At 41.8% G+C, this 66,308-nt stretch overlaps 2 pseudogenes; one reads left to right on the top strand and one right to left on the bottom strand.

The window, feature by feature from the left end:
• The first annotated feature begins 37,705 nt into the window (after positions 1-37,705).
• LOC118631333 lies at positions 37,706-37,821 on the top strand (annotated as a pseudogene).
• Positions 37,822-41,236: 3,415 nt separating this feature from the next.
• Positions 41,237-41,958, bottom strand: LOC118630557 (annotated as a pseudogene).
• Positions 41,959-66,308: the final 24,350 nt, after the last annotated feature.

Here is a 66,308-nt window from a genome sequence, read left to right as displayed (position 1 = left end):
CAGGCTTAGCTATTGGGGGGGTGGCGGGGGACGCGTGATCACAGACCTAGTGTGTGAGGCGACTGGAAGACGGGTCACCTGACCAGCACACTCCCTGTGTGAGGAGAGAGATACCGTCTGACATCTCGAGGTCAGGTGAGGGGCCCCACTGGCGGATCACATTTCTGAAGCATCTTAGTTCTTACCTATTGTGACTCTACCATCCTCGAAACGCTGTTGCAAAGGGAGCCACCGCAACTGCTGCCTACTTTATTCCAGGCATCGAAAAACTGATGGGATGTGGCTTTTCTAACCTCATTTACAGGCAAGGAAACTGAGGCACAGGGCCCTTAAGAGAGAAACTTACTTTGCCTAAAATCACACTGCTAATAAATGGCAGATGTAGGAAGGAATCCGTGTGGGTCTGACTTTGAGGCCCTATTTATTCCTTTCCCTATTACCCCATCCTGCCAATCTCCCAGCCAGGAAAGTAGAAGACAGGAGGAAATGAGCTTTGTCTGAACTGTGGAAGTGACGCGTGGGTGAAACTGGGTGGGTGGTCGGTGGGTAACCAAATGATCCTAGACATGTGTGGGGTGAGGTGGGGTCGCTTACAGGTACTGAGAGAAGTGAGAGCCCCAGCCACAGCTAATGCCTGGCCCAAGAGTCCCAATTTAACTGCAGCAGACAAGAGATTGGTGCCTGTGGAGAATAGCAAACCTGTGTTTAGAGAAGTCACAGTGAAGGGAAAATGAAAGTCTGCCATATTCTACTAGGAATTCCTCCTTTTCTCATAAACAGTGAAGTGCTGTCTGCAATGTGTATATTACACAAGTAATAAATAGTCATGGTTGGAAAATAAGAATACACAAAAAGGAAAAGCAAAAGCATCCATGATCCAGCCTCTCACCAAAACTTCCTGAAAACTATGTACCCTTGTGAGCTACACATTCTTACCCCTCCTTCTCTGCACTCCAATCAGACTTGGGTCCCATAATGACCCATGGTCACCATAATGACCGATGTATTGCCAAATCCTGTGTTCGCATCACTTGTCTGCCCTTGTCTTACTCCACCTCTCAGGGATGAAAGGCACAGTTGACTGCATCTCCCATCTGGACACACCTTCCTCGGTTCCAGCCTGGACAGCTCCACCTTCCTGCTTACCCTCTAACCTCTCTCCAAGCAACTCAGCCCTTGTTTTTTCTCCTGGTAAAGAGGACTGTCCTCCACCCCCCTTCTCTGATCTAGTTACGCTCTCTCCCTGGTAATCCCTCTCAGCCCCATGACTGTTATATCATCTACATGCTGATGATTCACACATGTAAACCTACGGTAAGGACCTCTCCCAGAGCACCAGACATATTTCTCCATCTACCATTTGTCATCTCCACTGATTTGACTATACTCTCACACTTAACAGGTCCAAAGATGAACTCAACTTTTCTTCCCAAAACTATTATGTTCCCAGTTGTCTCAGCAAATGGCATCACCGTCCACTTTAAGCCATCCTCGATTCCTTCCTGCCACACACTCATATCTAGTCATTTTATCAGCAAGCAGTCAATTTGACCCATAAAATAGATCCTTTAATTGACCACTTTTCTCCATGTCCTTGGACACCTCCTAGTCAAGCCATCAACAACTCAGCCAGAGACAATACCTCCCCATCCTACCTTGCCCCTTACATCCATTCATGCTTAACTCTACTCTGACCCCTGTAGTCTTTTTTCTTCACTCAGGAGCCAAAGTGACCTGTTTAATATGTAAACCATTCTGCCTCTCCCTGGCTCAACACCACTTAATGGCTTTCAATCTTAAAAGAAAATTCAAACCCCTGACAAGGATCACTAAGTCTTTATATAGAGATTGCTCCTGCCTCCATCTCCACCCTATTCCATGTTACTTCTTTCCCAGTACTCTGCTTGGTACTCATATGAGCATGTGTTCCTCAAAAACATCAAATTCTCACCCAAGGACTTTTACTCTTCCTTTTTCTTCTGTCTGGAATATTATTTTCCAGCTTTGTGTCTAGCTCACTCTGCCTCCTCACTGAGGTGCAGCTTAAGCATCACCTCCTCAGAGGACTTTCCCATGACCAGTTTATCTCAAGTGGTTCCCCAAGTCACTATCACGTGGCCCTGATTGATTTCCTATTGGTTTTCTGTATATTCTTTCTCTTATCACTAGACTGTAAGTTATAAGAAGACAGGATCTGTTTTTATGTTGTCTCCTCATATCTGCAGTACCTGTCACATAGTAGGCTTGCAATAAATATTTGTTGGATAAATGAATACAAGAAATCTTAGAGAGAACCATGGTTCACAGTTTGTTTAACAATACACAGAGAGCCCTGGCCGGTTTGGCTCAGTGGTTGGAGCATTAGCCCGTGGACCAGAGAGGCCCGGGTTTGGTTCCCCCTAAGGGCATGTGCCTCGGTTGCAGTTTGTCCCCAGCCCTGGTTGGTCGTGCAGGTGGCAGCCACTCGATGTGTCCCTTTCATGTCGATGTTTCTCTCTCTCTCTCTCTGTTCCTCTCTCTCCCTCCCACTCTATCTGAACAAAAAATGGAAAAATGTCCTCGGGTGAGGATAAAAAAAATATGTTAATGGTACCTTTTCTTCTATTGTAATAGTGAACAAAAAGGCAAGATGTGTAGGAGTATAAATGTACAAGGAACTCAGAGATTAGAGCAAGTAAGAACGCTTAACTGTGCTTCACTGAAATTCATTTCCTCTTAGGTAAACCTGTAAGTTGTAAATACAATCCAACTAAAAATAATGGATTTAAAAAGGCTGATTCTGAAAAAACAAAAAGGCTGATTCTAACTTTCATATGAAAAAGTAAAGACTATTCCTCAAAATTCTACAAGCATGGAAAGAACTTTATTCATTTTCTAAGAAAGACTAAAAACATAAATGTCATAAAAGACCCATAAACGAGTCTCTATTAAGTAAAGTAAAAGACAACCTAGACAAAAACATATATAGGATACAAAAGGCTTATTTTCCTACTACATAAAGAGCTTCTTCAAACTAATAAGAAAAAGAAATCAAGAATCCTTCAGTAAAGGATACAGAGGTCACAGGAAAAAAAGAAATGTCTGTTTGATGTATGAAAAGATGAATAGTTCAGAATAGTGAAAATGAAAATTTTAAATATGTTGATCTACCATTTTTCACTCATCAGCTTGACAAAAATCAAATAATAGTAATATACCTTACCAGGGGGAAAAAGATATTCTTTCTCCCAGCATGTTGTTGATGGGAGAACACAGCCTCCAGGAGGTCAATAACAAGTGTACCTGCCTGTTGACACTGACATCCCACTTTTCTTACTGGTATACCTACATGTGCTCTGTAAGGTTATTCACTGGGACATTGTTTGTCATAGCAAGGCTGGGACCAACCTAAATCTTATTACTTGGGGACTGGTTAAGTAGGGTAAAGCACACTCATACAATGGAATAACTTGGCTGCATATTTTTTTTAAAACTTAAGTATTAATATGGAATGATCTGCAAGAAACAATTAAGTCAAAAATGCAAGATATTGCCCTGGCCGGTTTGGCTCAGCGGTTAGAGCGTCGGCCTGCGGTCCGGAGAGACCCGGGTTCGGTTCCCGCTAAGGGCACGTACTTCGGTTGCAGTTAGTCCCCGGCCCTGGTTGGTCGTGCGGGTGGCAGCCACTCGATGTGTCCCTTTCACGTCGATGTTTCTCTCTCTCTCTCTCCCTTCCACTCTATCTGTACAAAAATTGGAAAAATGTCCTCGGATGAGGATAAAAAAATAAAAATAAATAAATAAATAAATATGAAGACCAAAACCACTTTAAAAAAAAAAAAAAAAATGCAAGATATTGAACAGTGTGCATACAAAGTCATCATTAGTGTATAAAAAGAAACTGAAACTAAAACAAACATACCTGTGTATAGTTTTAAACTTTCCTCTAGGTAGAGGAACTGGGTGACTGGGAGTCAGGCATGGGAAAGAGACTTTGGCATGTAGTTTTTTTTTTTTTTCTTTAACCAGGTGCAAGTATTATCTAGTTATACACACACTCAAAAAATAAATAAATAAATAAAAAGGAATAAAATTAAGAGAAGACCTACTGGTGTAAAGATAACACAATAGAATGGAAAGGACATAGGGCTAGACACCTGAATCCACCAAAAATTAAAATTCTAGAGTTAAAAAACAATGATGGATGCCTGGGTCATACCCTTGTCTAATTGCATCATCATGTCTGGAGGTGGAACCTAGGAGTCAGTATTTTTTAAAGTTCCCTAGTGATTCCAGTGTGCGTCCAATGGTAAAAATCACAGCTGTAGCATGACTCTGGGTGTTTTGGCTTCAGTCTTGGGGCTTAACCTGTGTCAGTCTTTTTTTTTTTAAATATGTTTTTATTGATTTTTTTAGAGAGGGAGGAAAGGAGAGAGAGAGACATAGAAACATCCATGTGAGAGAGATACATCAATTGGCTGCCTCCCGCACGAGCCCCCACTGGGGATGGAGCCTGAAAACTGAACGTGTCCTGACCAGGAATCGAACCGTGACCTCTCAGTCCATGGACCGATGCTCAATCCAGTGAGCCACACCAGCCAGGCAACCTGTGTTGGTCCTAACATCTAAATCTGACTCTTCCTCCTATTAAGCACCAGCTTAATCCACTTGCACTTTTCTGATCTTTGTATCTGTTCCTGGCTCAGCAGCATCTGGGCCTTATCTTTAAAGTGGCCTCCTCCCACCCCTCCTGACAGTGAGCTCAGTTTTCCTTTTATGAACTTGCCAAAAACCCAACTAAACTTCCTAACCTCCTGTCACTTCAATACTTCAGTGATGGGAAATGTATTACAGTACTTATAATAAAGAGAGCACTTGTCCCAGCAGGAATGAGTGGGGCCCTGCCTCTCTGTATTCCTCTCTCCTGATGACTTCAATTCAGATGGTTTCAGGTGCAAGGAACAGAACACTCTGCTCCAACAATAAAGATATGTTGTTTCAAATAAAAAGCAGCCTGGCGGTGCGCCAGGCTCCAGGCTAGGTGCGTCAGGGCTCTGGCCCTACTTTCCTAAGAATCTCCTGGCCCTGCCTCGCTCCTGAGTTGGCTTCATTTTCATGCTGATAGTGAGATGACTGCAATGTGTCTAGATTTCATCCACAAACTTCAAGATCTAGGCAGCAGTTCTCAACCTGTGGGTCGCGACCCCTTTGGGGGTCGAACGATCCTTTCACAGGGGTCGCCTAAGACATAACAGTAGCAAAATTACAGTTATGAAGTAGCAACAAAAATAATTTTATGGTTGGGGGTCACCACAATGTGAAGAACTGTATTAAAGGGTCGCAGCATTAGGAAGGTTGAGAACCACTGATGGAGAAAGGAAAAGGAAATGTCTCCTCCTAGGTGTCTTCCTTTCAAGGAAAAAATAGTTCCTAAAACTCCCCCGCAGCCTTCTTTTCCCTTGATCTCATTAGCCAACTTGTCACATACCCATTCTAACACACTTACCTAGAAAGAAAACCAGGCCTGGCTGGTGTGCCTCAGCGGTTGAGCTTCGACCCATGCACCAATTCACCAGTTCAATTCCTGGTCAGGGAACATGCCCAGGTTGTGGGCCAAATCCCCAGTGGGGGACATGCAGGAGGCGGCCAATCGATGTTCTCTCTCATCGATGTTTCTATCTCCCTTCCTCTCTCTATAAAAATCAATAAAGAAAAAGATTAAATAAATAAAGTAGATATTGGTTCCCTTAAATTTTTTTTTTTTTAATTTAGAAAGAAAACGGGGATTATCATGATTGGCTTACACTGTGATTCTCAACTGGGGGTGATTTGCCTCCCGGGAGACATTTGACAATATCTAGAGACTTTTTTTTATTGTTTCAACTGGAGTCAGGGGCGCTACTGACAGAGATGCAACATGACATCCTATAATACATAAGACCACACAAAGAATTGTTCAGTTCAAAATGTCAAGAGTGCCAAGATAGAGACACCCTGGCTTAAATTAATCAGGGCCCACCCCTAGATTTGATTACAGGGTCACTTTTTCTTAGTCATGTGGTGGATCCTAACATCAGGATTTTTTGGTGGAGAAGAAGGGATGTGGTAGGCAGCCAACAATGTCCCCTACATCACTGCTTCATAGATGCTGGGGTCTAGCAACTGCCTCCTGCGGAGTAATCCAGATGGGAAGTTACAAACTGATGGTCTAATCACAATCGATGACATGGATTTATAGTTCCAGAACCCAGTGAGGCTAACATTCTTGATTTAATATTTATATTTCTGTGAAACTAGAAGGCTAGCACTCAAAATGACCATGGGACACTTGTTCATTAGTCAGTCCAAGAACATAACACATTTGCTTCTCTAAATTTTAACAGAGAGAAGTGTGATGTTCCTATTGGTAGGATTTTAGCCATTGGGGGAGATGGGAGGTTGGCTGCACTTGCAACAATGGTGGGTATCTCAAGGAGACATGGGAGTTCAGGGAGTCAAGATTAAAGTATCAGCTAAAACATCCAGAAGAACAGTATATCCCTATTCATTGGGTTTTGCTGAGATAGTTATTTATCTACTATCTCTTTGGCCTAAAAACCAAACCATTCATTACAAAGACCAACTTTTTATGGCTAAAAGCAGGTTGACATGCCATCCTAGGAATGTGTGTCTGTGTAAATTTCTAGTTACTAGGCCTCTGAAAATATCTTAGAAACATACCCAAAGAACAGGCACAAATTTTGGTATCGTCAGGATTCAGCCCCTACCTCCTGTGGATGGCAGCCAGTTTCCATGCCAACATGACCCTGTCCCAGAGTCCTGTTCTAAAACTTAAAGTAGGATTAATTCACCCCATGGCTCACATCTTTGTAAGTTATGGTGACTACCTGTAGTAATCATTAGTTCTACCACCAAATATTTCTAGTTCTCCCTCTCAGTTCATGGTATGATTGCATAACCCAATCCCTTTACATTTAGATGTGGGTGTGTGACTTGCTTTGGTGGATGAGAACTACAGCAAAGTGCACACAAAATGTTGAGCTTTGGCTACATGGAAGCCATTTTATTCTGACTGATACAATTCCCAAAATGTTGGCTTTCCTCCAGTCTTTTGATTCTGCCTGTATCTCCCCCCTGTATTGCTCCAAATTTACTCTCCTCCCCCTATCTAGTTTCCAGCTTCTGTTTTCACATCCCAATATCTACAGTGTGCCTTCTGGAGCCCCAATTTGAGCCCAAGAAATTCCCCTTCATCCTCGGCTTCTCCACAGAACATGTCCTTCATTCCTGGGCCTTTCCTGTACCCTGGCTCTGCTCTAAAGGTCTCTCCTCCAGTAAACCTCCACCCTGAGGGTTGAGAGGGGAGGTTGGTATTCCCACGTCAATGCTGCTTCTGTCCCTGAGTAAGAGTCCTTTAAGAGTCACAACCTCCAGTTGGATCACCCCAGGTCTTTTTTCATTTTACTGACATCTTATTACTCCTTCTTTTTCACTGCCCCCTTGGGCACCAGGGTCATAGTTGCCTCTCTTCTCCAAGTCCTGCCGAATCCTGGGTGACTTCAGTGACCTTATGGACAACTACTAAACACCCTTGACTCACAGCTTCTTGATCTTTCCAAATCCAGTGACCTTCACCCTCTTTGTATTCTGGCCACTTTCTTTGAGGCTACATCCTAAACCTTGTCACCACTCAGAACTGCTTCCCTTCTGTAATCAAAGCTGTGGTGACCACTGTGGACAGCGAGATGGCCGAGGAGGTTGAACTACACTAGGTCCTAAGCAACCTTCCTCCCCGCAGAGTACTTATGTCCTAGAGCAAAGGTTCTCAAATTTTAATGATTTATTATAATCACCTGGGGATCTTGTTAAAAGACAGGCTCTGGTTAAGCAGGTCTGGAGTGAGACCTGAGACTCTGCATTTCTAATGAGTTCCCATGTGATTGCCATGCCTCTAATTCATGGACCTTACTTTGAATCACAAGGAGCTAAGTGTCTATGAGACCCAGCTGCCCTGTGCTTTCTATTCTTTCTATGAGAAGAGCCCACCGCTACCTCTTTGAGTCCTAATCAATCCCCATGGAACCTGCCCAGCAACTGGAGACCTGTTTCAAGGAATCCAGTGAACTTTGGATTCTGCCTGGCCTCTTAAATTTTGACTTTTAATTTTTAAACGGTCTCATATAGCCCGGCCAGTGTGGCTCAGTGGATTGAGCTTTATCCCATGGACTGAGAGGTCCTGGTTCAATTCCCAGTCAGGGCACATGCCTGAGTTTCGGGATCGATCCCCAGTGGGGGGCATGCAGGAGGCAGCTGATCAATGTTTCTCTCTCACATCAATATTTCTATCTCTCTCTCTCTTCCTCTCTCTCTAAAAAATCAATAAAAATATATAAAAATATAAAAGTTCTCATATAAATGGTTTGCTATTCTTCAATGCATAAACCACCCTCATCCACCCATGAAAGGTCCCTCTGCTTTTACTTTATTTCTTTTCATTTTTATTTTTAGACCATTCAACCCTGATACCTATAACTTTTTCCTTCCCAGTCCATGTCATAAGCCAGTACTCTAATACATTTTATATAAGTTCTTAAATATGCAGGTATTCACCCTTGTAAAATGAGTTTTGTATGTTTATGTTTTTAAATGACATAAATGATGTGCAATTTAAAAAGAAAAATAAAACATGAGACCTTCCTATGAGGTCTTGTATGGCTTCTCCTGACAAGGTGGCAGGATTTGTGTCTCCTTACTTATATAGGAGAACAATGCTCTCCTTATTATTTGAACCAGCCCCAGGGAACCTCTCTTTCTGGCAAGCAAAATAACCCGAGGAACTTGCTACCTCATGGTGTGGTTGCTAGACTTAACTGAGAACAGGATGTGGTGTCTGGGCTTCCCTGGCCCATTGCTCCTTCAGTGTCAGAACCTCTTTAGTTGTGATTGGCAAAGGGCTGAGTGAAGACTGATTTGGGATAGGATTAATGATTCAGTCTCCATATGGTCCAGTTCATTTCGCCAGATATCAAGAGCATCCCTAACACTAACCTAAAATCTTGTTGTAACCCCTTTGACATAATGATAGAAATTAAAGAGTTTAAAACATGCAACCAGATTTTATTAGTTAGACAGACCAGTGGGGCAGAGTAAAAAAAGCCCAGACACAGACCCAGAGACACATAGGGGTTTAGGCTATGCTAAAAGAAATTTTTCAAATAGGCAAGGAAATGATGGATTAACTAATAAACGGTGTTTGAACATCAGAGTGGCCATCTGGGAAGAAAAATTAATTTGGATTCTTATCTCACTGCTTATAACAAATAAACTCCAAATAAGGCAAAAAACATTATATGTAAAAAAAAAAAAAAAAAAAGTTAAATTATTTGAAAAAGTCATGGGAGAATTTTGGTAATTACCCCCAATTAAAGCTTTTCTAGGCATCACACAATAAAACCCAGATGAGTCCAAAGAAAAATGAATTTAGCTACATTAAAACTTTTTAATTCCTCAAGATAAACCCACCATGAACAAACTTTCTTAAAATATAAATAACTTTTACAAATCACTAAGGAAAAATACCATTATCCCATTTGGGAGGGTGGGGTGGACAAGACTATAAAGAATTTATGGAAAAGAAAATATAAATGCTCTAAACATATGAAATATACTCAGGATCCCTTATAATAAGAAAAATTACAATTACAGTGGCAATGCATAGTTCAGCTCACAGATGGACAACATTAAAAGATTTTAGAAATTGTACTAACAAAGATGTATGGAAACAGGCAGTCTTGTAAATTTCTCCAATGGGCAATTGACAGTCTTTATCAAATTAGAAATGAGCATACCCTTTGACTTTTAAGAATGTATTCACAAATATATATTTTTTAAATTTTTTTCTTTATTGATTTTTAGAGAGGAAGGGAGAGGGAGAGAAAGATAGAAACATCAATGAGAGAGAACATAGATTGGCCACCTCCTGCATGCCCCCCACTGGGGATCAGGTCCTGACCTGGAATCAAACCAGCCACCTCTTGGTGCATGGGTCGACACTCAACCACTGAGCCACATCGGCTGGGCCATTATTTCACACATATTTAAATATATTTGTGCCCGGCCGGTGTGGCTCAGTGGTTGAACTTCGACCCATGAACCAAGAGTGGCTGGTTCGATTCCCGGTCAGGGCACATGCCCAGGTTGTGGGCCTGATCCCCAGTGGGGGGCATGCAGGAGGCGGCCAATCGATGTTCTCTCTCATCGATGTTTCTATTTCTCTCTCCCTCTCCCTTCTTCTCTTTCTCTCAAGTCAATAAGAAAAAATTTTTTAAATATGTGTGAAATTACATATATCGTTTTATTCATGTGAATTGTGATTTGTCCAAATAATGCAATACTGTGCAGCTATAAAAAGTTGTAACGCTTTTGGATTATTGATACAGAACACATTCAGAGAAAAGAGCAAGACTCAGAATGATGTAAGAGGGGGGAGGTGAAGGAGACTGAAAACGTGTGCATGCTTGCAAGTGCCTAGGCGATCTCAGGAAGGTTACACAAGAAACTTACAGAGGGGAAGTGGGGCAGCGTGGGCACTGGAGGGAGACCTAACGTTTCGTGTTTACCTTTTTATACCCATTGAATACTTTAGCATGTGCATCAGCATAAAATGAAATAAAAATCTAAATAACAATAAACATGATCAAATGCTACCAGTTTTTCCAGCAGAAACTGCTGTACACTGAGTTGTGCATCTCATTTCTGTTGACTGTATATACAAACAAATAAGAAAGGGAAATTTAAAAAGGAACTAGAAAGAAACCATAGAGAGAAGGTCTGGTTTAGTTCTGGAGTTTGGTTTTTCTAGGTGCTTAGTGATGAAGAAATGCCTGCTTTCTCAGACAGGAGCATGAGAAATGGTTCTCCCTTCCTCTTGAGAGAGAGCTACATGTAGCCGCAGAGAGTGGGCGGCAGGTCTCAAAAAAGACATACTGATCCGTGACAATCAGCGCAGGTTGGGGGTGGGGGAACAGGCAGGCAGTTGGGTTTCTCCAGCCAAGACAACAAGACCAGGGGGAAAGACATGAGCACCGGGGTTCTTGATTGCGCAGCCATACCCCAAGTCAAGGGCCGGGATGCCCGAGACCAAAAAGAAATGGCAGTCTTCCGGCATGGAGAAAGGAACACCTAAAAAATAAATAAATGGCAGAGGCACAACACATCAACTCAAAGGGCAAAGAATATCAGGGTATAAAGTAGAAAAATAAGAGAAGAGAGAAAGGTGGGGTTTCATTGTGGTTGAGGTAGAGACTGACATTCTCTATTTTGTGTGGCTGGTGATCATATAGAAAGATAAAGCCTTCAACTAGTATTGTACAGGTTGAGTTCACATTCAGGGTAATGATAGTGTGTTAATATTTATCCCCACTTAAAGAATGCTCAGCACACAGTTCTGAGAGCTTTGACAGATGGGACTCTCAGAGAAACACCCAGCATGTCAAGCTTTGAGTTTTCTCAATGTTGATGCTGTGCTGCTGTTTAATTCTTCCTTACCCAGCCTTGTATGACCCTGTTCCCCTTGCCCTTTAGACATTCATTCATTCATTCATTCATTCACTCACTCATTCAATGAAAATTCATTGACTATCTGATACATCAAGCACTGTATCAAGCCCAGAGAGACAGTGGTTAATGTGACAGATAGATCCTACCTCCATGGAGCTTATGGTTTAGGGAAGAGACAGACAATTAAAAAGTATAAACCCCAATAATTATATAATACAAATTATGTCACACACGTCTGGCCAGTGTGGCTCAGTGGTTGAGTGTCGACCCACACATCAAGAGGTCTCCAGTTCAATTCCCAGTCAGGACAATGCCCAAGTTATGGGCCCAATCCCCACAGGGGGGCATGCAAGATTTGGCCAATCAATGTTCTCTCTCATCGATGTTTCGAGCTCTCTCTCCTTCACACTTGCTCTCTCTCTAAAATCAATAAAGGGAAAAAATATATATATATCAAATTATGTTACATGCTACGAGAGGGGAAAAGGTGCCCTGAGAGTGAATAGCGGAAGCCCCGTAGGCTGTGTGGTCAGGAGCGAGGGGTGCTCCAGCACAGTCACTGCACACAGAAAATACGCCAACTCCACATGCCAGCCAGGCAGAGTGGGCCACGAAGACTTCCAGAAGAGGGAAAGACATGTTCAAAGGCACCAGAATAGGAAACATGTTGGCAAAGAAAAGCCACTGCTGGAAATACAAAATAGAGGCAACATAGAGGAAGAGGGATGGGTGTGAGATGAGACTCAGATTCATGGAGAACGTGGAAGGCCTTGAGAGGAAGCTGGGGTTTTTATTCTTTTTCCTTTTTTTTTTTTTCTATATTGATTTGCGAGAGAGAGAAAGGAAAGGAGAGAGAGATAGAAGCATCAGTGAGAGAGAACATCAATTGACTGCCTCCTGCATGCCCTCCACTGGTGATTGGGCCCACAACCTGGGCATGTGTCCTGGCAGGGAATCGAACCAGCGACCTCTTGGTGCATGAGTCAATGCTCAACCACTGAGCCACACCCGGGCTGGGATTTTTACTCTAAATTCGATGGGAAGATTCAAGGGTACTAAGCAGATGAGTGGCACAGTTCAATGTACACATATATTTAAGACACTCTGGCTGCTGTCTGGAGCATGGATTAGAAGAGAGCAGAATAAGAAGTGGTAACCAGTTAGGAGGCCACTGAGGCCACCAGGCAAAAGATGGTGACTTGACAAATGACAGTGGCTGCAGAAGGAGAGAAAAGCAGATGGCATCAGGACATGCTTGGAGATTGTACAGACAATAATTGCTGGTAGATTGGGTGTGCGAGGTGAAGAAGGAGTCCAGGCTTCTGGCTTAAGCCAATGGGTAGTACCTTATTGGGACAGGGGAATATGGGGCGATCAGATTTAGTGGTTAGATCCAGAGTTACATTTTCAACATGTTAAACTGAAATGCTTGTGGTAATTTAAGTGGAGATGACAAGTAGACAGCTGGTTCTCTCTGAGTTTTTGTTCATATCAGAGATCTGCCTGGAGATAAAATATGGGAGCTGTCAACACAAGGTTGCATTTAAAGCTCTGGGAAAGGATGAGACCCCCAAGTTGAAGGTAGGGGGATTACCAACAAAGAAGCTTTATTTTCAAATGGGCTTGAAATTTTTCAGTCTTCCACACGTGTGGACCACATCACATAAAGTTTTTCCAGAGCAACTGGGAACAAGTCCTCACCCTTCACCTTTTTTTTTTAACCTCACCCGAGGACATTTTTGCATTTATCTTCAGATAGGGAGGGAGGAGGGAAGAGAGAGAGAAACATCGATGTGAGAGAGACACATCAAGTGGTTGCCACCCACACAACTCCAATGGGGGCCAGGGACAAACTACAACAGACGTATGAGCCCTTAGCAGGAACCGAACCTGGGACTCTCCGGTCCGCGGGCTGACACTCTATCCTCTGAGCCAAACCGGCCAGGGCCTGACCTTCATCTTTAACAGAGCAGACAGTGAAGCTAACCCCTTCTTACCAGTGGATGTTTGACCAACGTGGCGCTCTGGGCTGGAGCAGAATGCCTCGTTTCCCGGCTTTCAGCTCTGTCGCATGTGCAAACCCTCAATTTTTTATCTGCCTCTGAATCTGGATCTAGTCACACATTGATTCAAAGACGCTTTAATTATTTCAGGCCATAATAATCTTACACTCGGAGATTTCAGAATGGATTCAAAACAAGAAGTGCGAAGGCATGCAGGATCTGTTTATTCTTAACTCGGCAGTCTGTCTGGGTTCCAACATATTCTGGGCTCAAGGAGAACTGAAACCCCAGCAGCTTTGCTTAGTAAGGGTATACCAACGTCTCTCTGTGGATCTGACATGTGTACTCTTCAACAGAGGACATTTGGTTGAGCTTGTTTGTCCCACCCAAATGTATACACATTTCCACCAACATTCCTATTTTTTTTTTTTTTTTTGTGGTACATGCCCCTAGCGGGAACCAAACCTAGGACTCTGGTCCTCGGGCCGATGCTCAACCACTGAGCCAAACTGACCAGGGCTCTACTAACACTCTTTACCTTAGGCTTACTGATGAGTAAGGGAGAACTGAAAGGAAAAGGAACTACATACAGGTTGCCCAATATTTTCCTTCCCGTCATGTCATCATTTTCAGAGTAAGTGGTTGGCTGATAACCATTACAAAGGATATGATAGGGTTCCTTGACTGTTTTTGTTTTTTAAAACACCTTCTTTCTGCACTTAATATATGTTCCAGTTGATCAGAAAAGTGTGGCCTCTGGACCTATAAACGCCCTCACTTATTCAGTCATAGGCATAACACACGTTAAGTTTCACTGAACTCCCATGCATCATGAATCCACCAGAATTCTGTGCTTATGGGGCATCATAACTGCAGTACAAATGGGGCAGCGAGGAAGAGTGGACACCCATGTTGCCTGTGTCTCCTCTGTTCACAGATAAGCTCCATTTGTCCCGTTGGATTTCACTTATTAAACACAAGTTCAGAGACAGAATTATTAAGAATTTTAAGATGACAACAGCAGAGCATTAAATCAAGTGTGGGACCCTGTGCAACTACCCAAGTCACATGCCCATGAACCATAGATATCAGTGATGAGACAAAGTGGTATCATCAGATGGCATGGTCCTCAAAAGAGCTGGTTTCTGAAAATCAAAGGAAACAGTGGAGGAGTGATGTGTTAGAAGAGTTGGGAGAATACTGATAACTTCTGCTACCTGGTAAATATCCCAGGAGTGCTGGAAAATATAGTGTATTCTCTGTTTGTAGAACACAACATTTAATACAGATCTATTAAATCAATCATGGGATCAGGGAACTTTGAATTCAGGTTTACGATGGATCAACCTCATGGTTGAAATTGTCTAGGATGACACAGAACTTGGGTTGGGCAAAAACACTATAACCTGGGTCCTTAGGACATCCGGGATTAGAAAGAAGACCCACAGAGCTCATTGGTAAGACAAGCTGGTATTGCCTCAAAGAAGAAAGGGTTTCAGAAGAGGTTGGAGAAAAATTTTGGAGGGAGAACAGCAAGATGCTAGAATAATTCTGACAACCTTCCCCACTTCATAGATGGAAACCTAGTACTCTCTAGAGAGAACCAAATTTTGTTTGTTTTTACAGAGATTCAGGCTATAAGAAGGTTTCGTTTACTACAATGAGGGTTCCAGAGACATGTTGAAATGGGACCTGAATTCTGAGTGTAACAGATATTTGAAGTTTATTAGCAGAATTTTACTGTTTATTTACATGAAGTTTGGTGGGACTAGCTGGGCTCAGGTCCAGAAGGAAATCTTTTTTTTTAAGGTTTCAAGTGTACTTTATTTCTTCAATCATGCCATATTTTATTTTATTTTTTTAAGTAGAGCTCATTCTTTTTTTTTTCTTTATTGATTTTAGAGAGGAGGAAGGGAGAGGGAGAGAGAGAGAGAGAGAAATATCGATGAGAGAGAACATGATTGGCCACCACCTGCATGCTCCACACCAGGGATTTGGCCCACAACCTGGACACATGCCCTAACCGGGAATTGAACTGGCGACCTCTTGGTGCATGGGCTGATGTTCAACCACTGAGCCACACCTACTGGCCTCCAATCCTGCCAATTTTTAATGGGTACACAGTGTTTTCACTTGGCATCAATTATGAGTTAGTTTTGAAACAGTGTTTTTTTTCTTTATTGATTTTAGAGAGAGAGGAAGGGAGAGTGAGAGAGAACATTGATTGGCCTCCTCCTGCATGCCCCTCACTGGGGATCGAGCCCATAACCTGGGCATGTGCCCTGTCTGGGAATTGAACCAGTGACCTCTTGGTGCATGGGATGGCACTCACTTCACTGAGCCCCAGGGGCCGGGCAACAGTTCTTTATTAAACCAGCCGGGATGGTTACTGATCACTCCTCTGGGGTGACTCTGCCATCAGGCAACAGGTTCCATCCTATTCCAATTTGTGTTGCAATATAGAGAGTGGCTCCAATAGCTAAATCAGCTCTACCATGTTTGTCATGGAAATCAGGTGTCTGTTTCTGGTGGATCTGCCCTGACTTATTGGCTGAATGCTGCAAACTGGGAGACAACTTGGTGTATTTTGGCCAATGGAAACATCATGAAGCTGAAGTCGGAACTGCAGCAACCATGGCAGCTGGTTGTTCCCAAAGGAAGTCTTGCCATTAGAATTGCCTTGGGATCAGCACAATCCGAGACTTGGAGATGCTCTGTTGAGCCTGTCATGATTGTCACCAGTATTCTTACAGGTGCCTCCTAACCAGTCTCCCTGCAGTCAGTTCCACAACGTACCAATCTACCAACTACTCTGCTACCAGTTATTATCTTTCTAAAATACAAGCGCCAGTACCTTCATATGGTTCCCAAGGCCCCTCCCAATGCAGCCTTCCATCCTTCATTCCAGCCTTAGTCACTACCACTGCCCAGTCAGCCCCTCTCTAGGACAACAGAGGGTTGGCTTTTCCAAATAAACCAGCCCCCTTATGTCAACTTGCCTGTGTCTAATATTCTCTGCCTACAGTGTTCTTCCCTCTCTTCTCTGACAGGTAAGAATCCACTGATGTACTAGTAAATTGGCTCTTCTAAAAAATAAATAAGCCCTGATTTGTAGCATGTGCCAATTTCTATAGTGTAAACACTCCCACCATGACTGATTTCAAGCTACCAGCATAAGATCACTGAACAGGAAGTTGAGATGAGATGGGCATAGTCTCCTCTTGAGAGCCAAGACAACACACTATATCTGAGCAGATCACCAGCAGATCTTCCTGGCTTAAAATTTTCTTTCAGCAAACTGTATATATCTGAAAATCACCATTAGGTAAAATAAACACCCAAGCTAAATCTGTGCATAAAAAGCACTGGAAGGATATACCCTAAAGTATTAACCAATGTTTGCTCTAGGTAGCGGAAGCATGGGTGATTTACTCTTCTTCCTTTTATTGTCCTATAATGAGCTGAATAGTGCCCTCCCAAAATTCATGTCCACCTGGAACCTCAGAATGTGACCTTATTTGGAAAAAAGTTCTCCGCAGGTGAAACAAAGAAGCTAGGAGAAACTAGGAGAGAAGCATCAAATCCTTTTTCCCTCAGAGACTCCAGAAGGAACCTTGCCTGCCAACACCTTGATTTTGGACTTCTGGCCTCCTAAACTATGAGAGAACAAATTTCTGTTGCTTTAGGCCAGTTTGTGGTTATTTGTTACAACAGCTCTAGGACTAATACAGTCGCCTAATTCAAATGTTTCTAAATAAATGAAAGTGTTCCAGCAATACATCAAAAGAATTATTCACCATGAACAAGTGGGATTCATCCCAGGAATGCAAGGCTGGTATAATATTCGCAAATCAATAAATGTGATACACCACATAAACAAAATGAAGAATAAAAACCACATGATCATATCAATAGATGCTGGAAAAGCATTCGACAAAATGCAGCATCCATTTCTGATAAAAGCACTCAGCAATGTGGGAATAGAGGGATCATATCTTTACATAATAAAGGTCATATATGAAAGACCTACAGCCAACATCATGCTCAATGGGCAGACACTAAAAACATTTCCCTTAGGAACAGGAACAAGACAGGGATGCCCACTTTTGCCACTCTTATTTAACATAAGTCTTAGCCACAGCAATCAGACATGAAGAAAAAATAAAAAGGATCCAAATTGAAAAGGAGGAAGTGAAATTGTCATTTTTTGCAGATGATATGATATTATACATAGAAAACCCTAAAGACTCCATCAAAAATCTACTAGACTTAATAAATGAATTTGGCAAAGCAGCAGGATACAAAATTAATGTCAAGAAATCGACGGCATTCTTATACATCAATGATGAACTCACAGAAACTGAAAAAACAATCCCATTTACCATCGCGGAAATAAAATTAAGATACCTAAGAATAAACTTAACCAAAGAAGTAAAGGACCTATTTGCAGAAAACTACAGGACATTGAAAAAAGGAATAGAGGAAGATATAAAAAAGTGGAAGCACATACCTTGTTCATGGATTAGAAGAATTAACATCATTAAAATGTCTATATTACCCAAAGCAATCTATAGATTCAATGCAATCCCCATCGAAATACCAATGACATATTTCACAGAACTGAACAAATACTTCAAATGTTCATATGGAACCAAAAAAGACCCCAAATAGCCACAGCAATCTTAAAAAGGGCAAAGTAGGTGCAATCACAATACCAGATATCAGGTTATACTACAAAGCGACTGCAATCAAAACAGCCTGGTCCTGGCACAAGAACAGACATATAGATCAATGGAACAGAATAGAGAACCCAGAAATGGACCCAAGGCAATATGCTCAATTAATATTTGATAAAGGAGGCAAGAGCATACAGTGGAGTAAAGACAGCCTCTTTAATAAATGGTGTTGAAAAAATTGGACAGCTACATGAAAAAAAAATGAACTTACACCATACACAAGAATAAACTCAAAATGGATAAAAGTCTTAAGTGTCACTCATAAATCCATAAAAATTCTAGAAGAAAATGTAGGCAACAAAATTTCGGACATCATATGCAGCAGAATTTTCACTGATATATCACCTAAGGCAACAGAGAAAATGAACATATGGGACTACATCAAACCAAAAAGCTTCTGCACAGCAAAAGAAACAACCATCAAAATGGAAAGGCAACCCACTGTATGGGAGAACAACATTGCTAATGATACAACAGATAAGGGGTTAATTTCCAAAATATATAGAGTACTCATACAACTCAACAAAAAGAAGACAAAGAACCCAATTAAAAAATGGGCAGAGGAGCTGAATAGACACCTCTCCAAACAGGACATACAAATGGCCAAGAGACATATGAAGAAATGCTCAACATCACTAATCATCAGAGAGATGCAAATTATCACCTCACAGTTGTCAGAATGGCCACCATCAACAAATCATCAAACAACAAGTGTTGGCGAGGGTGTGGAGAAAAGGGGACTCTAGTACACTGCTGGTGGGAATGCAGGCTGGTGCAGCCACTATGGAAAACAATATGGTGTTACCTCAAAAAATTAAAAATTGAACTGCCATTTGACCCAGTGATCCCACTTCTAGGAATATACCCTAAGAAGCCTGAAACACCAATCAGAAAGAATATACGTAACCCCATGTTTGTAGCAGCACTATTTACAATAGCTAAGATCTGGAAACAGCCCAAATGTCCATTGGTAGACGAATGGATAAAAAAGCAGTGATACATATACACAATGGAGTACTATGTAGCTGTAAGAAAGAAAGATCTCTTATCCTTTGAGACGACATGGAAGGACCTAAAAAGTATTATCCTAAGTGAAACAAGCCAAGCAGAAAAAGACAAATACCACATGATCTCACTTATTTATGGAATATAATGAACATAACAGTCTGAGGAATAGGGTAGACCCAGAAACATGGAAGTAGGGTACAGACTGACAACCCTCAGAAGAGGGAGTGGCGGGGGGAGGGAAGAGATAAACCACAGAACTTATGCATGTATGCATAACCAATGGACATGGACAACAAAGCTGGGGACAGGGTAGCGGAGAGTGGGGAGGAGGGTGTCAATGGGGTAAAAAAGAAGAAACATCTGTAACAAAAATAAAATTAAAAATTAAATAAAAAATTTAAAAAAATATAAATAAAAGTGTTATGGCTTCTTTTGCCTATCTGTTAAATATTATATTCTTTTTTGTTTTTTATTTTTTTTATCCTCACCCGAGGACATTTTTCCATTTTTTTGTTCAGCTAGAGTAGGAGGGAGAGAGAGGAAGAGAGAGAGAGAGAGAGAGAGAGAGAAACATTGACGTGAAAGGGACACGTCGAGTGGTTGCCACCCACACGACCCAACCAGGAACCAGGGCCGGGGACAGACTGCAGCTGAGGTACATGCCCTTAGCAGGAACCAAACCTGGGTCTCTCAGGACTGCAGGCCAACACTCTAACCGCTGAGCCAAACTGGCCAGGGCAAGTATTATATTCTTATCTCCCTTCCCACTCTCACTTCCTGTCCCTCCTCACCTCAGTACTTACTCTTACTCTTCTCTAGCAGTGGACCACCCTTCAGTTCCACTATCATGCCACATCTTTATGTGTTCTGTCCCACAGGTCTGACCTCGTGAGCACGTGACCAAGTGCAGTCTCATAGGGCTTCACACTCAGAGGGCCCTGTGCTTAGAGTTTAATACTCTGTGATCGCTGCCTTGACCTTCTTAATAATTGTGTCTATGAACCTGTAAGTGAAGTCCAGTGGGGCTATGAAACATGCACTGGGGGCTTAGAGCCTCAGCTCATGTGTGGTCCCACTTCCACCACCTCCCAGTGATGAGTTCTTCGCCACCTGCTCCCTGACCTGGAGTCCAGGATTCCCCTTCCCGCTCCACGATAGATGCTGCCCTCCACCTGGGCAACAATTGGGTCATCCCACCATTGCCCTCCAGCCCCAGTCAGGGCCTGCATGAGTGGTGAGGATCAGGGTCGGGCACGCTCCCTGTAGGATGCAGCGGCAGTCATCTCTGCCCTGGGCTGGCAGTGCCCTGGAGATGGTCTTTGGCAAGTGACTCATTGGGAGCTTCTCATCCACCCCTGTTACAGGTTCCAAGCATGTCCCTGCACAGAGGTTGCAATCTCTTGCAGTTGCCCATCAGACACAGGTTGAGGCACTGGGCCCATGGGAAGGAGAGATGATTTCTTAGCTCCCTAACCAGGCTTCACATTTTCACTTTGCATCAAGCCCCATAAATTATGTAGCCGACCCTCCTGTTTTCTCTACCTAAGAACTTAAGTTCTTCTCCCTTGTTGAGCACAAAGTAATAATAATAATATAATAACTATCATTTTTTGAGCTTATATGCTGAGCCCTTTAATCTGTAAGGTAGACAAGACATATGGGATGGCTGCAATTCCAGGTAGTCTGGTATAGAGTAAGTGCAGGTGAGGGGTCTGAGAGTCAGAAGCATCAGATCTGGCCCAGAGGAACTCACAGCGATTCAGTGCACCATGGCCTCCTTGTTCTGGGGGAGGCCCAGGTGGGAGGCTCTGTCCTTGGATAATGGGAACAAGCAGAACAGCCAGAGTCTGGAGATCCAGCAGAGAGCACACTGTAACACCCCAGAACTAAATGACCCAGTGCCTTCTGAGGACCTCTTTTGGGTTATTTCCAGATCTTTTTAACCCAAAGAGGAAAGCACCTAGATGTGAACAAGCACTGTGAAGTCTGCCCCTCACAGCCACTTCTCTGCCTGTAAATAAAATAATCATTCAGAGGCAAGTCCTCACCTCACTGTGGTTATGTCAGAGAGAGGACTTCGCTAGGGCTTGGAGAACAAACCCGGGGGACCCCAAACCAGAGCGTGCGCCAACAGATAATCGAGGGCACTGGCTCTGTTTTGCTAGTTCACTGGAGGCAGAGAGCATTGTCCCAACTTGAAAATACTTTAAATCACTGTTTTTTGGGCTTCAACGTGCATCAAAATCACCTGGTGGGCTCATTAAACTAGAGCTGGGCTCTAACCTGAGATTTTCTAATGCAACATGTTTGGGATAGGGCCTGAAATTTTGCTTTTCTAACAACTTCCCAGGTGAGGTCGATGCTGCTAGTCTGCGCAACACACTTGGAGACCCCAGGCTTTAAATCTGGAGCAAAGTGGTCTAATAGCTTTTGATAAAAGGACTCCACAAACAGCACTCCAGTGTCGCTGTTATCAAGCTCCTGCCCCACCTTTCACTTCCCCACACACCCCCCTTTCCAGCCACATTTGGCCTCTTGTGGTCCCTCAAACCTTCCCCACTGTGTCACATGTCCATGACTTTGTTATTTTTTAATGCAGAACCCTATAAAAATAAAATAAGAATCAACTCTAATTCTACTACCCAGAGATAGCTGCCACTGACATTTGGGTGTGCCTGGTAAGAAAGAATTGTGAGTTGCCTGCAAGTTACTTTAGAACAAAGCTTGCAAATAAATCTGCCTGCTTTTTAAAATTTAATTGTTTTTATTGATTCTTTTAGAGAGAGAGAAAGGGAGAGAGAGAGAGAAACATGAATCTGCTGCCTCCTGCATGCCCCCTACTGGGAATGGAGCCTGCAACTAAGGCATTTGCCCTGAGAGGGAATGGAACCAGGACCTCTCAGTTGATGGGACAATGTTCAATCCATTGAGACGCACTAGACTGGCTCAAGTACCTGCTTTTAAATGTTCAAGTGTAAAGCAGCAGCCCCCTTGCCTCAGGAAGACAGTCTCTCCTGTATAAGGATTGCCCTCTTAGAGAAAGTTTCCCAATTTTTGGAATAAAACCCTGTTTTTTGTGTAGCATCTTACAAAACACTTTGGCATATGTTGTCTTATTTGGGATAAGTCTTTGCTGAATGACGGCCCAGGACTTGCTCAAGGTCTAAACAACAGAATCAAGACTGGAATCCTGGTCTTCTGGCTCCAGGTTCTGCTCTTCCCATGTGGGGTAGTCTTCCCGCCTCATCTTTGTTACCACAATACAGTTGACCACTTCCTGAGGTGGTCTCTTGACATTAGCAATCACACTGTCTATGGCTTCTAGCAGCATTTTCCCTTGTAGAGGTGTACCCTCCCTCACTTTGTCCCCACTGTCCCCTGACAAATACCCTGAGGCAGAAACTGCAGGAAGCTCAATCCTCACCCCCAAGTCATTCTCTTTCCATCACCTCTGTCCCTGCTGCCAGTCCCCTTCACTCCACTGCCCCACTTTTCTCCTCACTTTGAGGGGTGGTACAAAGGGAATCTTCAGAATGAGATTCTTGAATGGCAAAGGGTAGTGGGATATTAGGGGGGCATCTGGCTCAGGGGAACCTGGAGCTGTATGCCTGGAAGACATCCACATACTCACTAGGTGATTTAGGGGGGAAAAAAACTGTTTCTTTATCTGTAGAATGTGGATAATAATAAGGGTGTAATATTAAGGAAGTGAGCAATAGATTTAAGCAACTCTCAATATTACAATGAAAACAATGAGCCCTGACCAGTTTGGCTCAGGGGTTAGAGCATTGGCCTGTGGACCAAAGGTCACAGGTTTGAATCCGAGTCACGGGCACGTACCTGGGTTGCAGGTTCGATCTCCAGCCCCGGTCGGGGTTGTGCAGGGGGCAACCAATTAACGTGTCTCTATCACATCGATGTTTCTTTCTCTCTGTCCCTCCCTCCTTTCCACTCAATCTAAAAATCAATGGAAAAATAACCTCAGGTAAGGATTTTTAAAAAAAAGAAAGAAAACAATGGCAAGGTCCCAAAAGTCCAAGAAGAGGTGGGTCTATGAGGCGGGAGAGGCTTTGAAGGGAGTTGGAACCAAAGAAAACAATTGTTAACAATTTTGACAAATGTGTGCAATTGTATAAGGACCACTGCAATTATATAGCACAGTTCTATCACCCTCCCCCCACAAATATAAATCATGCAGTCTCCTTTGTAGTCACCCCTCACCTATTCCCAGATCCTGGTAAGCACCCATCTATTTATGTCCCTTCATTTTTGTCTTTCCAAAATTGTCATATAACTAAAGAGAATGTGCAATATGTGGCCTTTAGTTTCTAATTTCTTTCACTCAACGTAATGTTTTTGAGATTCATCCATGCTGTGGCATGTGCCGACAGTTCACTCTTAACTGCCGAGGAGCATTCCATTGTGTGGACGTGCTGAGGCTCGTGCACCCATTTACCAGTTGAGAGACACTGGGTTGTCTCTGGTTTTGAGATATTATGAATAAAGCTGTTGTAAATATTTACATACAGGTCTTTCAGAAAAATGTTATTTCTCTTAGTGTTCAGGAGTGGAATTTCTGGGTCATATGATAAGAGTATGTTTAAACCTTATAAGAAACCACCAAACTGTCTTCCGAAGTGGCTGTATTGTTTTGTATTCCCACGAGCAGTGTCTGAGATTTCCACTGTTCTGCATTTCTGTCAACACTTGGTATTGTCAATTTTTTACATAAGCTGTATGAGGGCAAGAGTTTTTGTCTATTTTGTTCACTGTTGTTTCTACAGTGCTACAACAATGCCTGATCCAATAATCATTTGTTAAATAAGAATAAATATTGCAGTAATTTTAATGCAATAGCTCGTTCATTCTCCAACTGTTTTTGTTTTGTTTTATTCAGCTACAGCAACTGGTGAAGAATCACAAAGTTGGAGAGATTGGCCCTACATTTCTGTACACCCCACGCTCTGTTTAAGAACCTCTCAAACTTAAGGAGCCATCAGTATCATTGGAGGGTGTGCTAATACAGATTCCTGAGCCACACCCCAGAGTTTCTGATTCAGCAGGTCTGAGCAGGGCCTGAGGTTCTGCATTGCTGACAACCTCCCAGGCAGTACAGATGCTGCCAAACCCACGATCCCACTGTAAGTAACAAGTGTCTAGATCAGGAAGCTGGATGATCTGGAAAACCAGGCTTCTAAGTCTCACTGTACAGTGACTACCTGCATCTAGTCTTTTTCCAGCTCACGTCACCTCTCATGTCTCCCTGCAGAATCGATTTCACCCTGATGTGCCTTAGACTGCCTACTTGAGCTTTCCCTGACATGCCCTGGGCAGACCAGGAGGGTATCAGGTAGTAACAATCAGGTCCTCAGACCTGCTTTAGGTCTGACTGGACTGGCTCTTGGACCCGCTGAGTGCTGCTCTCTGTCTCTCTCAATAGCCTTAGCTACACTCCTAATTCATTCTTCCTCCCTTCCTTCTTTTCTTCTTTCCTTCCCCTGACCTCTGCTTTTTAGTCACTGGAGTCCTGCCTTCATCACTTATGTGGATTTGCCCAACAGGCTCTTTAAGTCCATGGCTGGTTCAACTCCAAAAAGCAAGTACAAGATTCACTGGTCTCAAATAGAAGCAGTAGGCTCCACCCCAGCTCCACTAAAGAACCAGAAGGTTGGAGGGAGGCCGATGGGCAGCATCTTCCCAGTGCCCAGTGTGAACAGAGCCCTAAAGTTTCTGCAGTAGGAGAAGTAGGAGTGGGTGGAAGCACACCTCAGAAGAGAACTGGAATAGAGAGTCTTAATGAACACCAGCTGTATAAGAGAGTTGTGGGAGCAAAGAGGGGGTCAGATGGGGTAGAAAATTAGAATGCAAAAGACAAGGAGTCCAGATCTCTAAAGGTTGCCACTTATAAATGATCCTGTGAGGGATGCCAAGCTTTCACTGCCGAGACAAGTGGAATAGACAGTATTGTCTATTTCTGGTCCATTACTGGCATCTTTCTTTCTTTCCTTTTTTTGTTTTTAATTTTTTTTTTTCTTTATTGATTTTAGAGAGAGAGGAAGGGGGGGAGATAGAAACATCTATGAGAGAGAACATCAACTGACCGCCTCCTGCATGACCCCCACTGGGGATTGGGCCTACAACTGGGCATGTGCCCTGACTGGGAATTGAACCGGCGACCTCTTGATGCGTGGGTCAACCAGTGAGCCACATCAGCCAGGCCTGGTATCTTACTTATCTTGACCCCTTCAGCTGCTTGGCTCAGAGAACCAACCCTCTCTTGGATTCCTGCATAGCTGACAGAATGTACATGGGCTGCCCTTTGGCCTTTGTGGTTTGGAGAGTGTAACCTTTAATTCTGCACAGTCTTATTTTCTATCAATGGCCTGTTTTTTCAGGTCAGGTATAAACTTGTTAAAGGCGGGACCACCTATAACATGAGCTAACTTTTTAGCCTAATCTCCTTGTTTTGTTTCATCTTTACAATGTCAAATGAATCACTCAGTGAGATTTAAGCTATGAAACCTTAATGTTAAAATAGAATAGAATAAAGTTTCTATGGATTAAGTGTTAAATACTCCATTTAAAAAAAAAAGTCAAAGAAATATATGAACAAGAACAGCAAAAATTGGTCATTGAAGCTGGGTCTTAGATTCAAAGGGAATTCATTATTCAATTCCCTCTATTTTGTGGGTGTTTTTTTCAATTTCCATAACAAAAAGTTTAAAAATAAAAAAGCCAGAATGGAGCAAATCCTGCAAGAACTCTTTGGAATTCTCCACCCACACTCCTTTTAGAGGTCGAGGGGGAATTATTTAAGGTGCCCCATGTCCACACGTAGATTTGCCCTTTATAACATCCTTTAGTCCAGCCCAGAGGTTCTTTATCTGGGAGAGGAGGAGAAAACTCTACATAACATAAACTTTCTCATGGGTAAGCATTGTTGAGTGTACAGTTCAGTGGCATTCATTACATTTGCAAAATTGTGCTGCCATCATTAGTGACTTTTTATTTTTAGTGGCTCTTAAATGTTAAATGTTAGCGTGCAAAAGAATTCCTAGACAGGGTGGCGTGCACACATCAGGGACTTTAAACTTCATGGGTAAATGCAGCCACTGAAGGGGATTTGGACACTAGGGACGTTTTACGGTAAGAGATGACACCACTCCCACCCTATGCTGCCCCACCATGAGATTCCACTCTTCCCCAGAGTGTCTGGCTCCAAGCTGAGGCCTTGAAATCACCCCACACCCCTCACAATTAGCAGAGCAAGGTCCTGAAGTGGAAACTGCATTATACACTTTGCCTACTAGGTAGGCTCTGCCTTCCTTGGGGATTTATCCTCTCTGCCCCTTCACTCTAAGAAAGTCCAGCCTCAACCCACACCGTTGCTAAAACACCAGCCTCCCCATCTGAGGACAAGAAGTTCTGGCTTCATAGAGCACCTGGTTTTTACCTCACTTGGCAACTGTCTGGCTTTGAAGCCAGGTTGGGTCTGAGCCAAGCATGACTTTCAGACCTGTTGGCCCATCAGAACCAGTAGGAAAAAATACCTGTTCCTGGGCCTATCTCAGACCTACTGAAGCCTAATTGTCAGAAGTGGAGGAACTTTAAAATGCAAAAGTGGTTGAGTTTGGTGAACCTAGAGCAGAATGGGGCAAGATTAGGTCACATTTAGGTGGAGGCTGGATCACTCAGGGTCTTGAAGGCCATGTCAAAGCATCTGGATTGCCCTGTGTTCAAATTTCCTCTTTAATGAACTAAGAGGCAGGGAGATACGCTATACTCCCAGCCTGCATAGCTTTCAGCAAAGCCACACTGTGATTACCAGTTATAATAATAATGATGATGAAGATAGCAATAATAATGACAAAGATAACTAACTTTTATTATTTATTTTATTTCAGCCATTAAGCTAAGTGCATTCCCCCTCCACACTGTAAAGCGTACACTTAGAAATGGATTTTGTTTTCAGCCTTTATTTGATCATATTTTTGCCTCTAAGACCAAAACAAAAAAATAGTAAAGGTCAGAGCTCTGAGCAGAATTCATGTATTTAGAAGCTGCGACTTACAGCCGCCTCCAGGGTGAGGGTTGGTAGGAACAATCTGGCAGATTGGAGACTAGCTTTAAGTAAGTTAATTCTGCAATATTTTAGCCCCAACACCATAGACTTTATTTTAATTACTTTAAAGGCATTGACATGGAACCACTTTGGGATGAGTAGCTGAATATTCTCCTGCTACTGAGAATTGAAAGGAACGTACTAAAGGCAGCCATTCTGGTCTATGGTGCTGATCAAACGCTATCATCTTTTACCAAAAGAGGTCTTAACAGAACAGCCCAATTCCTAATTATCAGAAAGCATGATCCAAGACCAACCACTTTAGAATCAACATAATCATTAATGGCTTTAGTCCTGCAATATTTAGTTGGCTCATTATCAACCATTTTATTAAGTAAGTTTTATCATTTAGTTCTTCATTATTTCTCAACCTGGAGCAATTTTATCCCCCACCTCACCCCAGGACACTTGACAATGTCCAATAACATTTGTGGTTGTCACAACTAGAAGACTGAGGGGTGGCAGGGGGGCAGAGGATGCTTCGGGCACCTAGTAGAAGCTAGCTGGGAAGTTACCAGCATTTGTAATGCACTGGACAGTCCCCAGGACAAAGTTATCTGGCCCAAAATAGGAAGAGTGCCAAGGCTGAGAATCCCTGAATCGTGTGGAAATGCTTTTTTAAAATGGCTATATTCTGGAAGATTCAATGGGAGATTATATTGCTTAGTACTATAAATTCCCTGGGTTCTTTGTTGATAATTTTTTATGTTCATATTGGGAAATTGGTCCCAACTCTGCAGTTTTTCCAGAAAAAAATGCATTACAATCATGCTTTTGAATGAAGAACACTGAAGCTTTCACCTGCATGTTGGAGCTTATGCTGGACACACCCAGAGTGGTTTTCAGGGCAGAGTCTTGGCTTTCTGTGAATACTGGTTAGTAGCTTTAACTTTCATAGAAGGTTCTCTCTACACTCAGTGTGGATCATCATTATCTACCCTCAAGTTCTTGCCCAAGAACGTCACTGTAGCAGGGAGAGCTAGCAACCCAACACGGACTAACACTCCCTTTCACAGGGGAGCATCATTATCAGACAGTAGCCAGCTCCTGTCTCTCTCAGCACAACCCCGACTCACCCCTTTGCACCTCTTTGCAGCCAGTGGTGTGTGTCCCTTCTGGGCTGATATGGTTGAGAAGCAGGCCCACCATCACCTTGTCTTCCCCCATCTAACTGGGAGTGGAACCACAAGGTGGATGGAGCCCAGGTCCCTGAGTCCCTCTCTGTAGGTGAGCTGCCCACCCATCTGGACACCTGCTTGGACGTTACATGAGCAGAAATACACTCATGGTAAGCCACTGAGATTTTGAGGTTTGTCTCTTATAGCAGTTAATGTTACCCAACCTAACCTCAAACACTTCATCTCCCACTTCCGTTGTCAATTATAAAAATCACTGTTTATAGAGGATCATCTGAAGCTAAGGTCAGCAAACCACAGCACGTGGGCCAAACCCAGCCTGCCGCCTGTTTCTGTGTGGCTGCAGTCCACAAGCTGAGAACGGTTTTTATACCTTTAAATGGCTAGAGAAAAAAAGACTCTAAAGAATAACATTTTGTCACACATGAACATTATAAGAAATTCTAATTTTAGTGTCCATTAATAAAGATGTATCGGACCCCAGCCATACTCATGTATGTGTTCACAGATTCTCTGAGGCTGCTTTTACCCCACGATGACAGTACTGAGTAGTTAGTTGTAACAGAGACCTCATGGCCCTAACGTCTGAAATATCTACTATGTGGTCCTTGACAGAAAATGTTTGTCAACCCCTGGCTTGAAACATATGCAGATCATCCATTCGTCTAGATATAATGTTTAGAAATTGTCTCCTGCCCCTGTTTTGGCAAGAGAGAGTCTGGATAGGGCTAAGAAAGCCTGGGGTTCATGCTGGGTCTACTTTGTTTTAACCACTTGTAGGACAGCTTCCATTGAATAGTTCCAAGACACTATTGCAGGCTATTTTTGAGGACCCTGGGAGAAATTTCTCTCAGGTCTCAGGACCAGGATAATCTGTGCCACTCCTTTGTGACAATTCTTATCACAAAATATTTGCTTTAGCTCCAAGGATGCTCTAAGCCAAATCTATAGCTCCATCTTCAATGAACAGGCTCTTAGATGAATTTCTTGAACACTATCACCACCCTGAAGTTATTTTATTGCCCTATACTTTTCTCTTTGCCTCCATCACTTCCTTTAAAATTTTTGTTCAACTGTAAATGTTTCTCCAAGCTCATTCAGAGATCCTTTTTGAAATGAGGCAAATGGGAATTAATAAAACTATAAACCAGAATTATGAATTCTATTACATCATTATAACTGTGCTCAATTGTTCTATCATGAACTTGTCTATGCTGGGAACTATGTCTCACAAAATCCCCTTGACTATATGATTGTGGGTCTAAGGGAAAAAGCTGAATGAGATGTGGGGGCAGAAGCAGCAGCCATTGGGCTCTAAAGGCCTCATATGTTAGAGGAGGTGAGAAACACTCGCAGAGGTACAGGTGGGTTCCCCTCACGTCTAGCTCCTCCTCTCGCTCTTTCCCAGTTGCCAGCCCTGTGGACCAGTAGTGAGCCCAGGTCCCACCAGCAGACACTTTGCTTCAAACCTGTAGAGGCACTAGCCACGCTAAACCCTCCACCTTCCACAGACTTCTACACTAGCCCACTTTGCAGGGTAACTCCAGCTGCAGGGTGAGCCCATCTTTTTCATTTCCCTGCACGTGTCAGCTCAATTTCCAGCACTAGGGCTGGTTAGTGACTCTTCCGTGATCCTTCAAATCCCTTTGTCAGACCTGTGCTCTCCCAGGAGCTCCCACAATTGTGTAAGGTATAATTTCTCTAAACTCATTGTGACTCAGCTTCCCTGGTTGAACCTAGGCCAATACAAATAATGTAACACAGCTTATTACAAGTAGGATTAATAGTAAAAAACATGTCTGTCTCCTAATTTCTAACTTCTATTATTGGCCATATGTGATCTTCTCATTAAATGAAAATGTCCTCATTTCTCGATCCCAACCAGGAGAAGAAGCATTTCTAATTCTGCAAGGCTCCATTCAGTGCTGTGAACATTTCTCTAGTCTCAGGCCCCCAGGAAGGTGCAGGCTGGGTGGACTCAGCATCACATAGTCACTTCCTCCCTCACACTCTCACAAGAGAGTTGTTGCAGCCATCTCCCAAGTGTTTCCGCTCTAGAAAATAAGGTGGTGTTTTTCTCTTGGCTACTTGGAACCAAAAACCACCCTCCCTGCTCATGTAATTTCCCTAAATCTTCTCTCAAACCCTGCAAAATAGCACCTGACGTAGGACGCGGGTGACAGTGATGGCCTTTTTGGTGTATTTTGAAAGATATTGGAATTCGGTCATTACTGATTTGTTCTTTGGGCTACACAAGTCTCTTTCTCTTTTTAATTTACCTTATTGTTGAAAGTATTACAAATGTCCCCACTTTTATCCCCCATTAACCCCCTCCCACCTACTCCCGCACTGCCCCCCCAGACCTTCACCCAACTATTGTCTGTGTTCATGAGTTATGTATATATGCATATAAGTTCTTTAGAGTCTCTTTAAAAAATACAAATGCTTCTCAAAGACACAATAATAATAGCAAACCTCTATATAGCTCTTACTATGTGCCAAAGACTGTTCTGGGCACATCACAGATATTAATTCATCTATACCTCTCCCAACAATCCTTTGAGGATTGTTTTTTCTTTTTAAACTTATCTTTATTGTTGAATGAATTACAGATGTCCCTTCTTTTTTCCCCCTTTGACTCCCTCTTCCCCACAATATTGTCTGTGTCTATTGGTTATATATTTAAGTTCTTTGGTTTCTCTCTTCCTGCCCCACCTCCTCCTTTCCCTTGAGGTTTGCCAGTCTAACAACCAATTTGTACTTCTTAATCCCTTCATCTTTTCACCCATCCCCCCAACTCCCCTTCCATTTGGCAACCAACAAAAAATTCTCTGTATCTATGAGTTTGTTTCTGTTCTGCTTGCTCATTTTGTTTGTAGATTAAATTGTTGATAGATAAGTATTTATTGCCATTTCATTTTTCATATTTTTTTATCTTCTTCAAGAAGACCCATCAACATTTCATATCATGCTGGTTTGGTGGTGATGAATTCCTTTAGCTTTTTCTTGTCTGGGAAACTCTTTATATGGCTATAGATTATAAATAGTAGTTTTGTAGGATGGAGTAATTTTGGTTGTAGGTCCTTGCTTTTTATCACTTTAAATATTTCCTGCCACTCCCTTCTGGCCTGCAAAGTTTCTTTTGAGAAATCAGCTAACAGTCTTATTGGAGCTCCCTTGTAGGTAACTAACTGCTTTTAAGATTCTCTCCTTGTCTTTAACCTTTTGCATTTTGATGATGATGTGTCTTGGTGTGGACCTCTTTGGATTCATTTTGTTTGAGATCTCTGTGCTTTCTGGACTTGTATGTCTGTTTCCCTCACCAAGTTAGGGAAGTGTTCTGTCATTATTTTTTCAAATAGGTTTTCAGTTTCTTGCTCTCTCTCTTCTCCTTCTGGCACTCCCATGATGTGCATGTTGGTACGCTTGAAGTTGTCCCAGAGGCTCCTTATACTATCCTCATTTTTTTTAATTCTTTTTTCTTTTTGTTGTTCTGATTGAGTGTTTTTTGTTTCCTTATATTCCAAATTGGTGGTTTGTTTCTTGGCTTCACCTACCCTACTACTGATTCCCTGTAAATTATTCTTTATTTTAGTTAGTGCATCCTTTATTTCTGACTGGTCCTTTTTTATGCTCTTGAGGTCCCCATGAAGTTTCTTGAAATTCTCACTAAGTTCATTGAGCATCCTTATAAGCAGTGCTTTGAACCTGTTAGATTGTATATCTCTCTTTCATTTAGTTCTTTTCTTGGAGCTTTGCTCTATTCTTTCATTTGGAACATGTTTCTTTGTCTCCTTATTTTGGCTGACTCCCTGTGTTTGTTTTTATGTATAAGGTAGAGTTTCTGTGTCTCCTAGGCTTCCTAGGATGGCCTATTGTAGTAGGTGTCCTGAAGGGTCCAGTGGCATGGTCTCTCTGGTCACCCAGCTGGACCCTCAAGGTGCATCCCTTGTGTGGACTTTACATCTTTCTGTTGTAATTGAGTCTTAATTGCTGTTGGCTCATCAATGGGAGGATTTTACTCAGGCTGATAAATTGCAAGGACTGGCTGTGCCCACTGACCACCGACCTCTGACTACCTCGAATAATCAGCCATGCAGGGACCCACCACACAGAGCAAGACTTACTTCAGAAGGGCTCTGGTACCCACTGAATCCATTCCTTGAATGTGTCACTTGCAGAGGTGGTTGGGTGCTGGTACTTTGACACTGTCCACTGGGTCTGCTGGCTCTGGGGCAAGGTCAGCCACTGCCTGTGCTCCACCCAGGGCCACCAGGCATAAACTACAAAGTGATCAGCTGATGGTTGCTTCTTGTGCTGGGTTTGGAGATGCCCAGGCAAAGCCAAGCTATGAACTTCCCTCTCAGAACTGCTTTTGCTGCATCCCATAGATTTTGTGTTGTTGTGTGTTTATTTTCATTGGTTTCCAGGAAGGTTTTAATTTCTTCCTTGATCTCCTCAGTAATCCAGTCATTGTTCAATAACATGCTATTTAGCCTCCATGTGTTCCAACATCTTTGCATGTTCTTGTTGGCGAAACAAGCCAAGCAGAAAAAGACAAATACCACATGATTTCACTTATTTGTGGAATATAATGAACATAACAGTCTGAGGAATAGAGTAGACCCAGAGACATGGAAGTAGGGTACAGACTGACAACTCTCAGAAAAGGGGGTTGTAGGGGGAGGGAAGAGATAAACCACAGAATTTATATGCATGTACGCATAACAGATGGACACGGACAACAGAACTGAGTATGGGGTAGGGAGGATGGGGAGGAGGGTGTCAATGGGGGGCGGAGGAGAAACATCTGTAACAAAAATAAATTAATAAAAAAATAAAAAGCTGCAAAAGGGAAGAAAATGTTACATATAGAGACAATCAATGATGAGAATGACTACCACTTTCCAGAAACAAGAGAGACCAGAAGACAACAGAATGATCTGTTAAATGTTGAAAAAGTAACACTGTCAAACTAGGATTCTATATCCAGTGACAATATATTTCAAAATTGAAAGTGGAATAAAGGTATTTTCAAGCAAATAAAAACTGAACTTATCATCAGTAAATCCACATATGAGAAATGTTACAGAAAGTTCTTCAGGTGATAGGGAAATGATACCATATAAAAGTTTATATCTACAGGAAGAAATGGTGATCACTAAAAACGGTTAAATATATGGAAACATATTTTGAAATCTTTTTTTCATTTCTTAAATTATTAAAAGATAATTGACTGTTTAAAGTAAAAATAACAATCTATTATGAGGTACACGCCTTTGTGGAAGTAAAATATATAACTACATCCAAGCACCTCCTGTTTCCTTTCCTGCTGCCTAGTATCCCTAAGGGATGAAGAAGAGCCCTTCAAATTGGCCATCTCAAGATCCTCAGATCAACGGCACAATGGCCATTAATATTCTCTTTGGTTAGGAAGGAACTTCCTTCCCAAATTCTGTCTCCTTTGCAGGCTTCCTGATGTCTCCTAGGGCCTAGCCAGTCTTCCAGTTACGTATGGTTTCTGAGCTCTTGATCATTCTTCATAGGAGAGACCATTGATTCTACTCAGGAAGCAGACCTCTTCTTTACAGAGCCTCCACATTTTTTTCCCTCTTTTTTGAAATAATGTCCTCCTCTCGTCTAGTTCATTCTTATTCATCCTTCTGATCTCAACTCAAATATTGTTTTCAGGGAATCTCTCACTGGTCTCCCCTCTACCCCCATCATGCCCTATGTCTGTGTCTGTGTCTGTGCCTGGACGTCATGTTCAGTCTCTCAGTTCTTCTGGACAAGGCACCACTGGAGTCATTCCCCCAACACCTGGAGGCTGAGCCCACACAACCACTGCTGGATTCATAGAATGCATACATACCTGTCTAGTTTTCACCTGCCTACTGTGCTATTCATCTCTTCTGAACTCTTTGGACCTTCTTGGTGCTGACTGATCTCCAGTCCAAACTTCTCATCACTAACTATAAGATTCTGCTTGCCAGGGTCACCTTCTTTTCCTCAATTCATCCAGTTTGCTAGTCATGGCCAACTTTATTCTGCTTCACCTTCTGCCAATAAATGCCATGTTATATCCATATAAAACTGAGCAGTGGGGAATGCCCATACTTAGAGATAGGAGAAAGTCAAGAAGATACTTTGGGCCAGCCAAGGTTGAAAACCCGTCCTAGTTACTACTATGGTACCTTCATAGCATTCATAGCATTATATTATCTTTAGCTTATAACCTGATTCTTCATTGTTCCCAGTGCCCAACATAGAGTCTGGCTACATATATGCATTCAATTAATATTTGTTGAATAAATGAATAGAAATTTGAAGAGTCTGAAAAGCCCAGAAGAAATGGACTTACTGAAATGAAGGAAGGAAAGTTTTGATGACGTATTAGCAATTCTCTTCTCCTCCCACCCCCCACCCCTGCCCCAACTCTTGTAGAACTGGTTGGCAGTTGGCAAGTCACAGTCACCCAGGAGAGGATGGATGAGTGCCTGTCCATTCCTGATGCCAAAGCACACCCTTGAAGCCATGCCTAACTAAGAGGATTTCAATGATGGTCATTTTTTTCTTGTACTAAAAGACATTACAGCCCTGGCTGGTTTGGCTCAGCAGTTGGAGCATCGGCCTGCGGACCAGAGAGTCCTGGGTTCGGTTCCTGCTAGGGGCATGTACATAAATAAATAACTAAATAAATAAATAAATAAATAAATAAATAAAAAACATTACATAATGAGGTAAGTGGCATTACTGCCACAAAGGCCTGGGATTAATCAGATAACATACTCTTAGTATATTCTCTGCAATTATCTGAGTGTACTTGACATTTACCTCTAATTCAGTGGTTCAGACCTGCTGTGACTGCTCTCAAGGTATCTCTAATTATCTCAAGTGTATTAACAGACTCTCCAAATGATTTAAATTGATATTCACCTCAGTACAGATTCCCAGGGCCAACCCTAGACATATTTAATAGGACTCCCTGGAGTTAGGCCTAGAAATCTGTATTTTTAATAAAGATTCTCAGATGATTCTGATGCAACACTTTGGAATCATTTTTCTATTTCAGTCCTCTTGTTTTCTGGATGAGAAAACTAAGCCAGGAGGGTGAAAATGACTTGCCTAAGATCACACTGTGCCAGGATGAGGGCCAGAATCCAGGCTTCCTGACTCTAATTTCAATGCTCTTGCAACTATAATGCACAGACTCAGAGTTCCCAGACCCTTGCTCCTGGCTTGTGGGAAACTGAGCAAGGCGTAATTACAGTAATCCTGCTTTTCCTGGCCTTGCTCCTAAATGCCCTGCAGCTTGAGGGGACAGGAAAAGGGGTAGGCAGTGGGTGTGGCGTAATGTGATCAGCTCTGAGGGGCTTTCTCAGCCACAGTGGCAGAGGCTGTGACCTGGGACATGAGCAACTGTCCCACTGGTCTGCCGGGAGCCCCACCACCCACTAGCTGTTCTCCCACCCAGGCTTCACTCAACCGCTCCCCACCCCATTTGTCAACAACTCCCAGAGATGAGAAAAAGGAGAGATAGCTATGCACATGTGTCCTTGGAACTAATGGCACAAAGAAAGAAACCTAGAGGTTGTTACTGGAAAGGCTGCCTGGGCCGTTTCCACAGCAACACTGTCAACCCTGCCCTAACAGCTACGTGCTGCCTGGCATGTGCACTGTCCCAGGTCCTTGGAGGACACTGCTGTCTCCCACTGACTCAGGGTTAAGGAGAGTGTTGTTAATCCTGGTATTTAAATAGTAATATCTAAGATGTCTGTGGGACCTTGAGTCAGCAGTAGCTGAGGGCTCATGTCTGCAGGCCATCCAGGGAGAGATCCAGAACATGGGCACCGCACCTTTACATTCTTCCTCCTACCACAGGAGTTGGCATGCAGCAGATGCTTAAATATTGTTGGATGAATGGCTGGGCAAATGACAGTCTCTCGAAGGCCGCAGTAAGCTCCTTTGCTCAAGGAGCTAAGAAAAAACCAGAGCAGAGGGTGCAGCAGAGCCTGGAGGGGAGGAAGGGTAAGCCCTCCCCAGTTATGGAGGACACACATCCATCTTCAAATCACTTCTAAAAGCCTCCCCTCTGCACTCCTCACACACCTCTCTGAGCTGCAAGCCACCAGTACTGAAGAGTCAGTGACAGTGTTACCTTGCCCTCCCTCTGCAGAGCCCTCCTCCCACAACTCCCACCCCTAAAGCACACACACTTCGGGAGAGAGGTATGCAGCAATGAATCACAGAGTGGAATTTCAAGCACCAGCGATGAAACTGTTTTTAGGAAAGAAGAGGGGAAGCTTGGAGCTCTGCAAATTATTTGCCATCATAATCATAGCCTGGAGCATATTTTAAAACCTAAATCTTCAATATCTTCTTTCTTTGAAAGTGGTTTTCACATAGTTAAGGTAACATTTTATTGCTGTGAGCAGATGGGTATCCTTGAATATATTTCTTAGGAAAAGCATTGAATTCAATCTAGTTCTTTGCAGTCCCACGGTACTCTGCCAACAGCATTGCATTACCGTAAGGTCACTAAGCCTGAAAGGCTCAGTTCTTTGAGTATACATGCAGTCGATTAATTTTTTTTAAAGTGGTTTTATATTTGGAAATAGCAAACAAGTCTGGTGAACATTGTAGTTAATAACCTTATGCACATGTCATATTTCTGCAAAATAAATTTCTAGATGTGGATTTATGAGATCAAATTGCATGCACATTGGGAACTTTAATTGATATTACCCATCATAGAAAAGATATCAGTGTATATTATATCTTATTGCCACCAGCAATAAATAAGAGTAACTTTTTCCTAAGGCCCTTATTAACATGTTGAGTTAGCCAACTTTTTTAAATCTTTCTCAATCTAAGTGAAAATGATACCCTAGTGTAGTTTTATTTTTATTTTTATTTTCTGTTACAATTAGTGAAAATGGTTTTTTATCATATGTTTAAGAATCTTTTGTGTTTTCTTTAAACTGTCTTTTCATATATTTTACTCATTTTTACATTGAGTTGCTCTTTTCTTGATTTGTGGAAGCTCTTTATACATAAGTTCTTTTTATGATAGGTTACCTATTTTTTCCAATCTGTTGTTTTCATTGTGCCTGTGATGTTTTTTGTAATGCAGTTTTTTACTGTGGTAAAATATATATAATAAGCTTTGCACAGTGGTAGTATTGTAGACAATGAGGTTTATCCGAGGTGTGATTATTGCTAATTAAAAAATACATATATATATCATAAATTTACCATTTTAACAATATGTAAGCATACAGTTCATTAATGGCATTAAGAACATTCATATTGTTGTGTGACTATCATCACTATCTTTGTCCAGAACTTTGCATCTCCACAAACTGAAACTCTCTACCCATTAAACAATAACTCCCACTACTAAATTTATCAGCTTTTTCTTTAGAATTTTTGAGTTTTATACAATATATTAAAAAGCTTTCTCTTTTCCTGGATTTAAAAAAAATTCTACACTATTTTTTTGGTCAGGCTTCTCAACACTGGCTGCATTCTAATCATGAGGGAAGGGCAGGGTGGGGGGACTTTTATAAAATACAGGTGCTGCCCAACCAATGTGGCTCAGTGGTTGTGCATCACCCATGCACCAAGAGGTCGTCGGTTCAATTCCTGGTCAGGGCACATGCCCAGGTTGTGAGCCAAATCCCCAGTTGGGCAGGAGGTGGCCAGTCGATGTTCTCTCTCATGGATGTTTCTATCTCTCCCTCTCCCTTACTCTCTCTCTAAAATCAATAAAGAAGTCTTCCTTCTTCTTGAATTTTTTGAAATAGTTTGAGGAGAATGGGTGTTAGTTCTTTTTTGAATGTTCGGTAAAACTCCCCTGTGAAGCCATCCGGGCCTGGGCTTTTGTTTGCTGGGAGAGTCTTGATTACCTCTTCAATTTCCTCAGTTGTTATTGGTCTGTTCAAGTTTTCTATCTCTTCCAGGTCCAGTTTTGGAAGTCTGTGTGTTTCTAGAAATTTGTCCGTTTCACTTAGATTTTCGAATTTGTTGCCATATAGTTGTTCATAGTAGTTGTTAACGATCTTTTATATTTCCGTGGTGTTAGTTGTTACTTCTCCTCTTTCATTTCTGATTTTGTGTATTTGGGTTCTCTCTCTTTGTTTCTTGGTGAGTCTAGCTAAGGGTCCATCAATCTTGTTTATCTTTTCAAAAAACCAGCTCTTTGTTTCATTGATCCTTTGAATTGTTTTTTTGGTCTCCATGACATTTATTTCTGCTCTGATCTTTACTATTTCCTTCCTTCTACTTGCTCTGGGGTTTTCTTTTTATTTGCTTTCTAATTCTTTATGTTGTGAGGTTAGACAGTCAATTAGAAATTTTTCTTTTTTCTTGAGGTAGGCATTCTGAGGAATACGGTAGACCCAGAAACATGGAAGTAGGGCACAGACTGACATCCCTCAGAAGAGGGGGTGGGGAGTAGGAAGAGGTAAACCACAGAACTTATATGCATGTATGCATAACCAATGGACATGGACAACAAAACCGGGGACAGGGTGTGGGGGGGGATGGAGAGGAGGGTGTCAATGGGGTAAAAAAGGAGAAACATCTGTAACAAAAAAAAAATTAAAAAAATAAAATAAAATCAATAAAGAAAAAAAATGTTTTTAATAAAAAATAAAATAAAATACCAGTGCCTTCATTACCTCCAGAGATTCTGATTTAAATAGATAATTCTTTTTTTTTTTTTTTTAATCCTCACCCAAGAATATGTTTCTATTGACTTCTAGAGAGAGGAGAAAAGTGAGAAAGGAAGAAATAAACATCAATCTGTTGCCTCCCATACACACCCTGGTGTGTCCCAGACAGGGCTAAATAGATAATTATTGAATGAATTTCCCCAGGTGATTCTAAAGCTCAGCCAGCATTGACAACCTCTGTTTTTGCATATTTAAGATTTTGTCTTTTTTTAATTAATTAATTAATTTATTTATTTATTTTATTGATTTTAGAGAGAGGAAGGAAGAGGGAGAGAGAGAGATAGAAACGTCGATGAGAGAGAACATCGATTGACCGCCTCCTGCATGCCCCCAAAGGGGATTGGGCCCACAATCAGGGTATGTGCCCTGACTGGGAATCGAACCAACGATCTCTTGGTGCATGGGTCAATGCTCAACCACTGAGCCACATCGGCCGGGCAGATTTTATCTTCTATGTTTAAGTCTTTGATTCATCTGGAATTTATACTAAGGTAAAGTGTGATATGAAAATCAACCTAATTTTTTTCCAGATAACTATTCTATTATTCCAATACCATGTAATAAATGGAAACTACCAAAACTGACTTCAGAAGAGAGAAAAACACCTGCTCCCACCACTTAATATCTGATCATTTGGAGCAAGTTATTTAATCTCTCTATGCCTCAGTTTTTTTGGTTATTTTTTAATCCTCACCTGAGGATATGTTTCCATTTATCTTCACATAGAGTGGGAGGGAGAGAGAGGGAAAGAGAGAAAAACATCACACCAACTGGTTGCCTCCCACACGACCCAGACCAGGGCTGGGGATGAAACCGCAACCGAGGTACATGCCTTTGGCCACAATCGAACCCACAACTCATTGGTCCATAGGTCAACACTCTACCGCCGAACCAAACCGGCCTCAATTTTTTCATCTGTAAAATAAGGATAATAATAATATCTCATAGAGTTATTTTAAGGATGTAAAATGTTCATAAATATGGAGCCCTTAGAACAGTATTGGGCCTTAGTAAAATGCCAGATTAATATTTGCTATTAATTGTTTGGGCTCAGCAACTGAACATGTGCAGAGCCAACTAGATATGACAATGTTTCATACTCATAATACTTTAAAAGAGTTTAGTTTAAGTAAAAAGATATATAAAATTAACTCATCTAGATTTTTAAAATGTGTATACCTTAAGCAAACACCATAAAAATATGTATATACTAACGTGTTAGCAGTGGTCATATTTGACTTCTCTTTCTTTTCTTCCTCAATCTTTCTTATAGTTCTCAAATTGCCTCGAATAAGCAGGTACTGCTTATATTTCGGGGGAATGAAGAAGTTTAACAATTGCTAAGTAAAGTGCATTGACCCGGATCCCACTCCTCAGCACATAAGTTGCCCTGTGAAGTGCAATTCAAAGAGCCTGTTCTCTATGTTGCATTCATGTCACGGAGAGTTTTCTGGGGAGTAAGGGCCCAGCATTAGGACTCTGCCTCCAAGCCGGTATGCATGACATTTTTGGGGTTATTCTAACTCACCAATTGCCCTTGCATCCAGCCTGCATTGTGTTATCACTCTATCAATCAGGTCATTAAAGACCTTACCAAAAGCCTTGCAAAAGTCTCCATTTGTTCAGTCAACAAATATGGACTGAGTTTCTATTATGCCCCAGATTTTGCATCTATCATGTTTCCTTAATACATGAGTCTAGAAACAATAGTAAGAAAAGAAAAAGGTCAGGCTGACATATTTTGTTTTTTAAAATCTCAGGCTGAATGCTAATGACTGCTGCTTTTTTCAAAAGTCTCTCAAACTTTACTATTTTTTCTTTCCAGAAGCACTGTTTTTATTTATGTAGAGCCCTAACCCCTCAGCCACAGGAGGAGTGTAAGAGGTTCCTTTTCCAATCCAGGGGTCTATTGTCACCAAACGCACAGGCCAGTGGCATATTGGATTTGGCAAACTAACTACAATGTTTGGTCACTCTCTGCTAGAGCAACAAGGTGAGTGTCCATCTCTGCTCCTGTAAGAATCCTGAATTTAGGATTTTCAACTGTAACTACTCCAACTTCTATTTCTGAAGGTTTGATGGAACAGTGGACAGGCATGCAATCACGGTTTCCACTGGACATTCAAATGTCCACTCAAATTTTTTTCTCCACTCTATTTTTTCAAGCAAACTGGTTGACTTGGTTTTTTAACTCCTGCTGCAGTGGCTTTAAACCCACAATAGTACCCTGCAGGATCACACCTGTACACCTGAGGGCCTTGTTCTTCATCTGTATCAATTAAAATCATACAGTAACTCAGAGCCTTCAGTTCAGCCTCCCTCTGCATGTAGACCTGAGAAATACCAGTTCTTTTACACAGCATGTCTGCAGTAATCTCACAGTTCTGCTTGTATTTCCAATCAGCTGCTTCGAAGTAGGCCCTCTGTGCCTGGGACTTGTCATCACACAGCCATGTTTTCAGTTATCTTGAATGAGTGAGTCACTGTGCTGGAATCCAATAATTTGTCAGGTACTTTCTTCTGTGTGACAATCATTGAATATTTTTTCCCTCTGACAGCTACCCATATAAGGCCACCCTTGTTAATAGCTTTAAACGCATATTCTACTTGGTAGTGCCAGCCGTTGGGTAATAAATTGGTACTGTGATGATCAAAACCAGCACTGGAAACACGAAACATGCTGGTGCACCCACTACTTCAAGCACATCTCTGGTCCCCGTAGCTCCCCACACCAGGCTTATTATTATTACTATTATTATTATTATCATTATTTGAAATAACCTAGTGTAGAACTTGTCTGGGACTGAAGCCGAACTCAGCCAGTGGTATTTGTTTTTTTCTGTTTTTCTTTTTTAATTTTTTAACTCATCTTTATTGTTGAACGCATTACAGCTGTTCCTCATTTTTTTTCCCCATTGACCCCCTTCTCCCCAATCCCGCCCCCCTCCTGCCTTCCCCACACTATTGTCCATTGGTTATGCATAAATGCATAGAAGTTCTTTGGTTTATCTCATACTGCTCTCCCTCCCTCCTTCCTCTGAGGTTTATTGGTCTAACAACCAATTTGTCTTCTTAATTTCTTCATCTTTTTCACCCATATCCCCAATCCCCCTCCATCTGGCAACCAACAAAAAGTTCTCTGTATCTATGAGTCTGTTTCTGTTCTGCTTGCTCATTTTGTTTGTAGATTCAGTTGTTGATGGATATGTATTTATTGCATTTTATTGTTCATATTTTTGTTCTTCTTCAAGAAAACGCATCAACATTTCATATAATACTGGTTTTGTGGTGATGAATTCCTTTAGCTTTTTTTGTCTGGAAAGCTCTTGATATGTCCATCGATTCTAAATGACAGCTTTGCAGGGTAGAGTAATCTTGGTTGTAGGTTCTTGCTTTTTATCACTCTGAATATTTCTTGCCATTCCCTTCTGGCCTGTAAAGTTTTTTTTGAGAAATCAGCTAACAGTCTTATGGGAACTCCCTTGTAGGTAACTAACTGCTTTTCTCTTGCTGTTTTTAAGATTCTCTCTTTGTCTTGAACATTTTGCATTTTGATGATGATGTGTCTTGGTGTGGGCCTCTTTGGGTTCATTTTGTTTGAGACTCTCTGTGCTTCCTGGACTTGTATGTCTGTTTCCTTCACCAAGTTAGGAAAGTTGTCTGTCATTATTATTTCATATAGGCTTTCAATTTCTTGTCCTTGCTCTTCTCCTTCTGGCACCCCTATGATGTAAATGTTGGCACACTTCAAGTTGTCCCAGAGGCTCCTTACACTATCCTCATTTTTTTGGATTCTTTTTTCTTTTTTTTTTTTTTAATTAATTTATTTTGTTATAGATGTTTCTCCTTTTTCCCCCAGTGATACCCTCCTCCCCATTCCCCCACCCCCACCCCGTCCCCAGCTTTGTTGTCCATGTCCATCGGTTATGCACACATGCATATGAGTTTTGTGGTTTATCTCTCCCCACCCCCCACCCCCACCCCTTCTTCTGAGGATTGTCAGTCTGTACTACTTCCACATCTCTGGGTCTACCATGTTCCTCAGACTGTTATGTTCATTATATTCGACAAATAAGTGAGATCATGTGATATTTGTCTTTCTCTGCTTGGCTTGTTTTGCTTCGGATAATACTCTCCAGGTCCCTCCATGTTGTCTCAAAGGATGGATTCTTTTTTCTTTTCGCTGTTCTGATTGGGTGTTTTTTGCTTCCTAATATTCCAAATTGATGGTTTGTTTCTTGGCTTCACCTATTCTACTATTGATTCCCTGTAAATTATTCTTTATTTCAGATAGTGCATCCTTCATTTCTGACTGGTCCTTTTTTATGTTGCTGATGTTTTCACTAAGTTTTTTGGAGGTCTCCTTAAGTTCCTTGACTTTCTCACCAAGTTCCTTGAGCAACCTTATAACCAGTGTTTTGAACTCTGCATCTGATTGATTGTTTATGCCTATTTTGGTTAATTTTTTTCCTGGAGTTTTGTTCTTTTCTTTCATTTGGGACATGTTTCTTTGTCCCCTCATTTTGGCTGCTTCCCTGTGATTGTTTCTATGCATTAGATAGAGTTGCTATGTCTCCTAGGCTTCATAGGGTGGCCTATTGTTGTAGGTGTCCTGTAAGATCTAGGGGCACAGCCTCCCTGGTCACCCAGCTGGGCCCTCGAGGTGTACCCCTAGTGTGGACTATACACCCTTCTGTTGTAATTGAGTCTTGATTGCTATTGGCACTTTAATGGGAGGGATTTACTCAGGCTGATCAGCTGCAAGGACTGGCTGTGCCCACTGCCCACTGGCCTCTGACTACCTTGGAGGATCAACTGTGTAGGGGCCCACCACACAGAGAAAGACCTACTTCATCAGGGCTCTGGTACCCACTGAGTCTGCTCATTTAGTGTGTTACTTGTGGAGGTGGGTTGGGTGGTGGTGTTTTGATGTGATCTGAAGCTGTCCACTTGGTATGCTGGCTCTGGGGCAAGGTCAACCACTGCCTGTGTTCTATCCAGGGCCACCTGCATAAGCTACAAAGTGATCTGCAGATGGCTGCTTCTTGTGTTAGGCTTGGAGGTGCCCAGGAAAACCCAAATTGTGAACCAAGGCTGGCTGCTTCTAGTTCCAGGCCTGGGGCTACTTAACAAGAAGTATGAGGCTTGCTGACACTGGATGCTGCTTGTTTAAGAGATTTTAGGAAACTCTGAAGCAGGATCCAAGACAGGTGAATCCTATGGTAAAACCTTTCGAAACAACTTGAGTGGGTCTGAAAGTTGGGTGAGGTGGGTCCTCGAGGAGTCACCAGGACAGGGCAAACAGTGTGATCCAGATTGCTGGAGTCCCATATATGATGGCCATCTGCCACCCCAGGGAAGGGCTTATCAAAGGAACATCAGCCTCTGCCAGCATGTCTGTCCAGGAGAAAGCCGCCTCTCCAGCCCTTGTCCTGAGGCCAAAAAGCTAAGTTCTTTCCTGTATGTCTTTGGCACCTCTCAAGCTGCTTCCCCTCTGAGCTTACAGGGTGCAATTCCAAGTAAGTCCATGCTCAGGCCCTTTAAGAGGAACTGCATGGGGATCCAGCAGCTGCAGCCTCTCTCAGATTTTGTTCCCGCTGGTTTTTCCAGCCAGAAGTTATGGGGACTTCTCTTCCTGGCACTGGAGCCCTGAGCTGGGCACCTGGTGTGGGATGGAGACCACTCACTCCTCAGGGAGAACCCCCCCGCCGAAGTGTCCTCCTGATTTTTATCCGCGAGGGTTTGCAGGATAGAAGACCATCCGCACCTCCACCCCTCCTACCAGTCTTGATGTGGCTGTTTCTTTAATTTTGTAGTTGTAGGACTTCCATTCAGTTCTATTTCAGGTGGTTCTGAATGATGGTTGTGTTGTAGTTTAGTTGTAATGTTGATGCGGTTGTGGGAGGAGGCGATCATCGCATTGACCTATGCTGCCATCTTGACCAGACGTCCAGCCAGTGGTATTTGAGCAAGCTGTGTTCTTCTCACTCTGAACATCCAAATGACACTTATTCAGTTGTCTTTTTCCAGGCCTCTGTCACTGCCCTAAAATGGCCAAAGAGCACCACTGGGGCCAGTCTTCTATCCTGCAAACCCTCCAGGACCTGGGATATAATTTCTTTGTACCTGGAATCTAGAATTCAATGAAAGCAGCAAAATCCTGGAACATCTTCCCTTATCTTGGTGTTAATGTGAGAGAAGGTCGAGGGGACTCCAGACATTTTTTAAGTGCAACAGAAAATTTCTCAAAACACACTCAAATTCTTTACAAGTATAAATTTTTTTTATTTTTTTATCCTCACCCAAGGACATTTTCCCATTTTTTTGTTCAGGTTGAGTGGGAGGGAGAGAGAGGAACAGAGAGAGAGAGAAACATCGATGTGAAAGGAACACATCGAGTGGCTGCCACCCTCACGACTGACCAGGGCCAGGGACAAACTGCAACCGAGGTACATGCCCTTAGCGGGAACCGAACCCGGGTCTCTCCGGACCGCAGGCCAATGCTCTAACCGCTGAGCCAAACCAGCCAGGGCTATAAATTTAAACATATCATTGAAAATGCATATCTTTAAAATAAATCTGAACATGAAGATAGATCTGTTCTTCCTTAATGCATAAAAAAACTGTTATAATCTGATAGATGATAAATCAATACTTCAAAGAGCTGAAGTGTAATTACTCGAATGAATGAGCATTCTATAGTAACACAGAATAGATCTATCTAACACAAACTACATATGATAGGTGCCAAGTATATGAAAGCACTTTCCACTTTAGAATTGAGATGGGAATTAAATAGATGACCCAAAGTTCTTTGTAAAAGTAGTCCACAGACATTTGAAATAATGCTGTCTCTAGTATGGTGTCTTAGTGTAACGAGTAGAAACTTTTTCCACTGGTCATGCTTTATGGCAGCATCTATTTATATACACAACCCAGGACTTCTGAGAACTCAGAGAGCACAGTTTACACAAGTGATTCCAGAGTTGATTTCCAACAGTGGTTCTCAAATTGGAGGATGCCTCAGAACCCTCTGGAAGACGTGTTCAGATACAGATTGCTGGTCCCCACCTCAGACTTTCTGACTCAGAAGGTCTGGGAGGCAAAAAAAAAAAATCTAAAAGCTAAGAAAAAGAAAAGGGTGAGGGACGCTTTATTGGAGTGCCTGATACTTCTATCACTAGAAACAGAAAGAGCAAAGGGGAAAGTATGACAGGAACGGCTAACATTTGAGAGCGGTTCCAATGTGCTCTATTCCCATGTGCATTGATTCACTTAGGTTTCCATCAGCCTGAGATATCCTCATCATTATCCTCATTATCATCATCTGCTTTCGACAGATGAGGAAACTAATGTACACACTAATAATTGGAAAAGCCAGATTTGGACCCAAAAGTTTCAACTTCCACGTTTGCATGCTTAACCCCACATGAAGAATCTTCCTGGTAAATGTGAACCCTCAGGCGCTCACCACCTGTCTTGAGGATGGAGGCCCTGACCCCATGAGCATAAACCCTCCTAGGCTGGTGAGACTTCTTGGCACACTGAGGACAAGACCATACAATCAACAAACATTTATTATAGGCCACCTCGCCACAGGATTTTACACACACTATCTCTATTCCCAACACCCTTCAAGATAGAGTTTGTCATTTTCCCCCTTTCATAGCTGTTGCAAGAATTAAAAGAATGTACCTAAAGTGAGCATTGAATAAATAGAAATTCATTTGGTTATTCCTCCTCCTGTACATGCCTTTTGCTGCCTCTGACTATGTTCCCAACAAGCTTTAGGCAGTGTACGGTGGCTTTCGACCTTTCTTTCTGGTGCTCGCTGGACATCCTAGGTTGTGCTAGGGCCCAGCAGTCTTTTATGGCTGCAGCTTCAAATCTAAGCTTCCAGATGTTCCTCCATCCACCCACCCAGGAATCTGCTGATGATAGGGTAGTATTAAGGATGTAGAAGGCAGAGAAGGACATGAGCTTCATAGAGCAATTTTTTAAAAAAGAGTGTCATGACTTCTTTGTTTGTTTGCTTTATTTTTAATTTGAAAACCACTGACTTGCAGCATTGCTTTTATGAGGGAAAATGTGTTTCAAGTTCCAAACACTGAGGAAATAACCTGTTCCTACTGCAGGTAACAGAATGATATAACCAATGAGCCAGTGTCAAAAATGTTGCAAGAAGCAATGAACTGGAACCTAACTCCTCAACCCAGACATCAAAAGCATTCCAAGTTCAAGAGTAGCTAATGTGATGGTTCCTTTTCTCCTCTTTTACCTAAGCACATCTATTTACTCAACAGTAACTTATCCAGCCCCAGCTATGACCCAGCAGCAGAGGCCAGCACTGGGGAATACTGAGATGAATATGTGCCAGGCCCAATCTTCCAGCAGCAGTTATCCTGCTGAGAGGGATGAATGGGGAAGCCACTGAGTTCTCTTAAATGGGACAGGAGTGCAAAGAGATGGAGGAGGGCTCCAGGGGAATGGTCAAGCTTCATGAGGAAGGTAATGCTGGGTTGTGTTAGGAGTGGGGTGATTCTAAAGTGCAGAGATCAGCATGGAAAAGCAGATAGAAGGAACAGATACCACACAGGTCCACAGGACACCTGCCACTCTGACTTCTTCAAACAGAGAGGGCCATGCTCATAGTCCTCTAAACTGCAAACTGTGATAGCCGGTCTTCGACAAGAGTGGCTACTGATTGGATGGGTATACACCTGACCCAAAGGCTCAGGTTAGTCCTTGCACATTAGACATATTTTTCATTTATTTTTTATTTTTTTTCCCTGATTGATTTAAGAGAGAGAAGCAGGGAGACGGAGAAAGAGATAGAAACATTGATGAAAGAGAACATCATTGGCTGCCTCCTGCATGCCCCACACTGGGGATCTGGCCCACAACCTGGGCATGTGCTCTGACCAGGAATCGAATAGGCAACCTCTTGGTGCATGGGTTGATGCTCAACCACCGAGCCACACTGGCTGGACTAGACATCTTTTTCTGTTCAGATTGTATCTTTGCATTTGAGAAGAACTTTCCAAAAGGAAGAAGTCAACATGAGAAGGAGGATAGTCTGAGGGTGCAAGTTGGAGAAGAACCACCATTGAGAATAAAGAGAAGAGCAAAAAGACATTGGGGGTCTCAGAACTACTCATAGAAGAGAACCAAAGCAATAGAGAGTGAGAGACACTGGATTCTTTTTGTTGTATGGTAACTGTACATAGGCAATATTGTGCGATATAGCCTGACCCCAACATTTAAAAATGAAACACTATCATAATTTTGGATATATAAAGGGGACAGCAACAAGAGCTTCATGCTTGGATTAAAGTACTTGGATGATTAAATTGCTGTGATAAAGGAACAATATTTGATTCAGATATGTACTATACAATAAGCATGGAATAATATTACAGGCATATTAAGGTTATATAGACCAAATGTCAAGTAAGATCAGATTAGATAATATCCAACATGATCGTTAAATACTGCCATCAATTTATTATCACACATTCATGCATTAAGTGACTTCCTGATATCTACTAATGGCCTACTATAAGCCAGAGGCTGGGGGTGCAGTGATGAGTAAAAAAAAAACACAGACCCTGACTTCTTGGTAATTATAGTCTAAGATTAGTTATTCTCAACTGGAAGCAGTAACATCCATATCACCAGGGGACATCTGGACATAGGAGGCACTCTTGGTTGCACATTGACTGAGGACCCTACTAGCATTTAGTTAGCAGGGCCAGGGGTGCTAAACAATCTATACAGTATAGACTCGGACTATAGGCCAACAGTACCCCTCTTGGTAAGTACTAGTAGTGCAAAATATAATACCATTTTTAGAGACAGATTTTTTTTTCATAATAATAAGACCGAGTATAATGTTTATTTTAGAAGCATAAATTTTTCAAATTCCTTTACAGTGTTCATATTTAATATCATGGAATATTTTTCTTCTAACTTACACTCTTTAGAAAACACTAGAATAGAGGTTAAAAGCAGACACTCTTAGGTTTGAATCCCAGCTCTTGTCACTTACTAGTTTGGACTGTGAGAAAACTACTTAACCACTTAACATCTCTGAGTTCCTACCATAAGGCTCATTGAGGTATTAGTAGATTGTTAGGAGGACTAAAGGCAGTGTTGTTTATGAATTGCCTTGTACAGTGTCTAGAAATCTGGATGTTAAGAAGAGGTGGTCAGTGTAGATGTTGTGGCTCAGAAGTTTGGGTGTGGAAAAGATGATGTGATGGATGGATGGAGGGAGAATTTGGGACAGGGGATGGACACCTGAAGTACTAAAGGGCACTGAGGAATGAGAAGGGGAGAAGAAGCCACAGCAAATGAGGGTGGACACATGGGGAAATGATCCAGGCAAGAAAACATACCTGGAAGGTGTTATTCCCATTTCATTGTATATCCATGGAGTGATTCATTTGCCACAAAGATTCCCCTGAGCAAAAAGGTCCCTCATGATACCTCACCCTATTTCAACGCTGCATCTTGTCTGTGCAGAAGAGACATAGAAACGTATTTCTTGTTCTCATGTAGTCCTGCCTCAAATGATTCACCCACAGAAAGACCCACTGGCGGGAGAGAGCAGTGTCTAATCAAAGACTTACCATGCCCTTTGCCTAGCCTCTCTTGGTAGGTCATCTAAGGACCCCATCACTATATTGGGAGGTCAGAAGCAAGGATAAGAGTAGAAAGTCTAAGCAAATGGAGAGTTTGCTTCTACTCTGTATTGGCTTCCTACTTTGTTTGCTTGCTTGACATGTTTATTATCTTGACAAGATTTCTGCAAAGTTCTTTCATATCACTTAGGTTGGGCAGAAGTTAGCCAAAGAGTTCCCTCCACTGGTCATGAACAGTGGTTTTGCGTTCCTGAGGCATATGCCATTTGTATAATATAGAGTAGTGCTTTGGGTGTGTGTTGGGGGTGGGGGGTGGGGGTGGGAGGAGGCAGAACCACGGGAAGGACATTTATTTTATGCAGGCCATTGTGGAATTTGTAAATACCTGTTGACTCTTCCTACTTGTTGTGGGGAAGCTCCAGCTCTCAAATTAAGTGTTGGTTCCACCCATAAATTAATGAAAGGCAACATCCCAGCTGCTGTCCCCACCCCTTTTGCCTCCTTCCCCAAATAAAAATATTCAGGGACTGATAAGAGTTGCCCCTATGTTAATCTCACCCATGCTTTCCTTTCATTCTGTGTTCTGTACAGCCAACAGCAATCTAAGAAGGTGAGTTACAGCTGTCAGTCATGGTCAATGGGGCATACTTCTCCCCAGTGCTTTTGGATGTCACCAGCAGGTTTTCTTGGTTGGGTTTTGGCATCTGTCCTTGGCTTAACACTGAGTTCTCTAACTGGTCCAACTGATCAGTACATGTGGAGTAATCAAACTGTAGTGTCATTTGGTTTGTTCAGGGGGAAAAAAAAGTAAAGTTATGCAACTATTCTTTCTTTTCCTTGTTCACACTCTAGAGTTGATGGTTAGGCAGCATTATTTATGTAAGGACCTTGGCCTTCTGTTTTGATACGGTACCCTCCCAAACCTGTCATTCTTTGCAAAGTTTCATTTTTTCATTTATAGTATGGATTCAATATCAGAAATGGCAGTAAAAGAGCTGTTCTGTAGGAAAAAGAGCTGTGATCGATGAGTGATGTCTGTTTTGAAAGCAGACTGGGGAAGCAGCATGTGTATACTATGTGTTTGCCATCCTTGTTCTATAACCAACTAGATCATGGAATTGCTTTTTCTATTACTTCTAGGGTCTCACTATCTCTGTCCTGGGAAACTGTACTTACCTTTGAAAACAAATATTTTTTTACCTGGGTAATTGTATCTTTTATCTTCATGCCACTCAATTTATTGCTTTCAATCAAGAGATATTTACTGAGCCCAGCTATGTGCCAAATACTATTCAAGGACCCTGACAAATAGCAGTGAACAAGAAAGACCAAGATCCCTGCCCTCATGGGCCTTATTTCCTAGGGTAGGGAGGCAAATAATAAATGAATATATATACATGAGAACATTTTAGGTAATAAGTGCTTCAAAGGAACAGAACATATCAATGTGATAAAGAGTGATTGAAAGAGGATTTGCTCCTTTTTTTAATGAAGAGATACACTATGGCATGCTTGTATGACATTGGTAGAATTGCTGTGTAGAAAGAAAAACTGATGTTGCAGGAGAAAAAGAATAATTACAGGAACTACTTGGATGCCCCTTTCTCTTCCACATATCCTTTCTTTCTTCACCAGAGCATATCCGTTTTTCTCTCTCCAATTGATATCTTTTTTTTTTAAGTGATTTGAGAGAGAGAGAAAGGGAGAGAGAGTAACATCAATGTGTTGTTCCACTTATTTATGTATTCATTGGTTGCTTTTTGTATGTACCCTGACCGGGGACCGAACCCGAAACCTTGGGGTATCAGGACAATGCTCTAACCAACTGAGCTACCTGGCCTGGGCTTCCAATTGATCTCTTTGCAGTCTGTGGTCATCAGCTTCTCTGTGCTTCCAGGGTTGTTTTCCATCATATATGCCATGACCATCAGCTTCCCAAAGAAAATCACACATGAGAGCATGAGATGTCCTTTTATAGGTCTGGGTATTTTTCTACTATTTGTACTCAATTGTGTGTTCTTAAAATCAATTTAACTGTCTAGTATGCTGTCACCAAGGATTGGCTTCCCTCTCATATTTCTCCAAGAGGATTCATCTCATTGATCTTTTCTCTCAAATGATCTTTTTCAACTGTTTTGACAACAGCAGCAAAGACAACGCTTAGCAAATTATTATGGTCATATAGTGTTTATCACCAGAGAACTTTGGCTCCAAATCCCCATGTGGATTTCCTAAACTTTGTGAGCTCAGCCAGTTCATGCATGAGCCATAATGAAGCTTTTGGATCCCTTACCCCAAAGTTCAGACTAACTCCAAGCCTAAACTTAATTTTAATTCAAACTCAATCTTGACCCAAGTAGTGTCTTTCTCTAATTTCTAGAACAGAGCCAGCCAAGGCCCACGCCAGGGCACAGTCCTTTATTAAATCAGCTACTTTAGAAGAAGAGGGACATGTGCCAGGAGGTCTCAGAGAAAATAAAATCTAAAAAAGTATCAACAGGAAAAAGGAACAAATGCAGGAAAGCTTTTAATCCTTTACTAATTCTACCACTGTGGTCAATTGTTTCCTTGACTTTGACCCTTATCAAAACTCTTCTTTTCCTCCTCCTGTTCTTCTTCCTTCTGCGCTTCCTTTTCCTCCTCCAATGTGTGTGTGAAAAGGTTTGGCAGAGAGGTTCATTGGCTCTTTCTAGAGATTTGGGTGTGGCACTAATATAAAGGTGACAGATTGCAACTGAGAGCAATGGAAAGGTTTCAGGTTTGATCCCCAGTCGGTTGAGGCACACAGGGGAGGCAACCGATCCATGTTCCTTTCTCACATCAGTATCTTTCTCCCTCTCCCTCTCTCTCATCTTCTCCCTAAAATAAATAAACATACCCTTGGGTGAGGATTGATTTTTTTAAATTTCTCCTAACACAGTGTTTAAATTCCCATATCCAAAGCACAACTTTCTCTTCTTTGCTTCACACCCTATGCTTAACGCTAACCTTAACCCATGTTAACTAATCTTGTCAGGTAAAATCTACTTTATGTGCCGCCTTTGGTCAATTTAATTATATTCTCAGGTGCCAGTTAAATAAAATCAAGCCACCATATTTGTCAGTGTTAATTTCACATTAATTTCAAATGCTTATTGAGTATGTTCAAGAAAATCACAAGAAAAATGATCCCATCACATGAAATAAATTTTGACATCAGCATCTATCCAATATTAACTAACTAAAGGGATATATATATATATATATATAGTTTTATAGCTTAAAATTTTTTAAAGTTTAAAATTTAAATTTTTAAAAATGAGTTAGAATGTAATATAGTTATTTGCCAAATCATGTTTCTTCTTCTACTCTTATTACTAATCATGAGACAAAACTGAATTATCAGATTTAACGTTCAGTTAAATAAATATTATTCTGACTTTAAGGTGGAGGAAAACAAAGGAATAATAAACACACAGTAAGACAGAGGTTCCCTCTTGGTAGTAGGAAGCCAGGAAGAGGAAAGCAACATGCGTAGATCTCCATGGCTAATGTTCTGGGTTATAAATTGGCTGGTGGCCTCACAGATTGTTATTACCATGTTTTATAATGTACATATGTGTTAAATACATATTTTTATATGTTACATAAAAGAAAAAACTATTCCAACCTGTGTTATAAACAAAGAATGCATCCTGTTTTCTTGGATAGGATACCATTATTTTCAAAACAAAATTTAAAAACATTATTCTGGTTTTCTGGCTTATTCCCAACAAAATACATATTTTTTAAGTTTTCCAGGAGTTGAATTCACATGTTAATTAACTTTATCTGGTAAAATATATTTGGGGGAATATTTTTTATCAATTTAATTCTACTATCAGGTTCCAGTTGAATAAAAGCAAGCTTTTATATTTCTTAGTGTATTAATTTCAAATGTTTCATATACTTCTCTGTGTCCTGATGTTTCCAAGAGGTTAGAAAGAATCCGAAGTCGGTTATATTTTTTCTTTGTAAAATGTTTATATTCTATTTTCTACTCAACTAGCGATCCCTTTTCTTATTGACTTATAAAAGCTCTTTCTATATACAAACTTTTTTTTCAGTTTTTCATTTGCTATTTGTTTTTTTGTTTGTTTGTTTTTAAATCCTCACCTGAGGATATTTTTTCCATTTATTTTCAGATAGAGTGGAAAGGAGAGAGAGAGAGAGAGAGAAACACCAATGGGAGAGAGACACATCAATTGGTTGCCTCCCACACGACCAACTGAGGCACATACCCTTGACTGGAATCAAACCCTCCACTCTGGTCTGCAGGCTGATGTTCTAACCACTGAGCAAAACTGGCCAGGGCTGCCATTTGGGTTTTTTGGGGGGATTTTTTATATGCTAATATGCAGTATAATTTTTTATATTTATTTTTGTTACAGATGTTTGTCCTTTTTTTCCCCATTGACATCCTCCTCCCCATTCCCCCACCTCATCCCCATCTTTGTTGTCCGTGTCCATCAGTTATGTGTACATGCATATAAGTTCTGTGGTTTATCTCTTCCCTCCCTCACACCTCTTCTACTGAGGGTTGTCAGTCTCTACCCTACTTCCACGTCTCTGGATCTACCTTGTTCCTCGGACTGTTATGTTAGTTATATTCCACAAATAAGTGAGATTATGTGATATTTGTCTTTCTCTACATGGCTTGTTTTGCTTAGGATAATGCTCTCCAGGTCCCTCCATGTCGTCTCAAAGGATAAGAGATCTTTCTGTCTTACAGCTTCATAGTACTCCATTGTGTATATGTACCGCTGCTTTTTTATCCATTCGTCTACTGATGGACACTTGGGCTATTTCCAGATCTTACCTATTGTAAATAGTGCTTCTATGAACATGAGGGTACATATATTCTTTCTGATTGGTGTTTCAGGCTTCTTAGGGTATATTGCTAGGAATGGGATCACTGGGTGAAATGGCAGTTCAATTTTTAATTTTTTGAGGTAACACCATATTGTTTTCCATAGTGGCTGCACCAGTCTGCATTCCCACCAGCAGTGTACTAGAGTCCCCTTTTCTCCACACCCTCGCCAACACTTGTTGTTTGATGATTTGTTGATGGTGGCCATTCTGAAAGGTGTGAGGTGATACCTCATTGTTGTTTTAATTCACATCTCTCTGATGATTAGTGATGTTGAGCATTTCTTCATATGTCTCTTGGCCATTTGTATGTCCTATTTGGAGAGGTGTCTATTCAGCGCCTCTGTGAATTTTTTAATTGGGTTTTTTGACTTCCTTTTGTTGAGTTGTATGAGTACTCTATATATTTTGGAAATTAACCCTTTATCTGATGTATCATTGGCAATTATGCTCTCCCATATAGTAGGTCGCCTTTCCATTTTGATGGTTGTTTCTTTTGCTGTGCAGAAGCTTTTTAGTTTGATGTGTCCCATGTGTTCATTTAACCCTTTGTTTTGGTTGCCTTAGGTGAAGTATAAGTGAAAATTCTGTTGCGTATAATGTCCGAAATTCTGTTGTCTACATTTTCTTCTAAGAATTTTTTATTGGTTCACGGGTCACATTTAAGTCTTTTATCTATTTTGAGTTTATTCTTGTGTATGGTGTAAGTTGATGGTCTAGTTTTAATTTTTTTTGCATGTAGCTAGCTGTCCAATTTTCCCAATACCATTTATTAAAGAGGCTGTCTTTACTCCATTGTATGCTCTTGACTCCTTTGTCAAATATTAACTGAGCATAATGTCTTGCATCCATTTCTGGGTTCTCTGTTCTGTTCCACTGGTCTATATGCCTGTTCTTGTGCCAGTATCAGGCTGTTTTGATTACAGCAGCTTTGTGGTATAACCTGATATCTGGTATGTGATTCCCTCTACTTTGTCCTTCTTTTCCAAGATTGCTGTGGCTATTCTGGGTCTTTTTTGGTTCCATATGAACTTTTGAAGTATTTGTTCTACTTCTATGAAATATGTTGTTGGTATTTTGATGGGAATTGCTTGAATCTATAGATTGCTTTGGGTAGTATGAACATTTAAGTGTTGTTAATTCTTCCAATCCATGAACAAGGTATGTGCTTCCACTTTTTTTATATCTTCCTCTATTTCTTTTTTAAATGTCCTGTAGTTTTCTGCAAATAGGTCCTTTACTTCTTTGGTTGAGTTTATTCCTAGGTATCTTAATTTTTTTGCTGCGATGGTAAATAGGATTGTTTTTTCAGTTTCTCTTTCTGTGACTTTATCATTGGTGTATAAGAATGCTGTCGATTTCTTTTTTTTCCCCATTTTAAGTCAGAATCGTTGGGATCACTTTTTTTAATCTTTATTGTTGAATGCAGAATGTATTACAGATGTTCTACATTTTTCCCCCATTGACCCCCTCCTCCCCACTCTGGCCCCCCTCCCACCTTTTCCCACACTATTGTCTGTGTCCATTGGTTATGCATGTAAGTTCTTTGGTTTATTTCTCCCACCCCCTCCAACCCCTTTCTTTTTGAGGTTTGTCAGTCTAGCAATGAATATGTACTTCTTAATCCCTTCACCTTTTTCACCTATTCCCCAAAACCCCTCTCATCTGGCAATCAACAAAATGTTCTCTGTATCTATGAGAATGTTTCTGTTCTACCTGTTCATTTTGTTTGTAGTTTCCATTGTTGATAGATATGTATTCATTGCCATTTTGTTTATACATATATTTTATCTTTTTCTTCAAAAAGACCCTTTATCATTTCATATAATATCAGTTTGGTGGTGATGAACTTTAACTTTTTCTTCTCTGGGAAACTCTTTATAGGGCCATCGATTCTAAATGACAGCTTTGCAGGATAGAGAAATCTTGGTTGTAGGTTCTTGCTTTTCATCACTCTGAATATTTCTTGCCACTCCCTTCTGGCCTGCAAAGTTTCTTTTGAGAAATCAGCTGACAGCCTTATGGGAACTCCCTTGTAGGTAACTAGCTGCCTTTCTCTTGCTGCTTTTAAGATTCTCTCTTTGTCTTGAAACTTTTGCATTTTGATGATCATGTGTCTTGGTGTGGGCCTCTTGGGGTTCATCTTGTTTGGGACTCTCTGTGCTTCCTGGACTTGTATGTCTGTTTCCTTCACCAAGTTAGGAAAGTTTTCTGCCATTATTTTTTCAAACAGGTTTTCAATTTCTTGTTCTCGCTCTTCTCCTTCTGGCACCCCCAAGATGCAAATGTTGGCACGCTTGAAGTTGTCCCAGAGACTCCTTACACTATCCTCATTTTTTTGGATTCTTTTTTCTTTTTGCTGTTCTGATTGGGTGTTTTTTGCTTCCTTATATTTCAAATCGATGGTTTGCTTCTTGGATTTACGTACTCTACTATTGAGTCTGTGTAAATTATTCTTTATTTCAGTTAATACCTCCTTCAATTCTGACTGTGCATCCATAATTTCTGACTGGTCCTTTTTTATGCTCTTGAGGCCCTCACTGAGTTCATTGAGCATCCTTATAAGCAGTATTTTGAACTCAGCATCTGTTAGGTTGCTTATCTCCATTTCGCTTAGTTCTTTTCTTGGGGTTTTATTCTGTTCTTTCATTTGGGACCTGTTTCTTTGTCCCCTCATTTTGGCTGCCTCCCTGTGTTTGTTTCTGTGTATTACTTAACGAGTGGTATGGGGCTAGCTGAGACCAGATGCTGCTAGTTTGAAAGAATTTAGGAAAAACCTGAAGCAGGATCCAAGACAGGCCAATCCTACGGTTAAGCAAGTGGCAACAGCTTGGGTGGGCCTGAAAGTTGGGTGGGCCTGAAAGTTGGGTGGGGTGGGGCCTCAGGGAGTCACCAGGGCGGGGCTACCAGTGTGAGCCAGATTGCTGGAGTCCCAGATATGGTAGCTGTCTGCGGCCCCAGGGAAGGGCTCACCAAAGGAACAAAGGCCTCCGACAGCACATTTGTCCAGGAGAAAGACCCCTCTCCAGCCCTCATTCCAGTGCCAAACAGCTCAGTTCTTCCCTGTATGTCTCTGGTGCCCCTCGAGCTGCCTCCTCTCCAAGCTTAGAGGGAGTGAGTCCGATAAGTTCCTGCGCGGGCCCTTTAAGGATCTGCCTGGGGCTCCAGCCCCGTCAGCTTCCCTGAGCCTCAGTTTCCGCTGGTTTTTCTAGCCAGAAGTTATGGGGATTCTCTTCCTGGCACTGGAACCCTGAGCGGGGCACCTGGTGTGGGATAGGGACCCCTCAGTCCTCAGGAAGGACCTTCCCAGCCGAGGTATCCTCCTGATTTTCATCCGCCACGTGTGGGTGTGGGACCAGCCTGTCTGGCTTCGGCCCTCGCGCCTCCGCCCCTCGCGCCTCCGCCCCTCCTACCAGTCTGGATGTGGCTGCTGCTTTAATTCCGTAGTTGTAGGACTTCCATTCAGCTTGATTTCAGGCTGTTTTGAATGGTGGTTGTTCTGTAGTTTAATTGTAACTTTGATGGGGTAGTGGGAGGACGCGATACCGTGTTTACCTACACCACCATCTTGACCGGAAGTCCCCTGCTGTTGATTTCTTGACATTAATTTTGTATCCTGCTACTTTGCCAAATTTATTTATTAAGTCTAGTAGATTTTTGATGGAGTCTTTAGGGTTTTCTATGTATAATATCATGTCATCTGCAAATAATGACAGTTTCACTTCCTTTCCAATTTGGTTCCCTTTTATATTGTCTTCCTGTCTGTGGCTAAGACTTTCAGTACTATATTAAATAAGAGTGGTGAAAGTCATCCTTGTCTTGTTCCTGTTCTTAAGGGAAATGCTTTTAGTTACTGCCCATTGAGTATGATGTTGGCTGTAGGTCTTTCATATATGGCCTTTATTATGTCAAGATATGATCCCTCTATTCCCACATTGCTGAGTGTTTTTATCAGAAATGTGTGCTGGATTTTGTCAAGTGTTTTTTCAGCATCTATTGATATGATCGTGTGGTTTTTATTCTTCATTTTATTTATGTGGTGTATCACATTTATTGATTTGCGAATATTGTACCAGCCTTGCATCCCTGGGATGAATCCCATGTGGTCATGGTGAATAACTTTTTGATGTATTGCTAGATCCGATTTGCTAGTATTTTGTTAAGGATTTTGGCATCTATGTTCATCAGGGATATTGGCCTGTAGTTTTTTAGTTTGTAGTGACTTTCTGGTTTTGGAATTAGAATTATACTGGTCCCATAAAATGAGTTTGGAAGTCTTCCTTCTTCTTGAATTTTTTGAAATAGTTTGAGGAGAATGGGTGTTAGTTCTTCTTTGAATGTTTGGTAAAACTCCCCCATGAAGCCACCTGGGCCTGGGCTTTTGTTTGCTGGGAGAGTCTTGATTACCTCTTCAATTTCCTTAGTTGTTATTGGTCTGTTCAAGTTTTCTATCTCTTCCCGGTTCAGTTTTGGGAGACTGTGTGTTTCTAGAAATTTGTCCATTTCGCTTAGATTGTCGAATTTGTTGCCATATAATTGTTCATAGTAGTTGTTAACAATCTTTTGTATTTCTGTGGTGTCAGCTGTTACTTCTCCTCTTTCATTTCTGATTTTGTGTATTTGGGTTCTCTCTTTGTTTCTTGTTGAGTCTAACTAAGGGTCCATCAATCTTTTGATCTTTTCAAAAAAATAGCTCTTTGTTTCATTGATCCTTTCAATTGTTTTTTTGGTCTCCATGTCATTTATTTCTGCTCTGATCTTTACTATTTCCTTCCTTCTACTTGCTCTGGGTTTTCTTTTTGTTTGCTTTCTAGTTCTTTAAGTTGGGAGGTTAAACAGTCAATTAGAAATTTTTCTTGTTTCTTGATGTAGGCCTGTAGTGCTATGAACTTCCCTCTCAGAACTGCTTTTGCTGCAACCCATAGATGTTCTGTTGTTGTGTGTTCATTTTCATTGGTTTCCAGGAAGTTTTTAATTTCTTCCTTGATCTCCCGGTAACCCATTCATTGTTTAATAACATGCTATTTAGCCTCCATGTGTTCCAATGTCTTTGCATGTTTTTGTTGCAATTGATTTCTAATTTTATGCCATTGTGATCTGAGAAGATGCTTGATATGATTTCAATCTTCTTGAACTTGTAGAGATTTAGTTTGTGTCCTATCATGTGGTCTATCTTTGAGAATGTCCCAAGTGCACTTGAGAAGAATGTGAATTCTATAATTTTGGGGTGTAATTCTCCGTAGATATCTATTAAATCCATTTGGTCTAGTGCTTCATTTAGAGTCTCTGTTTCCTTGCTAATTTTGTGTCTAGAGGATCTATCCAGTGGTGTCAGCTGAGAGTTGAAGTCCCCTGCTATTATTGTATTGCTGTCAATTTCTCCTTTGAAGTCTTCCAGAAGATTTTTAATATAGTTTGGTGCTCCTATATTGGGTGCATATATGTTTATCAAGGTTATATCTTCCTGTTCAATAGATCCTTTCAATATTATGTAATGGCCTTCTTTGTCTCTGGTTATGGCCTTCATTTTGAAATCTATTTTATCAGATATGAGTATTGCTACCCCAGCTTTTTTTTCCTTTCTGTTGCTTGGAAGATTTTTTTCCATCCCTTCACTTTCAACTTATGTGAATCTTTTGTTGTGAGGTAGGTCTCTTGTAAACAACATATAGATGAGTCATGCTTTCTTATCCAGTCAGCTACTCTGTGTCTTTTTATCAGAGTATTCAGCTCATGTACATTTAAGGTGATTATGGATATGTACTTATTTATTGCTATTTTTGTTTAGTTTGGTTCTATTTTTCTTCCTATTTCTTCTACTAATTACAGCAGTCCTTTTAACATTTCTTGCAGTGCTGGTTTGGTGCTAATGTATTCCCTTAGCCTTTTTTTTTTTTTTTTTTTTTTGTCTCGGAAGCTCTTTATTTGGCCTTCTATTTTGAATGACAGCTTTGCTGGGTAGAGTAGTCTTGGATTCAGATCCTTGTTTTTCATGACCTTGATTACCTCATTCCCTTCTGGCCTTAGTGTTTCTTTTGAGAAGTCAGTTGATAGCCTTATGGGGGTTCCTTTGTAGGTAACCTGTTGCTTATCTCTTGCTGCCTTTAGGATTCTCTCTTTGTCTTTAATTTTGGGCATTTTAATTACGATGTGTCTTTGTGTGGGCCTGTTTGGATTCTTCTTACTTGTGGCTCTCTGTGCGTCTTGAACTTGAATACCTTCTTCCTTCTCCAAATTAGGGAAGTTTTCTGTCACTATTACTTCAAATATATTCTCTAACCCTTGCTCATTTTCTTCTTCTTCAAGGACTCCTATGATGCAAATATTATTACATGTCCAGTTGTCCCACAGTTCTCTTAAGCTGTCGTCCTGTTTTTTAATTGTTTTATCCTTTTGGTTTCCTGATTGGTTGATTTTTTTCTACCCTGTCTTCTAATTCACTGATCCAGTCCTCAGCTTCCTCTACTCTGCTCTTTAGTCCTTCCAATGTGTTCTTTATTTCTGATATGTCATTCTTGACTTCTTCTTGGTGGTTTTTAATTTCCAATTGGTTCATTTTCAACATCTCTATGTCCTTACTCACGCTGTTGAGCTTCCTCAAGATCATGGTTCTGAATTCTAGCTCTGTTAACTTGCTTAACTGCTCCATATTTATCTCATCTTCAGTAGAGGTCTCTTGTTTTTTCATTTGGCTTTTGTTTCTTTGTTACACCATTTTGGCTATCACAGTGGGCTTTGGAGCCTGCCAAATTTTCCCTGTGGGTGTTGGTGTTCTGCTGTTTGTGTCTCCCTCTCCTGGGTTTGGATGAGTGAGAGAGGACCCACATTAAACACCACTGTCAAGTCTTACTTTCCTGGTTAGAGTTGCTATCCAAGGAATGGTACTGTTATCATCTAGCTTTTTTGCCTGGAGGCTATCAGTAGGGGTTTCTTGAAGCTCCTTGGGTTCTCAGTTGAGTGAAAAACTCCCTCAGGTGCTCAGCATAAGGGGATTTCCTGAGGGTGGGGCAGGTGCTGGTTGTTTATGAGCCTCAGTTTGCATTTCAATGGCCCACCTGGGTGGGGTTGAATCTCCAAGGGAGGAGTCACCACTTATCCCCAGAGCCCTGGGTAGGAGTAAGATCGCCAGGGTCCTGGGGGGGCTACACCCCAGCAAAAGCTTTGAGCCCCCTCCAAATCCTGAGTGTCCCCACACAGTTCCAGTCCAGTCTTCCCTCCCTCTGCTGGAGCCCAAGGTTAGTGGCTGTGGCTATTTTAGCATCTGTCCTGACTCTGTCCTGTGGAGCCACTTGGGAGTTTAATCCAAGGGTGCTGCTCACAGCTAAGGCCGCTGCTGTCCGTGGGCTCCCAGCCCCCCTCTCATACCTCCACAATCCTACCAGGATCAAGTCAGTGTCCCTGGTTATATAATCTTTGCAGGCTGCTTTTCTGTTGTTTTTTCCCATCAATTTGTCTTTATTTTAGTTGTAATTCCAGTTTGGTCCTAGGAGATCTTGTAAACAACATATAGATGAGTCATGTTTTCTTATTCAATCAGCTACTGTGGTCTTTTTATAGGAGCATTCAATCCACTTACACTTAAGGTGATTATGGATATGTACTTATTTATTACCATTTTTGTTTAGTGTGGTTCTATTTTTCTTCCGATTTCTTCTACTAATTACAGCAGTCCTTTTAACATTTCTTGCAGTGCTGGTTTGGTGCTAATGTGTTCCCTTAGCCTTTTTTTTTTGTCTGAGAAGCTCTTTGTTTTGCCTTCTATTTTGAATGATAGCCTTGCTGGGTAGAGTAGTCTTGGATTCAGATCCTTGTTTTTTTCATGACCTTGATTACTTCATACCATTTCCTTCTGGCCTGTAGTGTTCCATTTGAGAAGTCAGCTGAGAGCCTTATGGGGGTTCCTTTGTAGGTAATCTATTGCTTATCTCTTGCTGCCTTTAGGATTCTCTCTTTGTCTTTAATTTTTGGCAGTTTGATTACTATGTGTCTTGGTGTGGGCCTCTTTGGGTTCTTCTTACTTTTGGCTCTCTGTTCTTCTTGAACTTGAATGCCTTCTTTCTTCTCCAAATTAGGGAAGTTTTCTATCACTATTTCTTCAAATATATTCTCTAACCCTTATTTATTTTCTTATTCTTCAGGGACTCCTATGATACAAATATTATTACATTTCCAGTTGTCCCACAGTTCTCTTAAGCAGTCTTCCTGTTTTTTAATTGTTTTTTTTTTCCCCTTTGGTTTTCTGATTGGTTGATTTTTTTTGACCCTGTCTTCTAATTCACTGATCTACTCTACTGTTTAGTCCTTCCAATATGTTTTTTATTTCTGCTATGTCATTCTTCATTTCTTCTTGGTAGTTTTTCATTTCCAATTGGTTAATTTTCAATGTTTCTATGTCTTTACTCATGGTGTGGATGTCCTTACTCATGCTGTTGAGCTTCCTCAAGATCATGGCTCTGAATTCTAGCTCTGTTAACTTGCTTAACTGCATTTCATTTATTTCATCTTTGGTAGAGGTCTCTTGTTCTTTCTCTTGGGATTTGTTTCACCATTTTGGCTATCACAGTGGGCTTTGGAGCCTGCCAAATTTTCCCTGTGGGTGTTGGTGTTCTGCTGTTTGTGGCTCTCTCTACTATGTTTGGATGAGTATGGGAGGACCCATGTTAAACACCACTGTCAAGTCTTACTTTCCTGGGTAGAATTGCAAGCCCAGGAACAGTTTAGTTATCCTCTAGCTTTTAGCCTGGAGGCTATTAGTCCTGGTTACTCGAGGAGCCTTGGGTTCTTAGTTGAATGAAAAACTCCCTCAAAATGAAGAATAAAAACCATATGATCATATCAATAGATGCTGAAAAGGCATTTGACAAAATCCAGCACCCATTTCTGATTAAAAAAACCCTCAGCAATGTGGAAATAGAGGGACTGAGCTGAAATCCTGGGTGCGGATTCACAGGCACTGTTTCATACAGGTACTGCGTCTCCTACCGTCCTTGGGCAGCCCAGCTGTGGTGCCATGTTCAGATCTCATTCAGGAATCTCACAGAACAAGTCATCCTTTGGAAAACTCCCAGTCCTCCACACTCCCCTCCCCCAGTGAAACAGAAGCAGAACAGTTGTAAAAATTACTTATTAGTTATCCTTCAGTATTTCTATGCAGCTGTGTGCATGTGTTCCGATCACTGGCATATATCAATCGTTTCAAAGCCACATTCCCAGTTTTTCTGTCTGCAACTATACAGCATTCACAGCCCACCACAGAGTAATAATCAAATTCATTTATAAGAATTTGTCCAGATTCTCTGGGACATTTGTATATGCATTCATATAAGGCGCTTTCTAGTCCTTTCTCAATCGATGTTAAGTTCAAAGTTATTATCCTGCTTACAGAAAGCTGTTGCTTTTCTTCTTCTTTTCTCTTTCTCACCCACCATCTATTAAATGATTGAACTGAGAGCATTTGACTGAAAAGGCAGAGAAGGAGATACATTGATTTCAACAAATGGGGGAAACACACTAAAAATGCCAGCAGACTTAAAACTTATATGGGAGCCAACATTGCAAAAGGAGCCCCTTCCAACACCAACCAGCATTGCTGAAACCAGGGTTTTAGAAGCCTGGGGAGATGGGACCAAGTGAAGGGGATAAAGAGCCGCTCCTATGCAATCTGGGTAATTCCCTGACTGCCAAGCTTGGTTAGATGTTGAATAGGAAGACTCCTCCACCTGCAATTCCCAGCCTTGGCCTATGCTAATGTCTGAGGCCCTACCATTGTAGATGGAGCTCTCTCAGGTTTTCTTACAGTTCGGGAATGCAGGCGCTGCCTGAAAAATAGCAACATACAACAACAATGTTCTTCCCCAGGTAGAGAGACCTAGTCTGTCAATGCCCTTCCAACCTAACAGCTACCTGAGAGTAAATAAACCAGGACACTAAAAAAGGTGTGCAGCAGGGTGGGGCACATGGAAGCGTGGCATGGGGAAAGGTGCTCCAGGCCAAGTGAGGAGGTGAGAGAGAAGGCGAATGCATAGACAGGGCCCTGTGGAGGGGTGGGTTGTGGAGGGGTGATGGCACTAGAAGGTGTAGGGTCAGTGCAGGGTAGGGGTCCACAGAGAGGTGGGGCTTACGGACAAGTGGGGTCTAGTGAGTGAACCAAGGAGAGGAGAATCTGGCATATACAGTCTTTCTAACCTTGTGAGGACACCTGAGTAGAAGCTCTGACCATTAGGGATTGAGGGGCAGAAGCAGGTGGGCCCTGGGTTCCAGAGGGGAGGAGGAAGATAAAGGAATTAGAGGAGTAAGTGGAAAAAGACCACACAGCCCCTCTCCTACTTCATGCAAACACCTGCCTCCATGAGACCAGCACCAACACATGGTGTGTGTTGTTCCCATTTAGCCCCAAGCCTTTCTAACTGTTCCTCTTGCCAAGGTCATTTCTCCAAAGCTTGGTTGCCCAATCACATGGGAATGAATCAGGGTCCTGACAGTCTGGGTGGGTCGTGGGTGTGGGTGGGAGCCCCAGAGACTTGCACAGCCTTGGACTGCTGATGTCATGGAGGGAGCCTAGCTGCTACCTCGCTTAACCCCAGAGTAGCCACACTAAAGGCTTGGAGAGGAGGGGCACCGGGCAGTAGGATTTCTGGCTTCCTCGGGGCTGACCTTCTGATGCTCCCTGTCACTTTCCAGACCAGAGTATTAACAGGGATAATGAGTCCCCTTCCTGTATGCCTCTGTGGGGAAGACTAGGGGTGTTAAAGCCAACACCTCTGACATTCCCAGGCTTGACTTTCTGTTCCAGTTACTGGCACTGGGCACTCCTGGGCTGAAGAGTGGGATCATCACATCTCAGGGGGGCTTCGCTGAGCTTCTGGTAGGGTGCAATGGGGCATCCTTCCAAGGACCACTGGCTTTGGGATCCCCAGCCAGCTTGGATCTGAGGGGAGAGGGATAAGGGATGCTGAGTTGCCAACCCAGGTCGGCTTAATCTTGGGAACTTCAGAGACAGTCCAAGCTTGTGGCAAGTTTCTAATACAACCACCCTGGTCCCCCAAAACCACCTACCAAGCAAAGGCAGGGAGCCAAGCTGGTAGGAATAAAGGCGTATATTATTGGAGATGATACAGAAAGCAGCAAGTTAGAAATAGAGGGACCTATGCCTTCTCATATCTAGAGCTTGTCACATCTGAGCTAAAGTCATAAAAGAAACTTCAGTGCAATGATTCTAAGAGGATGTGTCTCTAAAGAGGTTTGGGGGGTTAAAATTCTCTTGGATCACCACCCCACCACTAAAATTCTCTCCAATTACCTAAATCACCTTCTAGGTAAGAATGACTATAGATTCAACAGCCAAAAAGTTTCAGTAACTATTGAGCTTCTCCTGTATTCTGGCACCCTGTGTAGGTGCTCAGGGTACTGAGGCAGATGCAGATAAAGAACCATTGGTCCATTGAATCATCATTCTGGATTTGGCTTAGCATGGCTATTTACTTACTCACAAGGTAGTCC

The sequence above is a fragment of the Molossus molossus genome, unplaced genomic scaffold (assembly GCF_014108415.1).
Source record: "Molossus molossus isolate mMolMol1 unplaced genomic scaffold, mMolMol1.p scaffold_m16_p_15, whole genome shotgun sequence".
Taxonomy (NCBI): Eukaryota; Metazoa; Chordata; class Mammalia; order Chiroptera; family Molossidae; genus Molossus; species Molossus molossus.
The sequence above is the reverse complement of the archived record's forward strand: the minus strand, read 5'-3'. Positions and strand labels throughout refer to the sequence as shown.